This window comes from Rhea americana, unplaced genomic scaffold, assembly GCF_003343005.1.
Source record: "Rhea americana isolate MKP2758 unplaced genomic scaffold, rheAme1 scaffold_269, whole genome shotgun sequence".
In the NCBI taxonomy this organism is placed as follows: domain Eukaryota; kingdom Metazoa; phylum Chordata; class Aves; order Rheiformes; family Rheidae; genus Rhea; species Rhea americana.
This window is the reverse complement of record NW_028186389.1, coordinates 24910-96033: the sequence shown is the minus strand read 5'-3', so window position 1 is coordinate 96033 and position 71124 is coordinate 24910. Positions and strand designations below refer to the sequence as shown.

Genomic DNA, 71124 nt, shown 5'->3' with positions numbered 1-71124 from the left:
ACAGAAAGAAAGTCCTTTTGACTTGGTCATTTATTTTTTGTGTAAGGAAACTATGAAGTATCTGTTTTTTCCTTTGGTATATTTGTCAGTAATGATAATATGTATAAAGTGTTTTCTCTTTAAGATCAGGCTGCTCCCTTTCCCTCTGCTGATGTTGAGGTTTTAAGATAGTTACTGATACTGTAACACAGAATTTTCAGTCTCTGCCAGAAGCTACTTTCTGCTGAAATCTTACATCATTAGATAGTTGATTTGAGGCAGTAGGCACTGACTCTAGCTTCCCAGCAGACCTTTCTATTCAGGTGTCTGTAGACATTGGTGGCTGACTGAGAAACTTGAAATGGCAGGTTAGGAACAGAACAATAATATGGCAAATGGAAACAAAATTCCAAGGTAATTTCCATCTTTTGTTTGACTGCTGTCACTTTCAGGTGGACAGAAAACTATAATAGCTAGAGATTAATGCACTCTGGACAAAATTTGCTTAGTTTACAGTCAAATTTCAGATGAAATTCAACAGAAGAGAGAGAAGAGAATAAATGAAATTCAGAAGCTGAAATTCCTTCATATGGCCACAGAGGGTCCTTCTTACTTCATGCATTGCCAGTGTATGCTACGTGTTTATGGCACAAAAGAAACTCAACTTTTGAGTGTATGGGTACTCATTGTCTACTGCCTGCTGCATGCTTCTTTGTAGTCCTGGAAATGGCAACATACTATTGTCTTGGAGTTACTAAAGTATGTGTGCAAGGGAGACTGTATAGCCCTTTTTTCTGAAGTATAGCTCATTCTATAAAAATGCACCGTAACTCTTTGTTCCCCTTGCTTACGTGCACAAAAGGAAAGTTAATTCTCGCTCTTTTCTGCATGGGTTTTCTGGATTTACAGAGGACATCACAATTGTTGTTCCTAGTGTTTATTTGTCCCTTAAAAAGTAAAATCTACAAGTATTTTTGAACACAAGAGCTTGAAATTTCTGTATGATTGTATTAAGTACTTGTCTTCCCTGGATGGAATTAGTTTAAATATGTGGGTTTTTGTTACATATTAAAGGAGGAATAGGAGGAGACCATACATTTTTAGTGGCTGTTAATTTACAGTGGTACCTACTAACTGAAATTCTGGCTAGATGATCTTTTTTTTTTCATCTGCAGAAAGGATATAAGGAGGTGATCTTTATACATATACACACCTGTCAGTGATCAGGCAGTCTGATGGCTAAGTATTGTTCTATACCTGGTTGTGACACCACTGAAAAATAGCAAATGCTGGATTGGACAAGCTTAAAAAGCTGGGGCAAGGATGGTGTAAGGAACCAGAGAGGGATATCTTTTGCCTTGATGATAGTGACTTAAATCATTCCAAGAGGTGAAGCAGTAAGCAGAGACTAAATATTAGGGGTTTAGCAGTCTGAAATGTTCTGTCAGAGTTCTCCCAGTGATTTCTATCATGGAAATATCGTAGGTGGAGGGGAAAGGAGGATATGAGGGATATCAAAAAGTCCAGTGGATCTGTGCCCGGAACTGATGATTCTATCTTTTAAAATGAGTGTCCTTATAGGAGAGCTGCTGTTAACTCATTTACTTTTGAGAGGAAGGTAAAGTGAGGTATTTTTCATTATCTTGTCAGAAATGATGGAAAAGGGAAATGAGTCTCTGTCTAATTCTGCTTAAGTTTTAATCTAGAAGGAAATTTTGATCAAGTATTTTATTTTCTTTACAATTCTGTTTGTTGACTTGAAAATCATAGCCTAGTGCTTGACTAGTTAAGAAAAAAAGCTGATGTATTGTTAGAATTAAGTGTTGAACTGGTTTTCAGAGTTGAAGTATTGCCAACAAAAAGCTACCAAGAGTAGTAATTGTTTGTTTATTTGTAACTGCATTCAGTATGGAAGGCCCTTTATTATTATTTAAAGCTGCACTTCTCTTTTTTTCCTGTTTCTAACCTATCAATTTAAAATGAATATGTTGACTTTTAGACTTATTTCTTTTTCATTTGATATGCTTACAAAAAACATGTTTTAAGTCCTTAAAAAGCTTGTTATACTCGTCTGCAAACTAGAAACTTTTCCAAGTGCGCAAGATATGTAGTTTGTACTCAAAGCTATATGGTGCAAGAGGCTTTGACCCCACAGACAGAACAACTCCTTTAGTAGTCTGGCTCACTGTCCCATATTTTCCGCTTGGATTGCGCTCTTGGGGTTGTGTGAATATTTAGTGATTTACGTATTGCTGAACAGAGCGCTATTCTGGAGTGAGCCATTATCCCAGGCTTGAGTTCTAAGAGGCATGTCAGTGCTCATTTGAAATGCATGCACATTGACCATATTTCATGGCCCTGTTTCTCTTCTGCTCCAAAACAAGCGAGATAGCAATCCACAAGGCTGTCAGTATAGACACAGCGTGATTGCCCTTTGAGCATGTGCTCTACCTGTCACTAATGTGACCATTCATAAGCAGCAAAAATGGATGGCTCATCATAAATTAATCACCCTAGCTAATTAGGCAGTTTTGTTTTTATGCCACTGTAGATAAATTTGAAGTATATGGTAAGGTTTTTGGAGTTTCCTGTTCTTACTCCCAGCTAGAGGAGTTTCTGATTTGGGAATATGTTTGATTCTGCGTTTTTATGATTATGGTTGTAGTGCTTTGTCAAATGGGAATGTTCCCTTACTTTCACTAGAAATACATTTCATCATAAACAGTCTGACTGAAACCATTCTCTTGAAAATTGCTCTTGCTTAGCCTCCCACCCCTTAACTAGGAATATTGGTTTCTTGTGAACACCAAAGCAGCATCAGAGAGTGCTAATCATAGTATATGACTGTCTGTTTGCCTGGCACAAATGGATGGACATTAAGTACTGAAGTTTAAAAGCTTTAATGTTTTGGAGGAGTGAAGTAAAGAAGAGTGAGAATAGTGAAATTCTTCTTTGAACTTTTAAAAATGTTGCTTGTTCTTAAGTTTCGAATATTTCCGTTATGTTTGTTAGCCTGTGTGTCTTGCCGCCTCACTGACACCAGCCAGAACTAGTGCTGTTAGGAAAGCTCCTTTGTTATTCTCCCAACAGAAGCTGATCTCTTACCTGTTTATGGTGCAGTCCTGTGGGTGGGGTATGAAGTCCTTTTGGAGAAAATCTCAGGGAACTCCTTCTGGTGTCAGCAAACCAAAAAGAAGCAGCAACGGTGAAAACAATGAGATGTTCCAGAAAGAGCACACGGTTGCCGACTTGGTGAGGGTGGAGAAGGGACACCCTCTATATAGTGTCCTGCTAGCTCTGATAGCGCATTATCAGCTCAGTCGCACAAGAGCAGGGGAGAGAATACCCCAGCACTGAAGAGCAGTCTTCATTCCATCTGAACCCTTGGCACGGGGAAGCTGCTGCTGTTACAGATATGTGTATGCTGTGTGAATATTCTTACGTTCACGGTGCTTACTAAAGGCTGCTACTGAACTCCAAGCTCTTAACACAGACTCCTTGGAGTCCTCTGATTATTTTGGGAGGGTGGGGAGAAGTATTGTTCAGGGGAAGTCTGGTATTAATAGACACAACAGGACATTTCAGAATGGGATAATTCCATACTAGTGGGAGTGGGAAGGGGGAGAGAAAGAGGGGCGGCTGCTATGGTAACAGCTCAGCTTGTCCAACACTTCCCTTTGCCAGCAATAGAGGAGGGTCTATGGGGCAGCAGAGAGGGTTTCTCAATGGGGAGGGGTTGATAATAGTTTATCAGTGCAAATGGCTGAAGGCCTCTTATTCAGCTGAATGAGAGGGGTCTCTTTCAGGACACTTGCTTCAGGGTCCCTGTGTCCTGCCCTGTATAATTAGTCTCCATTTGACAGTGCTGAATAAAATTGATGCCTTTATGCTGAGATGAGCACAGCTGCATGTTTCCTTATAATGGGGTGCTGTCTGCTTTTTCTGGGCTCCGTCTGGCAGAACAGTGGTTTCAGCCCTGGAGAGAGACTCTTGCTGACAGGAGGACCCAAAAAGTGGAGAGAATAATAGTGATACTTAGCACTTAGACAGGCGCCTGTCAGCTGAGGGTCATAAATATTTGAGGTCTCATAACAATATCTGTGTTGTATTCTTATCCCCATTTTACAGATCTAAGGGTGATTCATGACAGCAGAATTTTAGAAGGCGCCTTGCAATGTACCCACTACTTTAGCTGTAAATCTACCCTTCCCTTTTTAATTTTTCCTTTTGCCTGGTATCTTTTGAGAATAACCTGTAAAACTCCATTTCACATAGGATATAGTGAAAGGAATTAAGCAGACTTGCTGTTTTGTGACAAAGAAACCTGCAGAAATCATTCCGCTGTCATCTTTATTTTAGCATAAATTCTTCCCAGCCCACAGCATTGCTGCCAAAGGGGTAGATAACTAAGCTGAACAGGTTCCCCTCAGAGGTTCTAAATATTGGGATAGAACTGGTAGATTCCCCCAGCCTTTTCAGAAGTCTCTTTTATGTCTTTGCCCAAGCAACTACCAGAAATTTGGCTAATGTGCCTGTACAGAGCTGCACTTCATGTTTGTTCTAGAACATGAGAGAAACATAGTTATGCTTACCACATGAAATTTCATACTCCTTTGTTTTCTTTAACTTATAACAAAAGGAGTTCATGGACAGAGGATCTGGAATTCAGGAATCTTTTGTTTGTCCTAGCTATCAAAGACTAAGAAATCCAACCATAGTAGAGTCATTCTAGCAGCGTGTTTTGGTTCAATGATTTTTATTATCTCTTCTTGACTCCCTCCATCCAACCCACTATGGCAGGGTTCCATAGTTACTAACAGCGAGAGGATGTTGCCACTTGTTTTTCCTTACCTACCCCTCAAAAAGCTCCTAGCAGAACTGGAAAGATGATGTAGAAGAATGACAGATGATTGTAGATACGGAACACTTCTCAGTGAGGAACAACTGAACAGACGAGGACTTTTCAGACTGGGGAAGGGAAGACTGAAACAAGATGTGACAGAGTTCTGTGAATCTTGAGTGGCATGAAAAAGGTGATTATTGATTAAGGATTTATTGTCGCCTATAATACAAGAACTAGAAGACATAAAGTCAGCAGATACAAATAAAGGGGAATGCCTCTTCATGCGTTGTGTAGTTGAGATGTTTGCTTTTTGGTGTAGTATGATGTGGATGCCACAAGTTTATATAGATTACAATATGATTAGACAATCTATGGAAAATAATCATCAAAGGATAAGAAATACAAATACTCAAGTTCATAAAGCATGCAGTATAGATAAGTGAATGCTAGGGGAGTATTCAAAGGAGGTATAATTCTGTGCCTGCTCTATCCATGTATTCTTTCCTGTGCACCCAGTGTTAAAGACAGGACACTAAATTAAATGATGCTTAGTCTGAACTAATAAGACACTTTAATAAGACACAAGTACTTTGTTTTGAGGGGCAGAATTTACTAACGTTGTTTTTCCTTTGTTCAACTAGGCATCTGTGCAGACCATGCCATAACCGTGAAAAAGCTAAGGGACTGGGAAAGTACATCTGTCAGAAGTGTCACCTGATAATTGATGAGCAACCTCTGATGTTCAGGAATGATTCCTACCATCCCGATCACTTTAACTGCACCCACTGTGGGTATGTTCTCATATTCTAACCCCTGACAACAAAAGAGTTAGACAAACAGTATAGTCAGTAATGCAGTCCTTTCCAGGGCTTGAAGTTAACTGCCTTCACATTATCAAACAAATTCTAGGAGAAAAAGGAAAAGGAATTAGGAAAGCATAGAAAAATTGTTGTTTGATTTTGCTGTTTGATGTTCTTCTATGTTAAGCTCAAATAACACCATTTTTATACTGACAGTGAAAACAGTTCCTTGGTATGAACTTAGCTCAAAGGCTATATCAAGATTACAATAATAGCGTTGTCCAAACATGACTTTTGACAGAGTATTCAAAATAGTTTGACCTTGCATTTCTGGTTAGAAAAAAATGTTTTGAAGAGCTGTATGTCTGTCTGGTACAATCCAGTACGGTACTGATTCCTGTCCGAGTTGCTTCTCATGAAGGTGGTATAGTTGGAGCACAGTACTCCCCTAGGATGGATAACACTGCTGAGGAATAAGGTAAGTTGTTCTGTACTGAGCACTGCTAAAACAGTCCTTGCACCTGAGCTATGGCATTCAAAGACAGCTCAATTATATGACATTGCACAGCTCCGTGTAGGTATAGCTCATATTTTTGCCAGAGTGTCTAGCCATATTAAGACATGGTATTCCACATATGTTCTCTTGTCTGTCAAACTGAGAAAGCTTATAAAAATGAATTGACAATAACTGTATTTCACTAACGTAATTTAATGTCTCACTATTTATAGCATGAATGTGGCCAAAATGTGTCTGTTTTCAAGTTTAGTCTTTCAAAGACTAAACTTTCATCTCAGATATTAAATGTTCATCTCAGACATTAAAGAGCTTCACTTGGAGTTCTTATTTCAGGAATATGTTTATATTTTCAGGAAGGAGCTGACAGCTGAGGCCCGGGAACTGAAGGGAGAACTGTATTGCCTACCTTGCCATGACAAGATGGGAATCCCCATCTGTGGAGCGTGCCGCAGGCCCATTGAGGGACGAGTGGTCAATGCTCTGGGAAAACAGTGGCATGTTGAGGTGAGGCCTCTTCAGATGCCTTCAGAAGGCATTTTGGAAGAGGGCTAGTGCTGTTTGGAAGCTATAGATGTTGGTGATCCCTGTCTGGTATGAATTCATGCAAAAAAGTTGCATTAAAAAGATTCTTGCAGATGTGGCTTACTGGTTAGCATTTACTTACTGGAGTTTGATACATCCTGTCTACCCCCACTTAACAAGGTCATAACAATGTTAGAATTTGTGATGTAGACAGAGACATCATGATTCTTGCTTTTTAAGCCTTTTCAGCTCATTGTTTATATAACTTTTGGCTTGTCACAGCATGCCCTGAAGTTTTTGGTGATCCATGTGTTTAGTGATTTAAGCCTCCTAAGGGCTGAGCTGTGAAGGGGGTGCTATTGCTGATTTGAAATGCATGCATGCCAACCGTATTTTATGTTCTTGGGTCTCGTCTCTGAAACAAGCAAGATAACAGTCTACCAGTCTATCAGTATAGAAGCAACATGCTTATGCTTTCAACAGGTGTTCTACTAATGCTAATTAAGCATTAGAAGAATGCTTAATTAACTAATTATTACCATAGACTAAATACTTCCTCTTTCTTCTCACCATTTTTCTGAGTTTCATTAAAATGTGAAGTCTCTTGCATTGAGCCGTGAATTGCAGCCAGAGATGCAAGTCTTTCCCCAGTGTTGAAGAAGTTGCTTTACCTGCCACTGAATGACTTTTTCTTTTACAGCATTTTGTTTGTGCCAAATGCGAGAAGCCGTTCTTGGGGCACCGGCACTATGAGAAAAAAGGACTGGCTTATTGTGAAACTCACTATAACCAGGTAAGTTCTGCCATCTATATGTAGGTATTTGTTCTGACTGACAAATACTTTGGTAGTCTGGATTTATACATACAAGGCAGTATGAAAAAAGTAGAGCTTAATTTAAAAAAATCTTTTCTTGGTAGAAGTGAAATGTAATACTGGTAAGAGAACAGAAGTGTCTTGGGGAGATTGATTTTTCTTTGTCCCATCAAAGCGAAAAAAACACCATGCATTGCCACTAAAATCCCTGTAATTGTACTTTGAAACAATTGGTGTGGACTTCTTGGATGGCTACTGGCTTCTATTGGCCTAAGATAAATGATGTGCTGTCTAAATCATAAGTAAAGTGTTTCATGAGCCAATCAAAAAGTAATCTTTCTCTATGACTGTAGTGACTGCCTTTTCTTCTGTCAGAAATTAGTCTCTCCCTCTCTCATAAAAGGTAAGTGTTACTGTTTTAAAAGTAGCTGTAGGCTTTGTTTTGATGTTTCTGGTTTAGCCTCAGGAGATACGTCTTCAGTAATCATCATTCTCAACTGATTCTCTCTTCCTCAGCCACATGTGCAGGTCTTAGAGATCACATAACAATGGTAGAGTGTGAGGCATCAACAAAAAAAGTCTTGTAGGATTTGATGGTACAATATACAAATGAACATAGACTATTTGGCAAGCGTATGAGAAGTTATTCAGAAGATTTAAATCAGTATATTTGGTGGCTTTTGCAGTGTCTGGGAATTCACTGATTGTTAGGATTTAATGTTTGCACCAGCTGTGTGATTTGGGGAGCATGAGCATTCAGTAACATAAGTTCCTGTTCTTATTTCTTTTGCTGTGTAGCTCTTTGGAGATGTCTGCTACAACTGCAGCCACGTGATCGAGGGAGATGGTAAGATTTGTTCTTTCCGTATTTTGGGTTGCTGTCCCTGTTCCATTTGTCAGTGCAGCTGTTGCAGTCCCCCAGTTGCAAGGCATCAGTGTTTCTGCTCACATCTGGCCTCATTTGAATTTGGATACAAATCCAAATTCAAATAATCTGGCAGTTTCCTTTTATTTTATACTTTTGCTTTTGCAGTGGTATCAGCTCTTAACAAGGCCTGGTGTGTGAATTGCTTCTCCTGCTCCACCTGCAACATCAAGCTTACACTGAAGTAAGTGAGTGCTTATGGTTGGGCCATTGTGAGACATTTTGCCCCTAAGACAGGATATCAGCTTGTGGCAGCTATGAGCCAGGGCCTCTCTAAGGGGCAGTGTGCTGTAATGTGCTACTGATAAGCTAATCAGTAATGCCTTTTCTCTGTAGGGGCTTTTAGATTCCACTGATTTCAGAACTAAAAGGGAGCTGGGAGCCACCAGCCTCTAATTTATTTGCCTTCATTAATCTATTCTGTGGGAAGGTTGGGTCAGGGAAGAACTCATTAAGCAGTACAGAAGGAAGGCTCTAAACTTTAAAGGGACTACCTGTCCTGAAATACCTGCAGTTTCCATCTCTTTTGTCTGGATACTTTTCTCATTGATAATACTGAAAAATTGCTTAAGTTATTCTGAAGGAAAATGTTACACTGGTTGCCTCAAATAAGTAGAAGAGGGCAAAAAACAAGGCAATCCTGCATTTCCCTTTCTTGGGTTCAAGCCCTTACCCTATAATATGCTGGTTTGGTCCCACTGGTCTTGTATATGAAGGAGCTTTAATTCATCACAAAGAGGTGCTTTGAAGTGACATTTCCATTCTAAGATAACAACATTATTATTCTAGGCTGTTACATATAAATGCATTGCAAAATCTCACTCCTTATTAAAGTAGCAGTACCAGAGGCCCCAGTTCCCTGATGAAAATCTCATCTCTGTACTTGCATGACCAGATGAGGAAGTGAACTGACTTATACATGCAGTAGAAAGCAAACAACTGCATTTATGTATACATACGCAGACTTGATTAACTCAGGCATATAGTTTGCGAATATTATTTTAATAGCCATTTTGTTTCTAAAGGAATAAGTTTGTGGAATTTGACATGAAGCCGGTATGCAAGAAATGCTATGAAAAATTCCCTCTGGAGCTGAAGAAGCGTCTGAAGAAGTTGTCTGAGCTGGCATCCAAGAAATCACATCCCAAAGCTTTGGATTTAAACTCTGCTTAAACAGGTCTGACAATCTGCTGACTGCACTCTTACAGTCATGAATTGCTACTCGCAGCAACTCTTGACCACAGAGGGAACTGTTAAGAAAAAATGAACCAAAGACAAGTAGTACCTTCCCCTGCTTCTGCTAATGTAGCTTGAATCTTGACTATCCCTTTTCTCAAGCAACTGTCTATTAACACTGTCAGGAAGAAAAATCTGATTTCTTCTTCAGCAGTTCACAGGCTGGTTGTTAATTTGTTAATAACAACTTATTCTGCCTTTGAATTGTATGCAATTTTTTCTTCCTCAGTTGAACCATAGTTCTCTCTCCATTCCTCTTACAGTCTAAGGAACTTGGAAACAATGATTAGGTGTAGGGGTGGAGGAAATGTATGGTTAGCTCTTTTTTGGTTAAAGTACAGAAGTTTCTCCTTTAGTCGTGCATGAAGAAGTTTTATTTTTTAAATCTGTAGGCAAATACTCTGAAAACTGCCACACTTTGCTACATACAGAATGTACTGGTCTTTGCCCAGATTCCTATTGAGCATGCACTGACCCTATACAGTCCTACTGGTTAGCAGGTTTACTGGATGAACCCAGAGGCCAACGATTATGGCCTCTGCACTGTCTACTTATCTAGCTCCAGACCAGTGTTGAGGTAGGACAGCTGAAGAACTTTGCTGCTTCCCTATTCAGCAGTAAGAGGATTTCAATCTCCATGGCCATGTCAGCCTCTTCAGAATTGTTGGACTTTCCTTAAGTAGGAGGTGGTTATGGGAAAGGACAAATTTTGTTAGGAACTAACTCTATAATTTTCTCAATCTGTTCTCTACTACACCATGGACACTAGAACTTTGAGTGGACAGCACAATGTGTGTCCTACCCAGTGGCACAGCTGGCACTTCTTGATGTAGTGTAGCTGGAGCTCTGATTGTTCTTTTGCATAGTGAAATCCAGTTGATAATACAGTACTAATTTAAGCAGTTCAATTTCACATTCAGTCCTTTCCACTTTATTTGAAAGGTGAGTATGCCTTCTGAAGTCACTCTCGAGAAAGCCCAATGATGTGAAGGTGTTTCTAATATTTACAGTTTTTAACAAATGCAGTCTCATGCAGAAAAAGCAGGATTTTTTTTCCTAAAACTTTAACCCAAATAAGAGTTCCCATCTTTCTTCTTAAGATCTGAGTGTACTTAAAGGGAAGACCTCAGACATGAACCTGTAAATTTTAAGAATACGTTTTTGCCTAAAAGTTTCCTTCTGCTCTGTAGTTTTGCCTATCACTGGTACAGTTTCACTGCTTCTACTCTCTCTGCTAGTATAACCCCCAGGTGATGAGAAATCTATTAGTTTTAAACATTCTCAGTACTTCTTTAGTTGTGAGCCATCAGCAGAGCTGTTCCTAGGTCCACCCGTTTTGTATAATCATGGTGAGCTTCTGAGACTTCTGGAGGCATTTTGCATGGTTTCTTGTGCTGAACTAATCAGAGCAGCCTGAAAATCTGTTTCCCTGAACAGCAGGAGAATGTGCTAGCCCTTTTTACATGGTGGACAGGATTGGAAGGCACTGGAGTACTTCTAGCCCTTGCATGATTTCTATCTCCTATAAAGTGGATAGTTTACTAAGTCAAATGAACACAGCAGTTGGGCTTTACTCTGCAGCCCCAGGTGAGTTAGCCAGCAAGATGTTAAAGCTTCCTCACTTTTTCTGTATGTGAGCAGCAACTGAATTGGTCAAAATCTGAATAAATCTTAAAATTTTCCTCACTGTGATCACACTCTGCCCAGAGCAGGTCTAAACAAGGTAATAGCTAAAGTACAGATATCTACTAGCATGCTTGCTGTAGCTGCTACCCATGAAACTGCACCAGTGATGTCACAGCAGTGGTGGGAAATTCTGGTTAACTATGTGCAGATGAGAATTCCAAATGCAAGAACATACCTTAGATGCTGGCTATCATAATTCAGATTTCCTTCAGCTACCTTGCTTTTTGCTGTCATAAGTTATCATAAGCATTTAACTGAGATATTTAGCATCCACTATAACATTTGGGAGGGGAGATGGGCTTTAATCAAAGGTAGAACTCTTCCTTCCTCTTGTGACCAATCTGCACTGTAGATTACACCAATATTAGCTTTTCTTGTCACTGCTTTAGGAGAGCATATGGCTAGTTCCTGTTCTTTTGCTAGCCTTTAAATGGTCTTTCAGACAAAGGCACATAGAGCAGCATGGCTTTTAGTGCAGTAGCGTGTGGTCACTGCAAGAACCAGTCTTGTAAGCCTATTCTTTGGCACTTGGTTCGCAGAAGAAAGCACAAAAACTACTGACCAAGACACAGTTCATTATATTGTATAGATTCTTCTCTGCGTAAAGCATGCAGCTCTGTTCCTATAATCTTAGTTACAGGCCAAGCCTAATGCCAAATCTGAGCAGCTGTATATCTTCAGCTTTCTGGAAGGATGGTGGAGGAGCACACAGCAGTATTACCCACTTACAAGTATGGAAAGACTGTGCAGCTACAGACAATAGTATTCCTTCAGAGGCCACTCTCAAGCTCAGCAATGAAAAATGCATGTATGTAGAGCTGAATGCAATTATTTTTATATTGCAGATAGAGACTTAATATGAGTTGGAAATTGAGTAGACCTAGCCTCTGTGTTCAAAGGATAGTTGATACCATTCTCTTTGACAGACTGCTCAGTTCTGTAGGATTTGGATTCTGTCCTTATCTTCAGAGTATTTCCCAAGACTAGTGATGTTAAAAATCCTTTTAATAGCTGGATAGTGATGTTGCCTTAATGTTTCCTTAATTATTAATTAATTTTTGCAGTTATTTTTATTACACTTTGCTGCTCATAGCATGCAGTGCGCAGAGTAACAGTACTGCATATTATTGATGTTCATTTTGTGAGACAGAGGAATCGAGCAAATAGGAGAAAAACTTATAAAAAGTTTGAAAAATATGCATCTTTGAGTCTACATTTTTTTAAAAGTAAGTAGAAGGTACTGCAGACTTACAAATTCTCCTTAGTGTGCTGATAGGCTAACAGTATTGTTGTAAAGTCAAGATCTCTGTCAGAAATGTAAGCTTAAAGGTGTGTGCCTTTTTTTTTTTTTTTTTTTTTTTTTTTTTTTTTTTTTTTTTTTTGCCTTTTTTTTCCATTGCTGTAAACAGACACGGGCCAAATTCATCCTAGATATCACACCACTGAAGAGCATAGATTTACATCAAGGTTGAACTCGGCTCAGAAGTCTTTCCTTACTAAAAGCTGCTGTCTCATTACATAGTTTTATAGTTTACATTTATATTTATACATACTGAATTAAAATCACTAATATTCACTGAGTACACTTGAAAACAGTGATGCTTTTATAAATCACAGTATGTGAAGCTTACTTGTATTCAAATGGTATGTTAATTACTCATTACCTTTCTTTATGGCAAGCTAATCTGCTCTCTAGGGCTTGAGTGCTGGTCTTCATTTTTACAATCTATGCAATGTAGGCAAATATTGTTCAATCTTCTATATAGATTTTCTAAAGTAATGTGTTTTGTGTTGGATTATGCAGACTTCTGTGACTGACCCTTATAATCAGTGGTTGGATAGTAGTGGAATTGATTGCAGAGAAACATGAAACAAATGCAGTTTTACTAGTCTGTAAAGCACTATTAAGTGCTGAGGATGCTACAGACTGAGTAAAGGATTCAGCAGCTACTTCTCTGGGTTTAGGCCCTGATGAGCAGGGCTGGATTCTGCACAGGATGACGCTGTCATTTTATTACACTTTGCTTGTGCTCTCTAACCAAAACGTGACTGTGGATTAAAATACTGTAATACTGTACTTGTTCATATTCTTGTAATAAACTTAACTTTACTACATTTTAAATCTTCACACTAAAAACAAATGTGTAAAAGGCTGTATATTGTATAGTTAAAAAAAAAAAACAAAAAACCACACATTCGCAATGGTGAGCCAGAGTGAGTTGCCTAGGAACTACGAGGATTGCCCAAATCTGATTCAGTGCTCTGCTGAATTCAAGTTTTAGATCTCTGCTGCTTTTATGGTGATGTGTTGGTTGATAATGATGTGCAGAAAGGGGTATCATTCTTTTAGAGGTTATGCCATACAACTTGTACTGTGTATATGAAAAGTGGATGGAATGCTATGATTGTGTATAAACCATACTAAATGTCTGGTAGGTTTAAGTTGCACGGATCTGGAGTGAATACTTACTTTTCTTGTTGAAAAAGACATCACCATGGCTGATTTTCTACAACATTTATTTAAAAACCAGAAACAATACATAATGGCTGCAAAATTTCTTTTGTAGAGGTAAGTCTGGAATGCTTCTCAGCTATATCCAGTTGGATCAGAAATAGGATGACTGAACAACTGAAGCCAGTACTCTCAAAGTTTCCATTGCCAGCAATGGACATTACAGCAGGAATATCTAATTGCTTGCAAAAGGATCAACTATTCTGACAAGCGTGGCACTCTTTTAGATGCACAAAGTGAGTGGGGCTCTTCTCCCTGCCATGCATGTACAACACTCCCATTAGTGTTTGAATTGCGCACACACATATCCAAGGGAACAAAGGAACCATTGTGCATACATTGGCAAGTTAGAGAACCAGCAGAACTGCTTTTCCAGCACTGCCAGATCGAATCTCAAGGAACTTGGTGTAAATGCTTTAAGACATGTCCAGGTTTCACTGTGAGCAAAGGAAAGCTCTTCACTGAGGACCGAGCAGTACTTGCTGTCTGCTGGGGTAAGCATCTAGGTTTACCACCACTACAGTGCATAGGCTTTACAGACTCTGAGCTGCTCCTGTGGGACCCAAGTCATGTGTTTATGAAGGTCTGTGTGGGGAACAAGTGCTGGATCAAATTTTATCACTCAAATTGACTGATAAACAGGAAATAGAGAAGATCAAGATAAATTAAGACTACTAAAATTAGTAACTGACATTCTTTTGTCTCATGAGCGAATGTCTGCATAACTCCAAGCTGAGAACATGTTTATAGAGAAGAATGTCTCTTTTTTCAACAGATGTCTGTTAGTCTAAGTTTTTCAATGCTGATTTGCACTGAATAGCACATCTATAACTTGAAAGAGGAGCAATTGAGTAGAAGTAATGGACACAAAATCCAGATCCATTTTGGGCTTTGTTTATGCTTACTTGAAACTATATACTAGAAAGCAGTCTTCAGTTTTTGAGTGCATAAAGAAATGTGAAAGAAAGAAAACCATCTACTCTAAGGCAATGGTAAACCAGCAAACAGCTCACTAGTCTAGTGGCACACGGGAGTGATTTATGGTGTGACAGTAACTGGCTGTCTTAGTCTGCTGTAACTTGCAGCACATATCCTAGTGATAAAAGGATGAAAAAAGAGTATCTTACCTTTCAAAGGTGTCTAGTTATCCTGCTACTAAAGGGCATTTCTCCATTCTTAGAGCTTTCCATTAGGAGGAAAAAATAACATTACCTTTGTTTGCAAAGACTCAGAGAATTTATGTATTTGGTAGAGCACATGAAACGAGTAACTTTCCTCTCCAAAGGAAAAAAGAAAAGAGCGTCTCTCTTCTTAAGATTGGAAGAGACTTAGAATATCAGAAGTTTTCAGATTAGTTTGGGGCTTTTTCTCCTTGTACATTAGATTAAAATATAGCTAACCTTTCTCTAAATCCAAAGTTTGAATGGAACTTACATACTACATTTAAGAAAGACAAGTTTGAATGATATTTGAAAGGACATGCTCACTTGAGCTTCTCTTGTAGTATTTCAGCAGCACAGTTCATTCAGCGTGTGATCAGAAGACTGATCATCAAGCTCAGTATTTTTAAAATGGCATTTCTTCTGGAAGATGAAATTATAGGTAGTTTGGCACAGATAGAGGTCACAGGTCCAATTTCTGCTTTCAGGCTGGCAGGTTCTTTTGCCTGTTTACAGCATTCATTAACAGGCGTACATAGGATGTTAACAGGTCATCCATTTTGTAACCCTGTCAGAAAAGAAAGAAAAAAATGTAAGTCTTAAAGAGTTCCAGAAGCAAAACTAACCCATCTTTTCCTACCTGTTTTGTTTTCTTCTTAAGTTCTCTCCTTCTCTATCTTTACGTGCTTATCTTTAAATATTAATACAGTGATGCTTGCCTGATTCTGTGGACAGTCTGAAAACTATTCTTAAGAAAGGTGGTACCACTCATTCAAAAGTATAAAGTCTTAAAATGATAGTGTTACTACATAGCTGATCAAAGCATGCACGATGGAAATCCTTGTAGCTTTGTGGCTGAGTGCAGCTTTTTCTTGATGTCTCCGGTAGGTAGAATTTTGATGTGTGGAAAGAATTGGGGAAATTACTATTTTTCCTTTTCTCTATCACTTACTTCTTTGCATCAGATGGCGTTATATAGCACTGAACTAGTTCTAAATGGCAGTTATATTGGCATAACGGTGCTTTTAGTATCTGCACTATTTTTATTTATGTCTGTTTTGACATCATGGTTTTTATCAGTTCTGGATGTAAAGGAAAAATTAGGGGGCTCTTGTGTGTAAGTTAACAAAGCTGCTCTTACCAGAGATGTCTCACATAAGATCCGGCTTCCTCGTACTAGGTTTCCTATTGTCATATGAAAATATGTGCTTCCACTGCTCCAATTGGAGATTTTATTAAAGGGGTAAACTGTTAAAATATCCTGTAAGGAGAAACAAACCAATATAACTTAGCTGTGCAGCATTTCTCAAATGAAAACAGACTGTCATGTAAGAAAAACTGTAGAATTAGAGCCTATTTTGTCTCCTGCTTCATTTATATGCACAGTAGATCAAGGTAGGTCTTGCATCCATACTAGTGGTACACTGTAGTCTCACCAAGCAGATGAAGAGACTTCATTAGCAGTCCTTTCTTTTCATTATGTATTGATTTTTTTTTAGCATGCTACTATTATATTTACAGTAATATAAAACTCAGTATTTGTTCTTCTGTTAAAAACAAATTGTGATATATGTAAATGCTCTTTGCTTGCAACTTGGTGCATCCAGACTGGTTGGGTTGGAGGGTTAGAAAGCTTTTAAACACTAAGATCGTAATTGGATATAATTTGTAGACAGCTTGCATTTCTTGCAATGGATTTTCTGTTTGTGAAGCAGGTTCCCTAGTATACCATCTATCCATCTGCCTTATCATGATCCTACCACTTTGTCCAGGTCCATCCTGATTACTGTATTTTATTTTTTCAGATATGCTCTATAGTGTTTTCTTTCCAGTGCAGAAACTACAAAAAAGTGATTTGAGGCAATAACATATTTCTCATTTTCACACAGAAAACAAATAGAGGTTCTCCATCCTCTCCTAACATTCAGGGAGAAGGTTCTGTTGCTGTCTGTGAATTAGCACAGTCAATTAAAGCCTGCATTAGAACTGCCTATGTAAGGTAGGTGGACATTATTTAGTGGACTAGACAGACTCTGAAAAGCAATTGTTACCTTTGTCTTCTGATGTATCACAGAGACTCCTTGCTTGTTGATTGCAATCAGCACAATCTCCGGGAAATTTGGCTCCGAGGTTTGCTGTAAATGAGCAACAGAGCCAGATAAGCAGAAAAAGTGAAAAATAATCCATGCTAAGTGTACAGTGACCTTTAATAGAGTCTAGCATTGTTTCTCCTCATTACCAAATTAATGAGCTGAAACTTCAAGCTCTTTCATATTATGTAACTATTGCTAAGGGTGACTTTCTTGCCATAGGTTGAAGGCTTGAACAACTGTTACATAAAAGCAGAGTCAGATGTGTTAGCTGCCAGGCTATCTGAAAATAGGTTTAATGGTTGGCTGCAAAACTACTCTTGGAGAGAGGTTAATGAGGAAAAATTAAAGGTACCAAGCAGACATCTACTGCAAAATGAGAGGATTAATACATTTCTGTTCTGAGGAGAAAATCCCCAGAGCATGTAAGACTTGACAGCATTTTGTTGTGGATAAGAATGACCAGACAGTTAAGTATCTATATATAAACTAAAAGGCCCCTATCTACTACATAATAGTACTATGTATTATAACTGCTATGTCTTCAACAATGTGTATAGCAGCATGATTCCTATGCAGTGTTCTCTGCACTGATTTCCATTGAACAGAAATACTGCCAAGGGATTGCTTCTGTATTTGGCAGTTTTTTTCCTTCCAGGAACAACAACATAATCAGTGAGTAATGGGCATAGTTCAGAAAGTGCAAATGACTCATCTCCCCACTTTGAAGGAACTGAGTTTTCCTCAGTAAATGGTGGGAAGCCAGCTTCAGAATGCATCAGCACACAGGTATGGAATTACAGTCAACTGATTTACCCTAGTGCTGGTCCACTAGCAAAGCCATTCATACAGACTTTTAAACCTACCTTCACCTCAAAGAAGGCTGATCCAAATGTTGGCCACCGGTTTATCATTTTCAGGAAGGCAATTTTGGCCTCGTCCACAGTTTTTCCCTCATATTTGCTGTACACTGCAGTAATGTTCTGTTCAGGAAAAACGATATAGAGTGTAGTTAGTTGGCAATGGGCATTGGCCTTGAGAGCATTAGGCCATCATCAGCAAGGTCAGTTTTGTGCCCACAACAACAGAACAGACATCAAGGAAGATGATAGCAGGGTAAGCTATTGTCATTTTCCTGGCACAAGGCTGGAACCTCCTAGTGTTTCTTGCTAATGATTTGGATGAGAGAAGTCCAGGAGCGCAGAGGGATGGATTCCTGGGAAGAGGGGCAATATGGGATGAAACAAAGTTCAGAGAGCCAATGTTTCAACAGACATTTGCCACATTTTCTACTGAAACCTGTAGAGTGAAGCTTGCTCTGTATCTGAAATGGTGGCCAATATGTTCCTCAGTGGATTAAGTGAGAAGTACCTGCTAAACTGTTCTTGCCTTTTGGAAGAGAAAAGAGCCTTTTGCTGTGAGCAGAAGACACCTGGTACAAGGTGACAGATTTGCTGGTCAATCTATGAAATATTTAGGACATGCCTCAGTTTTCAGTTTCTCTGAGATCCTCAAATCCCCAAGCCCAGGACTGACCTTCTAATGTCTTAACTCTGTTTTTTTGGACATGTACAATAGAATAGTATATCCAAGAGAAATGCACATCTCAAATCAGTCTCCCAGGTATGCAGGTATGTATGAAAGACTTGGTAGAGAGGATGCAAAATCTAGATTCTAAGAGGCAAAATGGCAACATCAACTAGCATCATTCTTCAGTGCTTTCAGAAACTAACAAATCAAAAAAGTAGTGCAGTTCCATTATTCTCTTCTAGAGCTTTCTGGAAAAAAATGTTTAATGAAAGCTTTAACTAAAGCTGATGTTCTTACCTTCTTCCACTCATCTGCTGAAAATGCTCGCAGCAGATTGTCTGGCACCAGCTCCTTCAGAATTTTGGGGATGGTTGCCAGCTGTGTGCGGTCATTGTTGAAGCGCACTTTGTAAATCAGTCCTGCCAGCTGGACAGCTTCGTCCTTGGAACACTTGTGGTAGCCTCTGAGGTACTTTGGCAACTCCTGGAAGAGACCAGTTTTGAGTCCAAGACAGACTGGGATGGAGGAAACACTGACTTACGCATGCTAAAGCTGTGAGGTAAGGATGTAAGCCTCACCAAGCACAGTCCGAGGTCATCACAAGAACTTTTGACTCCTGGAGGTTCTCCTTGTATCAGTGCAGAAAGATGAGAACCTCCAGGCAACAGGTGAATCAGGGAGCTATGCTCCTAACATAGGCACAACAGCTAAGGTGCCAAATGCTGAGCTAAGCTCTGTCCTAAAAGGTATATATATGTTAATGGACATCAGCTGAGTGCTGGTTTTTAACTACACATTTTAAATACTGTTATATCCCTCAGGAGGCACTGTAATGCAGACCTTGGAGAGAGAGAGAGAGAGAGAGAGAGAGAATACAACTCCAGCAGGTTCACTTTCTCAGAGTATTTCATGGATCATGTGGCCTGCCTTTATAGTTATGCCATAGGGAGCTTGTTACCTGGTGGTAATGAAAAATTGAGTCAGCTTTCAGGTCCTTCCCAGGAATTACATTCAGCCACAGCTTTCTCATGAAGTACACCTCATAAGCCACAGACATAATAGCCCCTAAGGAAACAACATCCTATTAGCATCATCTGTAGTTCTGTGGTTTGTAATTGATTGGCGAGTTTCTTAAGAAAAAGAATCACTGGCAAAATAGTGTAAAAGATAATTTCGGATGATCCAGGAAGTGATTAGTTCTTGGGCACTGATCATGGAGTGATTTGAAGTAGAGCATCAGGGTCTACAGAGATAGCAAAAGGAGGTGAGGATCTCAGAAACATGGGTATTTGTTGTTTCTTGCTGCTCACTAGAGCTGCTGCTTGATGTGCTGCACACCTGAATTCTGTTAGACAGTTACTGGTAGATTCCCTGATGGCTCTGCGTACAGAAATTAATAGTGATTTAGTACACACATTTATGCTGTAATTTTCAGAGCTCCTAGCAGCTGCATCAGCTGTGGGGAGAAATAGGAAGCTAGAAAGTCCTAGATGCCTAATGATTCAAGCAGTTAAACCTTAGCAGTTCTGAAATAAGTAAAGGTCACAATCATTGAGTTTGAAGTTTGGGTGAAGTTTGAGTTAATGCAGATTTTATGGAGGTGAGTGGGAAAGAATTGCTGTCATCGGAGTTAAATGGTTTTACTCTAACAGCATGTTCCCTTAGCAATACAACTTGGGCTCTTATATCAACAGGTAGTAATCTATATGAAAATTTTCTGATGACCCAAATAATGGGAGCAGCACTGTGTCAAGAACCTACTTACATGTATTTGCTGACAGGTGGTCTGACAATGCATAAGCCTTGGACTCTAAACAGGATTTACCTGCCTGTGACTTGTGTGCCTCCAGTTGTGTGTTTTGAATGCAATACGTCAAAACATTTTTGGTACCGATCTAAAATTTCTAATGAGATTCTCCCACAAACATGTTCTGGTGTTTCTGACAGCCAGTGGCTGGCTGCATGAGGTCACTGGATCTTACTGCTGGTGCAGGCAGTAAACGTATATGATTAATATAAAAATGGTATAATAGGCCTGTAGCCACACACTTGCTGAGATGGAGTAAATCCTACTGGATAAATGTGTTGCTTCCCCAGTTCAGCGCACAATCTCAGGTAGCTTTTTGTCATAATGACACCCTCCTTACCATCTTTCCCTGGTTTGTTCTTCCTGTTCCAATCTGCCACCTGCCTCAGTGAGTCAAAGAAGTAGTCTGCTTCATTCTGACTGATCACCTGGAAAAGATCAACCAATGAATAGGGGAGACGAGGGATCAGCAGATCATATAAAATACTACCTATGCCAACGTACCCAAATAACAGGCTGGATTGTCTTTCCCTGTCTATAGTGAGCAAGCAAAATGACGGCAGTAAAGACAGAGGACAGAAAAAACAGAAGGAGGAAGGCTCATGTAGTTTCCATTTCATGGGATTTTTATTCCATTTTATGTTGCTTTTTTCTCCCTTCCTCTGCCTTGCTGACATTTCTTTCCAGCACTTACTGTAGACAAGCTAAATATGCCTACTCTATTCCTAGTCATCCCCTTATCATAAATAATGGCAGATGTAGGGTTCCTTTCTTGAGGAACGCAGCACATCAGAAAACCCCTGTGCTTGGACTCACTGCTGCTTTTTCCTCAAAGCTCAAACAGGCCCAGGGAGAAGAGATTTCTCAGCAACCAACTTGGTTTGCCCAAGCTTCAGCTCAGGCAAAGCAAGTTCTTGAGAAAGCAGAGAGCAATGACTGGTGCTGGTCAGCCACTAATGCCAGTGGGTATTGTAGATGTGCAGCATGTCACCTGGGCAAAGCCTTAGAGTGGAAATGGTCTGAATGCAGCAATACATAATGTGATTTATTTTACCATCCCAGTAGCTGCAGGAAGGCCTATCTTCTCTGCTTGCAGTACTACATGTCTACTAGTGGAAACTCTGAATCTCCATGCTTTGTTCTGGATGCTCCTTCTCAAAGTGAAGTGTCAGAAGCTAAAGTCTAAGTTGTATCCCCTCAGTAAGACAGAAGCAGCAATGATCTGCTATGTTGGTTGGTTTCATATATTGTTGCTTAGGTGGTCTGGGAAAGTAGATGAGAAGAAGAGAGTTTGGCTACCCTACTATAGCTGAGAAGAGTTACCTTGTCTGCGATCTTGACAAAGAGGCTGAAGCCTTCCCAGGAGCTCAGCTGCAATTTGGAAGCGATGTTCTGACACAGAGTCCGGATTTTGGTATTTGTTCCCACATCAAATGTCTATGAGATAAGAAGGCTCTTATTATGTGGCAAAGAAGAAAAAAGGGGAATACTGTGTATCTTGAAATATACTTCTGCATGAACAAAGCAGGTCAAGGCTGAGAAAACAAAAAAGTTCTCACCTGCTCTGTTTCATTGGGGAAGCAAATCTTGTGTGAGATCTTAGTGGTGTTCTGCAAGATGGCATCAACCTCCACGGGATGAGGTGCCCACTTCCTGGAGCCACTCCTGGAAAATGCCATCACCATCACAAGAGATGTCAGTGTTGGATGTTTGTTTAATCCTCGAGGAGCTGAACAACAGGATAAATTCCATCCAAAATGCTAGTATTGGGACCTGGAGAGGGCTCTAATCCTTTACCCTAATACAAATTCAGTGTATTAATAGAGCAAGAAATGGAGGGTCTTATTAGACCTATTAAAAGTCTCTTCTACTCTGCAAGAAGTCTGCATGGATAAGGCATCTTCTGTACCAGTAGTGTCACCCCCTTCTATGTATTCAGCAACATTTTTCCTTACTGAAGTGTGAAGACAATAGTCACAAGGAGCACTACATTTTATTTTAGTTCATGCATCAACAAAGAGATTTGCATTCAGGTATAAAATGACTATTACAACTGAGGAGACAAGTACCAGAAGGTCTTGGAAAAGCTGCCAGAAGCATTAAGTTTTATGTAAGAGCTGGTATAGAATCACTGAGTCAGGGGATGTAGAAGCTGCATAATGCTAGTTCCATGAAAGTACACCTTGGAGTAGAGCTGCCCTGTAAGAGCAAAACAACTTGATTTGGAGTCTGAGTCATATAAAAACCTCAATATGATTGAAGTTGAGACAAATTTAGCACATTATCTTCTAAGGCTCATATTTTCTTATTTTAAGTGGCATAGGGCCCCTGTGGCTCTTGGGAGGTGTCACAGAATCACAGAATAGTTGGGAGTTAGCTGGGACTTCTGGAGATCATCTGGTCCAACTGTCTGCTCAAGCAGGGTCAGCTAAAGCAGGTTGCCCCAGACAGTGTCCACTCAGGTTTTGAACATCTCCAAGGATGGAGATTCCACAACCTCTTTGGGCAACCTGTTCTAGTGTTCAACCAACCTCACAGTGAAAAGCTGTTTTTATATTGAGAAATTTCTGATTTATTTCTGTCTTCTTCAGATGGAATTTCCTGTGTTTCAGTTTGTGCCTATTGCCTCTTGTCTTGCCACTGTGCACCACTGAGAAGAGTCTGGCCTCGTCTTTTTTACACTCTCCCATCAGGTATTTATAAACATTGGTAAGATCCCCCTGAGCCTGCTCTTCTCCAGGCTAAACAGTTCCAGCTCTTTCAACCTCTCCTTGTATGAGAGATGCTCCAATCCCTCATTTCCTTTGCTGGACTCACTCCGGTAAGTACTTACCTTTCTTGTTCTAGGATGTGTATATTTTACATGCTACAGCTTGTAAACTAGTCTCCTCTCTCACACTGGGCCTATTTAGGGTGGCCAAAATAGCTATTCCTCTGTTCATCATGAGAGAGCTTAGCCTGGCATCTGCTTTTAGTTGTGTGGGTTTCAAAACTAATTTCTTACTGTTAAATAAAATAGTGGTTCCATTTGGAGAAGGAAAACCTGACTGTAAAACTAGTTTAATAGTACGTGCTCTAGTACTGTCCAGGCACTGTATGGAGTGTGGACCTGCCCTATCAGTCATCTGTTCCTCAACTAGCAGCAGAGGGAGGATGTAGGAGGCCAAGGAAGCACAGGAGCTTGCCTAGAGGCACAGAGCCACCTCTCCTTGCAGCCGCAGCTGGGAAATTGTCAAAAGAGGAACTTCTTAGCACCCCTAAGATTCTCTCTGGTTCCCTGCCCAGGAAGCTGGGGATGAAGCAGTAAAGCTGTTCGTGAGGGAAACGATGTGCCTAGTGACCCTGTTTGGCTTCTACTCTGCAGTAGGTCAGTCCTTTGAGCCTGCCTGCTCTCCCCTTTCCAAGGAGAACTGGTTACTAATAGGGAGAAAGGCTAAGAGTGGGTGCAGGTTTAGTCGTAGGAAAAGAAATACTTTTAAAAATCAACATTTTGTCCTCTTTGCTCTTCTTCTCTCCCAAGCTCCAGAAATACTTTAGCAGAGAGTTATCATTAAAAAAAAAAAAAAAAAAGCCCATGCTGCTTTTTCCTCTCTGTTTGCCTGCTCTTAAGAGGGCCTGCATGGCTAAACAAGGCTTAGAGCATGAGCAGCACGTGATAAAAAGAGGCAGGAAAATTTCAGTCTTCTCCAGAGAAAGAACAATGAATAGCATTCCTCATCATGCATTTTTCAGGCACTTCAAAGGTGAATTCAATGTGCAGTGACATATCTCCAGCAGTTCTGAAACCCACCCACTGCGAGGGGGGACAGCCACTGCTTTAGCATTCCCCTTGAGCCTGGCCTACAGGACTCAGAGACCAAATGCATGGCCCAGACTAAGAGAAAGGGGAGGATGAAGGAGCTGGAGAAAGAAACCATTGGGCAGCCTCGTTGCTGAGCAGGTCAGTGGCAGTCAGGGCTGTGCTTAGCTGCATCCAGAGAATCTGAGTAACACACAGAAGCAGCAAAATGGGAAAGGCTGGGCTTAACCTCATCACTAGGTCACTGGGTTCCCTGAGTGATAAGCTGGGAAATTCCAGTGTCTGGAGGAATTTAGGGAAGCCCCCCACAGTTCACTCGATCCCCCTGAAACTCAGGTAGCCCTTCCATTCTCTTTGGTCATGTCATGTTCTTCACACCAATAAGTAAATCAACAGATTCCTCCCAGTTCATGTTACTGGACTTCTCTTTCAATTCTTGTGGCTTTCTATCACCTAAGGATTAGCACTCACACACACAGGCATGCAAAATGGTTTCCTCTTCCAGTGGCACTCCCAGCAGTCTAACTGGCTGGTTAGACTAATAGAAATGACTACCCTTGTGTTACACATATGCACCCGTCACACAGACCTCAGGAAGCACTGTAGGCTAGATGACCCATTGCGTCAACCCACAGCAGGATAGTTGCTCGAGGGCAGAACAAGGGTACTGCCTAGCTCAATGCAAGGTGCCCTGGTCTGAACAGCCAGGTAAGTCTCAGGGCTTTGCTCATTCAGGTTTCTTCAACTGGTAGGAACCAGCTATGTTGCTCCTCTCTTCCCAGCATGGATCTGCTTTTTACTCAAACTAACAGAGACACATCAGTACTGTGCAATCTTCAGTGATATCAGTGATGCCACTCCACAATGAGCAAAACCTAGTATTTTAAGCTGTGAATATGCAGCTCTGTTTGCTATGGAGATTCAACAAAATCAAGACTAATACTCATGTGAATACACATGTGAAGAGGATGAGACCAAGCTGTCTCACCAAAGGAAAGTAAAGTCAGGACCTCATCACTGACAAGTTATGCTTTCACTTCAAGCTTCATGCCTTTTAGTGTGTTTGAAATACTCAGCTCTGGCAGTCAAGTGATTGTGTGTTGCTCAGTTTATCTAGATGTTGCTAACTCTGTGGAAGAAGAGTGAAATGGTGAGACATTTCTTAGTGGCTCAAAATTCGTAAGAGGAACTAAAAAATGATCATTTAAAAGAAAAAAATTAAAGAGAGAAATGAAATAGTCTCAATATTTCATCCCATGTGATTTTTTTTTTTTTTTGGCATCAGATTCATGATTTCTTAATGTGTTGGGCTGGCTATATCGAAGACTGTTTACCTCAACACCCTTTGAATCCTCCGACTGCAATCCAGGGCCAGTGTCTCTTTCTGACGTGTCTCCATGAATTTCTGGGCGTGTTTCAGCAGTGACTTGCTGGGTGGGAACAGGCCAGTGCAGAGCCAAAGTAGCTGCCAGCCCTTGTTCACACTGTACCTGTGAATACAAAGAAAATGGTCATGCTACAGCCACGTGTAATTCTTCCTTTGACCACAGAACAGCTACAGGGAAGAGAAACACACACTTGTCATGCAGCATTGTGCCATTCAGCAGCAAGCAGCAAATCAACAGAGCCTTCACTCAGGAGCTGACAGGCATTTTTGGTGCAATGACCACAGCCGGTGCACAAAGATAATTCTGAATCCTGGCTGATGAATATTCATGACCATTGCAAATCTCATGAATAAATAAAAGCTTCAGTTTATCATCTTGGCAGCAGTGTCCCTGGTGCCGTCCTCTTTGTAAGCCACTGTCAATTTACTGATTCAAGCTCACATTTATTTGGATTGTGTTTTATCAATTCTTTGCATCCACTTCCCCTCTGTGACCAAACGGCTTTGCTCAGAACACAAGCGCTTTGCTTGTGATTTATTTGCCCTTATGTATACTTCTGCTCTGAAAAATGACCAGGTAGATGGCACTGTGTATTGACATAGTTACAGCTCTTAAAAACTCCAGATCAAGCTTGTCCTGCTATCAAGCAGAAGGGCACTTCCTGCAGCCACTGGGCCTGCAAACTCTGCCAGTCAAAGTTTGGTGTCTCACTCTCACCTGTAGGAAAGACTCTGCACCTGAGAGCCGGCCCATCATTCTTCCAGCAAAGCGAGGAGCAGAACACATTCCAGCAGTGTCCCTAGGATCGCTCCAAAATGCAAAGTGCATTGAATGGGTTTTGGTTAAGAAAGGTCTGCCTCTGAACGGGCACCAGGACTCGGCTGAATAAGGAGATGCTGGCTTTTTCCCCAGTTACTTTGCTGACTGTGTGGACCATGAAACACTTTTAATCCTATTTATACTCTATAGATCTGTGATGTTTGTGCCTGTGTGAGAGCAGGACATGGTCCACAGGGCAGCAGCCTGGGAAGGATGAAAGATTGGTTCTTGTGGCTGTCCTAATGAAAATATATGTAAATAGCCATATTTCAAGCACCGTTTTTTTCCACATCAGTGATCTTGCTCAAAACAGTGAATCCACAGGACTAAACCAGTAAGAATACAGCAAGAATGGCGCTGGCACCATGGTTACAGACAATGCATTAAATAGCCTGTAAGATTTACTTCACACAAGAAAATTTAACATTTAATAGTTACACTGGTGGTAAAAGTTCCACAAAGTTTAATAGTCTTTGAGGAACAGCAAGAAAGGAAATGAACAACTAGAAGCTCCTTTTCTAACTTTTGCAACGACACATTACATCTAGGAATTGACAAACCATTTCCTTAACAAACTGAATTATTTTATTAGTATTTCAAGCTATTATTGCAATCCAATTCCCCAGGAAGTAGGTCAATGTAATCATTTTACAGGTGGGGAAGTAAAGCACCAGTCTATTTCAGACGCCCATCAACAAACGGGAGCTTGCGTAACCCATCAGTCCTGCAAGCCAGTCATGCAAGCTAATCAGTAAAACTACTCAGCAGGATTCACTGGTGGTAAAAGATTTAGTGCCAACTACATGCTCGTAGGAGGGCAATACTGTCCTTGGGGACCTTAAAGCACCTTCCTGGAGAGCCAGGAAGAGTGGTCTCTGAAAGTGACCAAGAACTTTTCTGCAGTGCCATGTTTTCTGGAGGAGTAGTGGTCCTGCTCTGTGGCCTAACAGTGATCTGCAGAGCATTGCACTGAGCCACACAGCAATGTCTGGGGAAAAGGGGAAGGGAAAGTGTCACTCCAGCATTCACACATCCTTCCCCTCTGCCCCATCTCACACGTGTAGCAGGAGCTAGAGATCATCACCTGCAATCTAGTGAGCTGCAAAAGCAGGGCATGTACATCCAGGCAAGTACCTGTTTCTGTTCTCAGTCAGCTGCTTCATGATCTGACAGTATATCTCATCCCGCAGAATTTCCTCCTGGATGGCTGCCACAAATATCTGGTCGGTGAGTTCCACAGAAGAGCGTGCCTGTTTCGAGGGGTAATCCCCCATGAATTTCATGATGGGTGGATGTGCTGTCAAGGACAAGCAGGTCAATTTTGGAAGGTAAATAAGAATCATCATTCAGATCCTAGCATAAGGGACTCCATTCAGGTCTGAGTGGGAAATCCTGGAAGGAAGGACTGAACCTATTCCCTGCCCCCTCTCCATTCCTGAGCAGCAGTCACTGCTTGGTTCTGACTTGTACAGTATTAACTGCTTGCTCTGAGCACATGCAGTAAATTCCACTCACTCCTCACGTTCTCAGTTAGGCGGGCTATCACAGGCCATGGGGCACTGGGGCATCTCTTTTCTGTCTAGATAAGGGAAACAAAGCTAAGCTAACTTTTGTCTTGCAGAGCCTATATCTGCTTTAATGTAGATGCACCCCTTTAAAATGGATGTGATATTATTCCAATGGAGGCAAGTTTAGTGGAGGCTGCTCTTCCTTTCCCTGAGATTTCTTAGGCCCAGAGAGAAGAGTGAAAGGATATCAATGAAGGCCTGACAGGCCAGGTCCCGAAGATCAGGATCCGTGCATGCTGTCTTCAGCAAGGGCTGTTTCAAGGGCTCCTTGGAGTGTGCCCACAGCTGACTGCGCCCACGGGATTTCTGAAGAACAGCCTTGCTAATGGATTCCTTCTCAGGAGTCCTGAATGAAGACAAATGCAGGCAAGACAAAGGCACTGGATCAGTACTGCTAAGAACATAGGAAGTCATTATCACAAAGACTTATCTCTGAGCATGGTCTTCCCCAAGATGTTGATCTCATGTATCCTTTGAGTATGCACGCCAGCAAGAACACAGAAACGTAGTTTCTTTTAGATTCCAAAGGGAGAAGGCTTGCAAGAAGGAGACAGGATTTAGAAAGCTAACTTCCCCCCTATCTTCCAAGGCCTGGGATATTGCATGCCTTAGCTAGCTGGTAAGTGCGGAGAGAGGTGAGAACTAAGCATAGGACCTGCTGGAAGGAAAAGAAAAAATTCCAGAGGAGGTTCTCTTATTCCTTCCTTTGCATTTCTGCAGGCAAAAAAGATACAAGCAGACTAGGCACCAGCGTCTCTGCAGGCCTAATGTCATGCTTCATTACAGGAAACAAAGGGAAGAAACTCGGTCAAAAAAAGGAGGTGTAGTTATATCCTAGGCTTTAAGGATTGCTGGAGAACAACTAGAGATTTTCCTAGGGGACATATTGCACAGGGAGCAGTTTCATCCAGCACAAGAAGCTTCACCTGAAGTGTTCGTAAGAGAACTCCTCCAGAGTATAAGGCTTCACTTTGACATCCTCTTCATCAGGCTCTTCCATGTGGGAGTTCTGGGAAGCTGTCCTCCTCTGGTCTGGAGACATCATCAGCAAATTCTGGAAGGACACAGCCACAGAGAGAGGTCACACTAACACAAGACTCTGAAGTGTTACTCAGTGAACACAGACAGATGGTGCATACCAAGCTTGAGTGCTCTGTGCAGCAAGAGACATGACATCCCCTAAGCATTTTCAGACAGCAGGAGGAGAAAGACTTGAGAGCAGGAGACTCAAGAAAGCAATTTACATAGACCCAGTAAGAGCAGCCATCGAAGTGTGTGTGATTATCCAGAGCACACCACTCATTAAAAATGCACCTGATCACCACTGTTGTGATTTTCCCCTACTTTTTCTTTACCTGTTAGCAAAGTATCCAATATACTCAGTCTTTAAAACTAAAGACAGAATTAATTGCTGGCAAAGTGATCAGTGGGAAACCTTGTGTTGGCTGCCTTGAAAAGCACCTTCCTTTAAAGGAAACCACTGTATTCAGAGCTTCCCTTGTGCCTTAGTGTATGATCACCACTCAACCCAGTGAGAATTCAGAAAAATTTAACTGCACACCTTTTTTCATTAATTACTACTGATTCCAAGCACTGAACTTCCTGATAGTGCATGGGCCATTATTTAGAAAGTCATTGTTTTTGTGCGACTGCAATCTTATCCTTAGAGTCTAGGCCAGATTTAGTTTCATTTTCAGACAAGAGAGAATAAAATATGAGGTACAGAACTTGCATGATTTTGGAGGAAGAATTGTCTTCCAGTTATGAATTTAATCACATTTAACACAACACAGTTACACTATTTATCATAGAATCAGTAAGGTTGGAAGGGACCTCTGGAGATCATCTAGTCCAACCTCCCTGCTCAGCAGGGTCACCTACAGCATGTTAGATAGGGTTGCATCCAGGCAGGCCTTGAATATCTCCAGAGGGGGAGACTCCACAACCTCTCTGGGCAACCTGTTCCAGTGCTCTGTCACTCTCACAGTGCAGAAATTCCCCCTCACGTTCAGGCTTCTTCCAGCCTCTTCAAAAGGAGTCCTAAGCTTTTCTTACCAGCAGTTGACTAGATGGTTTTGTGAGGGAAGGAATGATGTAGATCTCTTCTAAAGACACATTTCCTGTTTTGCCTGTCCTTTCATTCTGGGCATTGATCCAGTCAGAGTTTGCATCCAGCCTTTTGTCATCAGTGAGGATTAGCAAGTCTCCCTTCTTGAAGGGCAGGATGGCAGGGTCTTCTGAAAACAGAATAAGGAAATACTGTTCAGGCTTGTCTATCCAAGAAAATGGAAAGGGATTTCAATACAAATGACAAGGGAATGGTGTTTTCAAGGCCTGAATTCAATTAGCAATAGAAAGTGTTTTGTGTAAAGATGCCTTATAACTCAGTAACACTCCAGAGAAATCACTGAAATCTGCTCTACCAGCCTGATTTTATTCTACTGAAGGCAATGGCTAAACTCCATTTGATTCAAATGGATGCAGAATTAGTGGGTAGAACTGGCTGCAACACATGGAAATTAACTCATCACTAGTGATAAGTAGATGGACTTAATATTTATATCACAATTACTTCCTTGCTGCTCTAGGCAACTGTATTCCACAGAAACCTCCGGATTACTATATCTGTGAAATTTAAATGTTTCAAGGCAGCCCACTCCAGCTTCCTACTACAAGCAGCCTGAGTTCTTGGAAACTGCAATATCTAAATACAATATTGAAAGCAGCAGAAGGGAGAAGAAAGGCTAATTTGTATGCAAGGGTCTTGAATCACATTGTCTTTTGCTCTGTATTGCTGTGCTGATCTGTATGCATTCCTCCTGGAGCAAAGTGTCTCTTGCATGGGGTGGGGGTCATTCTGCTCCTCTCTGAGCTCTTTCAAACATGTGCTATGCATTCTCTCAAGATTTCTCCCAGCTCTGCAGCAATATTATCAGACATACCTTGGGTTTTTTTCTCTTGCATTGCCACAGCAAATCGTGATCTTTTCTTCAGTCCTTCCAGGAACATGACTACCAGTTCAGCAATTACAACACTGTTGACAGATGTCAAGACAAACTCCTCGCCGCGAAGTGTGATGAGAGTGCAGCTCTGTCCAAATGACTTCACTGCCCTATATATTATTGAACAGGTTGTTACCAGAGTATCTGAAAATCTTACAAAGCTATCTGCAATCACAGCCAAGGTACCTCCTTGTAGGCAACTCCCTGAGAATGAGCTCCTAATTTGTCTTCTCATAAATAAGGTGAGAAGGACTGAAGTGATTGAGACTCACTCTGGACTTCATTTTCCCATATTTTTGTACAGAAGTACCTCATTCTAGACAAAAGAGCACCCTTCCATTGGAGTAACAAGGCAACTAATTCAATCTGTGATTCTCTTCACAGAAAGGTATTTTTCCTTTATGTAAGGCCCTATGTTCTGAGTGATGTGATAAAAGGATGTGTGCCAGGACCAAACCAATGGTGACCCTCTTTCCCATCGCAATCCTGTTTAGCTCCACCACACCTGAGAAGCATACAAACTCCCAGTATGCATTAACTAATGCTGGCTTAACAATGTTAGTTATTTGGGCCATTCTTATCCTGACTCATGCCTGTGCTTATACCTTTCTGACTGAGCAGGGTCATTCTTCCTTTGACTGGGTAGGTCCAGACATTGCAGTACTTTCTTTACAAGCTGCTCAGAATTTGTCCCTCTTTTTCCCAGATCCAGGCTATACTACCTTTCCAGACTCAAATCCCCTAGAGGAAAGGCAGAAAAAGTTTGCCTCCCACCTACATCAAACCTTATTCTGAATATGGGCAGAGCTGCCTTCATCGGATCTTGTCTCTTTGTGACATTCACCTGTTGGTGTGGATGCCAGTTATCTCTGGGAAAGTCAGCTCAAGAAGCCGCTTTTCAGACTCATCCAAGAAGCAGATACCTTTCCAATTAATGGCAAGTACGAACTGATTCTTGGGCAAGCTGGGACCTGAAAATGCAGGAATAACTCCTTATTAATGCTGTACAAGTCCTCCTCTATTATCTCTCTATTATCTTATATCTGTCTTCTACTCCAAAGCTCCAGACATTACCTGAAAACTTTGTGACTTCAAAGAATCTAGAAAAAAGCAAAGGCCACTGAAAACGAGCAAAATCCACAAGCTGTTCCTTCACAGTCTGACAGGAAAGATGGTCCTGTGTGTATGGGGCCTGCAATATAAAAAGATATCCAAGATTTCCTCAGCGAAATCTTATTTGCATGATCTACAAAACATTGTATCTGCAGATAATAAAGAGCAGACCTGATCCCAGAGGGTCCCAATAGCTCTCTGTTATTCCTGACATCAAATGCACCCGCAGAAAGTCAAACAATGAACAGTCTCCAGGGTCCCAAGCCACATGCAGCTAAGGCTGCCAGCAGGCATGTTGGCTTCAGATTTCCTTCAGATCCCCAGTGACCGGTCTGTTTGTCTAGCACTTTTTGGGTGCCATGAAAATAACCCAGATCCAGATTAAAAATAATATTCCATTCCATGCCCATCCTAACTCAGTTGTCAGATAGGCAGTTGAGAGAGAGCCTTAAAAGACATTCTATTCAGAGATTTATTCTCTCTTCATTCTGCCTCTCTGTTGAGCCATCTGTGAAAGAGTGAGTGAAAAGATTCCCTCTCTCCCACTCCTATCTGTGATTGATAAATTTAGATATTTTTCCTTCTTCCCTCAAAAGACTAGTCATAAATGGAAATGATGAAAGAAGCAGGAGTTGGCACTCAAGAGCGGTTATCCACCACTGCCAGACAAGATTCTTACCTTAGCATGTGCGTAGGTTATCAGGCTCACCCACTTTTCCAGGGACTTGGACTTCAGCTGCTTCACTGGGATACAGTCGTGGAGCACTTTTTGCACAAGCTCGTTGTGGATAGAATCTCCAAACTGGATGTAACAATATTTTGCACCTATCTCCACCAAATCATCCTCCTGAAACAATTAATCTGTTAAAACAGTTCTAGAAAGATGTCACAATGTCCACCTAGCCTTGTTCAACCTTGAAAGCAGTTTAAGAACCGGGTTTTCTCTATTTTTGTCTGGGTAACCCTAGACAGCACTCCAGGATAAGGAGAGATATCAAACAATCACAGTGTCAAGGAGAATAATAGCAAAGATATTTAAAAGGGACACAAATAGCCCCTTTGGACATGCCTCGAGCTGCCACATGAACTGAAAGTCCCCTAAAAAATGTATTCCAACTGCCAGTGTGGTGGCTGACACAATTTACCTGGACAGAAATTGTCCATTAGAAGGGAAAAGTAGTTCAGACCAACAGGAAACTTCATCCATCTTCCTGCATCTCCACGCTGGAAACCTTTATATTGTTTTGTCTCTTTATGAGGATGAATAAGGAAACCCACCTTCTCACAATAGTATTCTCCAAACCGGATACCGCGAATGACTTGGTGGTAAATTAGATCAGTGCTGAAGGGATCCTCCTGGCAGTTGTGCCAGGGAGTAAAGATTTCCTTCCGGAAGTAGAGCCGCCAGGGTGCATTACGTTCATGGGTGCCACGCTCCTTCACTAGTTGCTCACATTGAGAGATGGCGTCCAGGACATGATCTCGTCCCCCACCCAGTGACCAGACCTAGAATAAATGGACAGTGCATTTTACTGGCATGCCTGCTTTGGATCTGAGTGAAGGACAACAAACTCAAAGCTCCTGATATTCTGACAGAAAAAAAAGGTAAGCATATATAGTTATACTTTGGTAATTGTGTATATTTTTATGCACAGGGATGGTATTGGGAAAAAATAAGTTAAGGGATAAGGGAGAAGAGCAAGGCAGCCCTGGTTTGCAGTGTTTTGTCTATCTCCTTGTACTTCTGGTTATCACCTATATCCTATCACCTATATGTCCTCTTAACTACATATGCAAGTGTTGCTGTAATCTACACAATAGTGCTAGCTCTGAATTAATTTCTTTGCACTTAGTGCATTAACTGTGAGCACCAAGATGTCATGTTGCTGTGTATGTCTGTTCTGCACTATTATCATAAAGAAACAAGGGGAAAGAGCTAAAATGCCAGCAGCAGTAGCCCTGATTAGGACCTTAGTGTTCAATGCATGGGCCACATGATAGGGGCTGCATCAGCAGCACTGATTCACATGACAAGAAAGTTGTATGCCATGGTGCAGCTGGGAAATGTGTCTTTTGAGTTAAGAAACCTAGAGTCTGCTAATCCTGCCCCATCTCCAGCAGTTCTGCAGTGCTGCATGTGTGACTAGCAGCAGGCAGGGTTGCAGAACAGCAGGGAGATCACAGTGCTGCCCTGTCCCTCTTGTGAGAGCAAGGACATGAGTCACCTGTGTGACCTGGCAAAGGAAACCTTCCAAGCCTGCAGCAGGAAACGCCAAGTTGCCAGCCAACAGAAAGGCAAAAGAGGATTATCAGGTCCTGAGACTCAGCTGGGACAATTGATTTGGTTCTAGTGTAGGACTGAGCTGGGGGTGCTTCTAGAAGACAGGTCAGAGGGAATCCTCAGCCAGGCTGGATGGACAGAAGCCACAGAGAAGAAGGCAAATTTCATTTTGGTTTTCTACACTTTACCTTGTCAAATACAGCAATGTAGAGTGAAAAACCAAACACATCCTTCAGCTTGGTTTTATCTGCTATGAACTGACAGATCTCTTTGGCAATGGAAGCAGAGTCTGCAGGTACAGTGATGCTTTGGCCATTCATTAGAGTGACATTAAACATAATAGGTTTCTTCTGCTTTGTTGCCTGCAAGTCAGAGTTAAATGAAAGATAAAAATTATGAGCAAAGTTTACTTTTCTGTGGAGGAAGAAGAAGGTATTTAGATTTAAGAGCCCCACACATTGTATGCTCTAGTCAACAATCATTAAGAGAATCTCCAAAGCCCACATGATTTCTCCAGTGCATGGTGAGTGTTAAGTAAAAATTACGTCCCTGGAGCAGCACTGGAATCAAGTTCCCTCCTCCCCACAGCTCAGAGCCTTATGACTTTTGAACACAACCTTACACACAGCTGCAGAGAGGTGGTCTGCAGTAAGTGTTTTGCCTAGGAAGGTAGGTGTTAGGTGATGGGGGTCACTCAAGCTCAGGAAGGAATTAACTGAGGTCTCCACTTATGGGATGGGGTGTGTGTGTAAATATTAGCCTGACATTGAAAGGAAAGAGGAGGACGATGTAGCCCTACCATACAGACGTATCACACTCATTTTAAGAGCATAAGCCCTTCTTAGTCCTTTCCAAGGATGATGTTAAGAGCATTCCTCATGAGTTGGTTCTAGCCTGTGGTTCTTGAGTGGATGCAAGCATCACTCTGCATATCAGGTGTTGCAGCTCTTAATTTACATCCTCTGTTGGATTTGAGTTGACTGAATAGCCAGAGAAGAGGCAAATCTAAGAAGCTATCCAGATTAAGGCAGCTTGTCCTCAGTCTTCTTGTGCAATAGATTTCCATTATTAGACTTAGGAAGATCTGTCCACACAGGTTAGGAAATGCAATCCAGCATGTACCGACACAGATCAATACAATTAAGTAATGAGGGGATTGCCACCTGAAGTTCCAGCCAGCTAGGAGGCTCAGTTCGTGTTCCGTTGGCATAAGTACGTCTCAGACGTTCAGCACAATATGGTGCATAGCCTCTGGGCCCATTATGGATGAAATTCAGCAGGTACTAGACATAGAACATAAGAGAGAGTTAAGAAAAACTAATGCTCATAAAATACTAGAAACATTGTGCAGCTGATACACTAGAATATTGGTTATGCTTAGTAACAGTTTGCCAGGAAGTCTTAAAAATTAGGGTTGGGATCAATGTTTTGGAAAAAGGAGGGTTTAAGACACCAAGTTTTCCTGCAGTCTACAAAGTTTTTAGACTGAAGGGGAAGATTTGTGTCAGTATAAGTCTATTCCTTATTTTTAACTACACTGTAAATAATAGACAGTTGAGAATATTTATTCCTAGAATTAGGTTAGGGGCAAGGATAAGGGTAGGGGTAGTGTTTCCAATGGAAGAACCTGCATTTTGTGACATTCTGTATGAAACAGAGAGCTAGGAAAGGAGCTAGCTGCAGGTCAGGGCTGAAGATTATGGTTACTTTCAGTTTTATTAAGCTCTCTGTAAATACTGATGGTTGACAAAGATTGAAACTGGACTTTGGAAGAGAAGGATTAGAGAAATAGAGCTTTGCAGGGGTTGCACGGCTCAGATATCTTAGATGAGATGTTGTAAGCACGGAGTTGTATTTACATGCTTGATTTGTATTTAGGGCAAGTTTGGGTCACCTGGTTATTTTCATGATTAGGAGTATGATGAGGGATAGGGCATGAATTTAGGAGAAGAGAACTAAAGGAAGTCAAGTCTTTCATGAATTCTACATGGTGCATAGATTCGGATAAAGACTGTTGTCAAAATATGTCTATGGCTTATGTCTAGTTTGTTACAAGTAGTAACCACTTGGCAGTATTTATGATTAACCATTTGATTTAGGGTATCAGTAAAGCAGGACTAAAGCTCTAGATACTTTTATGCATTCTGTATGCCTTTAAGACGTAGGAGAAAGCCTGATGTCAAGCTGGGGACATAGTTTGTTTTTTACTATGGTGAAGTAGATTTACCATCTACCTACATTTAGAAATTAACGTATCTAAAAAAAAATAGTAGGAAAGCTCAAGGGTCCACTGGATTTTATAAGGTTTAGAGATGTAGGGTGATTTTTTGTCTTTGTTTTACTGCATGCACTTAGGAGTATGCTTAATTACTAGGATCGTAACTGGAGATAGGTTTAGAGTGCTGGAAAAGCAGAACTGCAGAGGATAAAATTTGCCAGATTTTTCACAATTGAACATGTAAAATGAGGGCTATGATCAACAACACAATCTGACTCATAGGCCATGTCATGAAAAAGAAGTAAACATCAGTACAATAATCACTTATTTAAATTCTCAGACAAGCATATGAGATGAAATAGTTTCTGCAAAAATCACAGCACCAGCTGCTATGACAGCCAAATAGTTTGTGTGGCTATTTGTATCAAAATAGTAAAATAAATAAGAAACCAGAGCAGCTGAGGCCTTTAAGCTGCTATACGAAAAGTGAGCAATGTACCTTCACAAATGTGTCTGAAGGAGGAAAGCAACCAAGGCAAAGTGACAGAAGGATCCAGCCTCGAGCATAGCTGCTCCTGTTGCTGTTTTCACTGAGTTGTTTGCAAATCTGACAATATATCTCATCTCTGTAATAAAACATGTGAAAGCAACATGATAATGATTCACTGGCTAAACTGTCTTTACCTACATTTCCATTGCAAGCTTGGCATGATTGTAGCACGATGAAGTAGATCTGAGCTAGTTTGAATCACAGTAGCTAGGATACCACCTGTAGTACACCATGGGAAATAAGTGTATCCTGGGCACTGATAGGAAAAGGCTTGTGCCCTTGGCCATCCCTTGTACTCAAGCAGTTCAAGTGCAATCCCCGTGCTGGATTTACCTCATATGACTAGCAGTGGGGCTGTGCCGAGATAGCAATTGCTGGCCAGCCAGCTGTGGTAGCTCATTGCTGCCTTCCATATATGAAACCTCCCCTAAGCTCTTCACAGTACCTGATGTGTGTGTCTCGTGGCTTTTGCTTGTCTGCTCATCTGTGGATTTTGGAATAAAGACAGTGGGATACCCTACTTAATGCTAGGATTTGTAAGCTTTTATGAAACTTGGCATGAAAAGTGGAGTGAGTCCTTGGACAGGAACAGAGGAAGGCGTGCTGCAAAGTGAGCTTCCAAAAATGCAAGTTGCCTGTAACAAGGACATATGGGAAACAGATGCAAAAAATCAGCGTACAAACAAAACTGCTATTTAAAAAAATCATCTTAAGTTTTCTGGGCTCCTTGGACACATATTTGGTTAGTCTCATGTGGGAGGACGCAATGTGGATAGGGTCTGTGCTCCCAGGTGGGGCATATGGTGAAACAAAGCCAGAGAGAGCAGATGCTTAGCTGGTGACCATTATCATACATTCATTGAAGACAATTTTTGCCAGATGAGGCTTTGCTTCTGGAAGCATCTTGACTGAAACAAAGCAACTAAGTAGAGAAAAAAGCAGCCCATGCCTGAGGCAGGGCCTGTGCTGATGGGTTTTGTTACAGAAAAGCATCAGGTATGTTGAAACAGGCAAGCCCAAAATAGAGGAGAGGATTTGCAGGGTCCGGTCAGAACCTACCAGCTTCTGTCTCGTGCTCACACAGTGTTTGGGCTAAATGCCATCCTCACATAGCTTGCGAGCAGGATTTCCTCTTTGAGTGGCTGAGATAGTCAGTAGCAGCCCTTCAACTATCTTCGATTTGAGGAAATCTCTTCACGGCTCAAAAAAAGGTTCTAAAAACCTCTGTAGTATATGTTAACCCCATATTTGTTGCTCTCTCTGCTGTTTTTTCTATGTCCCTCATACTAGGACTGTCTTTCACCTTCAGGGTTACAGGACTGAGCTTTGCCCCATTGCATACTTGTGGGGTATTCAGAAAGCTATAAACTGAGACAAGTGACCTAAACTAAGATGAAGATACCAGGAGGGCAGTGAGGCAGATGTTTTCCATCCCTTCAGACACAGATGAGCCATCCTCTGAAGGGGTGCATGGTCTGCAGTCTCTCAGTCTTATATGTGACTAACTTGGACTTTTGGTTAGGAGTCCCCAGAAATGAATGAGGGACATTTCTAGCATTCCCTCTGGCTTTGGAAAGGGAATGCTGTATATTCTTGAGGTAATTGGTGCTGGCCCTAGAAAGAAGGTACCTGATGGCAGGGCGCAGAATTGCATTGCCAATAATGAAGTGCACTTTTTCAAGGTTAGACATAGGTCTCTCAGAGATTAAGCTGTCCTCCTGGAAAGCCTCTTCTCCACTTTTCAGCTGGTTTGCCACCTGAAATAAACCAAGCAGAACCCCTGAGTGCTCTGGAAACCTTCCCTCATACCAGGCAGCTCTCTCAGAAATGAGAGATGCTCCATCTTTCTGACTAAATTTTCTTGCTCACTGAAGCAACAGTTAAGAAGAGACCATACCTTCAACTCAAAATCTTATGTTACAACACTATTCTTACTGGCTTGGAGAACTTCCATGTATTATCCTGTAAGCATTAAGCAGGTGGTTCTTAGCTCTGCTCAGGGCTTTGAGCAAACTATTCTGTAATACCAACAATTCCCAACAGTAAAATGTTCTTTGTGTTCAGGAGTCATGCTCCACTGAGAAGAGTGAAGGGAATCTGCCAGGGAATGAATGACATCAGTGCATATAGAGAGAGTTTTAAAAGAAGGCAGAAAGTAAACCAGGTATCCCCTACACTGGATGGGCTGCACAGGTCTGGCAGGGCAGTAAGTTCCCAGCTGGGAGGCTGCTGGCATGTAACGTGTCACCAGGTGGAAGATAGGGGTCCAGGTAAAGAGACTTAATGAAAGTAATGTATTTCCAACTCTTACCTTCCCTGTCAGCTTGGAGGACCGCTTCAGCTTCAGGGAAGAGATCCCCTTGGAGATCTTGTTATCCTTTCTGCTGTCTCTCTATGACATATGTTATTGTTATGGGAAATTAGTTCAATGTGCAGCAAGAATGAATCATTAAGAAAAGACAGATGCCAAATTTGGGACATTTTTGCTTTGTCCCCTATTGCTCAAAGGAGCTGCAGTGTCCTCCCATGATGGACAGGGACCCCCTCTCACTTCTGGTACTTCTGGCTAAGTACAACAGCCTGCAAAGTTTCCTTTGCTTTTCTCACTCTCAGTAGAACAACACATGAACCAAGAAAAGAACCTGAAAATACAAACACAGCCTGTTCCTCTCACCATATTTGGGCTGTTGCTCCTGAATTGGACCTGGTTCTTCTTGCCAATTGTGTCATATATCTGTGTCATCATGGAACTGCTCTTGGTGGTGACATTCTTGGCAAACATTGTTGGCTCAGGTAGGTCCCCCATGAACCGCAAGATGATGACCCACACAACCAGAGAAGCCTGCAGTGGCAGAAAGCACAATGAGACACTGCCAAGAGAACCAATGGCCACATACCCTTTCTTCTTCTTTAGATAAAACCATTTTTTTCTTTATCCACTCCAAGTTATTAAAATTCCCTGTCCCCTCCCACCACTTACACAAGGAGTTTCCTTTCATCTCCAACCACATGTGAGCGAAACCTTGGCTGAACTGCACTCTGCATCTACCCACCTGGAGAGACCAGTACTCTGCAGCAAGCTCTTCCAGGAGCCCTTATGGCCAGAAACAAAAGGCCAAGTAATGTCAATGTTTTTGCAGCATGAGACTCCCCATAATGTAAGGCTGCTTAATATCAAGAAAAACATCCCTCTCAATCCTCCCATCCCTCAAGAGGAAAATGTGAAAGAACACAAGAAGGAAGGGAACTGTGGGAGCCAGGGCTTTTGCAGGGAGCAGGTTCACCAAGAAGAAGAAGCAAGATACCAGAACATTGTCCTTGTCGTCATGGTAGAGCAGTGGATGTCGCAGGGGTCTCCGGATGTGTGTATGCGTAGATGATCCCTGGAAATAAGTAGCTGCAAACTTTGGGAAGGTGTACTCTGCCAAGCCATCCATTTCTTCTTCCATCTCCACACTCATGGGAATCATGTCCAGGTCCACCTCTTCCAGCCTGCTTGATTTTGGGGTTTCCAGGTCCTGCACAGAACATGCAGAAGAAGCATATATTCTTTCTCTCCACCTATAATATTTTATATAAACATATTTTTTTGACTTGGCCATAATCCCTCTAGAATTTGGCTCTCCAGCTATCACCAAAGTAGCTACCAACAGGCCATTGCGATGTAGGATCTGTTCCTCCAAGATGCATCCATTTGGCCTCCCTGGTCTGGTCTTCAGCTGGCCAAGAATGCTGTAGGGTCAGAAAACCCAGGCGCTACCTTATTGCTCTCATTCTGCACTAATCCAGACTGCTCTGCTCTGCCTACCTCTCTCTGCTCCATTCCATCCTCCACAGCTGTCAGGACTAGTGTATCTCAAATGTCACTTTCAAGGGCTTGGAGTAATTGCACAAGATATGTGTGTAAGCTGGAAAGCACTGAAAAAGCACTGGCAGCAGAATATGTAGCTGGTGCTAGAAGAAGAGACCGGCACAGATCAGAGAAGGTCTACTCAGGAAATGGAACAAATGTGAAGTGATTTCTGAAGACACACAATCCCTAAATTGCAGATGACCAAAAGCTTTTGGGAGCTGACCTCTGCATGCAGTTCTTCAAGGGACTGCCTGGATTTATCATTTGGGTGGTTATTGTTCAGTGCTTTCACTGTACAAAAGTTCATTGAACATGGATGGAATTCCAGAAGAGTGAATGGACTTACATGAGGGATGAACATGACCCTTTACCACTTTGCAGCTTAGTACCTCGAAACCCAGTGGAGCCTGTCCTTCTTGGCCTCCAATCATGGAAGGTAAAAATCCAAAAATTTTGTCCACCATTTCTTGATCACTGATAACATCGTAACTTGTCGGTTTATTGGCAAGAGCATTATTCTTTCTTTGTTTTGCTTCATTCTCTTCTCTTTCCAGAGCAGCCAGGTGTTCCTTTAAACAAAAAAGTTGGCTAAGCATGACAGGAACATCATTCAGTTAGAACAAGTTGGTACGAGGATGAAAGGCAATTACAAAGGTGTTATGACAGTGAGATGTGGCTCTGCCAGTGCAGTGCCTGCTATGAAACCAAATGTTGCTTGTGTAAGCAGTCACAAAGACCTAGCACATTACCAGTGTGCACTAATAGCTGTCCTTACAGGCTGTTGGCCTCTAAGTAATAATGCCATTTTCACAAACTATTTCATTAAGCAGAGCATTAGAGAAAAACAGAGCACTCCTAATTTAGCATGAAAAAAAAGTATTATTTAAAAATTTTAAATATTTTGTGTCAGGAGACTGTAATAGCATGTGCATGTTTGTCTAAAGTACCCCCCATATTCCAAATGTGCATGTATTTGGCTTGGTCCATTTCTAAATCATTCTTGCAAGTGTGTTTATAACAACATCCGCTTTGTACTATCCTCTGACATAGACCAGTGTGCAGATCTCTGAGCAAGTCTACACATGTGACCTCAGCAAGCCGTCTTGTTGGGCTCACAACACAGAATTTGGTGTTCCTTGGTCCACATACCTACCTTTTCTAATCTCATAGCTTCTTCTCTTGCTTTCACTGGTCCAAGGACTTGGATGAGACGCTTCTCCTCTTCCAAGCGGATATTCTTGGCTTCCAGCCTGCACTTGTTCTGTGGACAAAAGGATTGTGACTGTTTCCATACCTGCTGGGTTGGCTCCCTTCTGCTGTTAATCAGCTGTCCGCATCAGGACTTGATCCCCAGCAGGGGCTGCTTGGTTCTAGCTTTGGCATTTTAGGGAATGGACCATAGGCAGATATTTGCAGATGAGATGTGTCCTGTTTGTACAGCATTTAATGCAGAAAGAAAACCCCAAGAAGGGCTCCCATTGGCTACAGATAGCCAAGGTAATAAATATAGGATTTTTTTGGCAGTGCATGTGGAGATACACTAGGTTTCCCTCATGAATGGATCCCTAAGAGACATTATCAGGCCTTGCTGTAGAAAGTGATCTTCCTTTGCAGTAGTGACTGATATATATGCAAATCTTCTTATCTTTTCTCCTCTCTTCTGTCAAAAGTATTTCTGCTTGGTCAGTGTGGTTCTGATGAAACTAAATCTGTGATGAGTACAGAAAGCAAGCATAAACAACATCAGCCTATGTAGGACTGTGCTTTCTTATCTGACAAGAGCTCATACCAGTCAGCACACTAACCTCAGAATCTACAACCCAAAATAAAGAAAGTGCTATGGCAACACTTGTTGGTAGTTAAATAGATATTAGCACCTCATAGAAACAGTATAATGTTCACAAAGTATCTGAATGGGTATATGTACCTCTCTCTTCATCCTCTGGTAACTTTGACGAGCAAACATGCCCCTTGCATATGCCTGTATAACACATACAGCTTTCTTCTGTTCTGTTATCTTTTTACGCATTAGATAACCACGGCACAAGGCTTGAAACATGATGACTTGAGCCCGGACTGTTTCATACTGTTTAGCAAGCTGCCGGCTCCGGACGAGGGCCTGCAGGCGCCCAAACCCCAGCAGAATCTGTAGCAAGTGGAGAAAAAAAAAGAAGTTATGGCTCAAAGCCCGTAAGACTGGGACTAAGTTGGGATAACTAGATGACAACAAAATTCAGTTATTTGATAGATATCCTGGAAGGGGTGATGGGACACTGACACCTAAGAAAATGCTTTATTTTCTGCAGTGATAGGCTTTTAAACTAGTCTATATAGAATTCTCTTGGGGACCTTTAAGGAAGTTGCTGCAAGAAGCAACAAGAGTAATCTAGGATTATGGCAAGGGAAGAGAGAAAACAGAAATGAAGCCAAGTGACTGGAAAAAATGGCATGGCCTTGAGAGAGATGGGTGTGACATGCCCAAGAGAAGCAATGGAAAGGGATGAGGCAGAACGCAGGACAAGAAACTGGCTCTTAAGGTAGGAATTGTGTCACTTTGTGGAGAACAGAAAATGTTTCTAATTGAAAATGGCATTTTCTCCTCCCAGCTCTCAAGAATGGGATGTTCTCTTTTATTTTAATAATAATAATCCCTCCCATACCAACACACAGTATGCAAAGGCCCTTAATATGGTGTAGCTTTCCTAACACCTCCCCCACCTATAGAAGTTCAGTCATTATTTTCAATAATAAAAGTTGGATGTGATGATAACTTTTTACAGATTTCCAGTTTTCCTGTAACAGTAGCAGCAGACACTATGCTTACAGCATGCCAGCAATAGAGAAATGCTAGCCCTGGACTTCTGGATGGAAGAAGTGTGGGAGCACCCATGTGCCGGGTCACTGGAGCCATTCCTGCCAGAGGTTAGCTGCATTATTGTTTCACCAGAAAGCAAGACTGTCATAGGTTCAGAAAGCTGTGAGATGTCTCAGGGCAGTTCTTGGACCCAGAAAATCTCTGCCTTACACCTTGCCATTTGCCTCTCTCCACTTCAGTTTTGAGCATCTTAGTTCCTAATACTCCACTCAGCCCTGCAAAGCATAGTATATAAACACATATATACTCGCCTCTTACCATTCTGAAATCCTTCCGGCAGCAATAGCCTCGCCAGGCTGTCTGAATGGCTACAGCAGACTTCCTCTGTTTCAGAAACTGCTTCCTAAGCAAACAGACAGGTAAGGTGACAAGCAATAGGTTATTTCTGCTGCTTATTATGCTAAATTGAGAGAGGAATGAGGTAGTAGCTTTCTTCTTTCATGGGATGTCTATGCCCTGGTCTCAGCCCTGTCTGTTATCTAGGGACACTAGCGCCAGGAAAGCTGTCATTAAATTAACCAGCTCAATTACTAGTAGACATTTTGCCAGGGCAAGTGTGGAGTTCAGTGAGGTTTATTTTTCCTGCTTCCCAGTAGCCCAAGAAAAGCGTCGTATTGCAGCAAAAATTTCAGGCTGGTCAGATACTTTTGTATCATATGCTGCAAAAATATCCTCAATCCTAGCAATTTGTCTGCTCATACCTTCTTGTGCTGATGGAAAGGCCAGAAGAGGCTGTTTTGCCTGACCTTTGCTGTAACACAGGCCTTGAGGGATTTTCCCTAGGCTTAGCTTATTCTGCAAATGAAGCAGCATCACGAATTAGTGGAGCTCTTCATACTGTTTTCGTGTATACTTTTCATACTTTTCATGTTTGCTTTGCTATCCATATGCTGGTAAAAAGAACAAGATAAAAGTATTACTAATCCACCTTGATATATCTGAGCTGACTTTGACCCTTAATACTGCAAAAATGCTCATACAAACTGCAGACCACATACATTGCTGTAATAGAAGCGATCTATAAATGCTGAAAATGCCCTCACATCAGGCCTGGATAAGATAACTCCTCTACCTCATCATCTCTTGCTTCCCAGTGACCTCACTTCCAGGGCTAGGAGTTGTCTGAACAAGATTAACTCGCCATGGTAAAAGCTGTCACCAACTGTGGCTGCTGAAAGTGGCACTTAGCTTTGATGATCAAGAATAAAATTGAGCTGAGGTGAGGGAGAAATGATGCTCTTTGTTAGATAGCAGTCAGAGTTTGAAAAAAAAAAGGAAGTTTGGGGCATTCTTTATAATTCTTGCTTCTCTTACTGTTAGGAACATTTCTAAACTAAACTAGGAGTCAATCCTGTATCATAGATCTGGTTAGGCCAGATCTGGTTAGGCAAGATTAGTAAGCACAAAGCATGATATAAAGCATTTAATGAGGGCAAACAATTACTTGACAGTGACTAAATTCAGAGAGACCTGGACAGGCTGGAGAGCTGGGTGAAGAGGAACCTCAGGAGGTTCAACAAGGGCAAGTGCAGAGTCCTGCACCTAGGGAGAAATAACCCTAGGCACCAGTACAAGCTGGGGGCCGACCTTCTAGAGAACAGCTCTGCAGAGAAGGACCTGGGAGTGCTGGTGGATGACCATGAGCCAGTAACGTGCCCTTGTGGCCAAGAAGGCCAACGGTATCCTGGGGTGCATTAGGAAGACTGTTGCCAGCAGGTCGAGGGAGGTGATCCTGCCCCTCCACTCAGCCCTGGTGAGGCCTCATCTCCAGTACTGTGCCCAGTTCTGGGCTCCCCAGTACAGGAGAGACATGGAGCTACTGGAAAGAGTCCAGCATAGGGCTACGAGGATGATCAGAGGGCTGGAGCATCTGTCCTAGGAGGAACGGCTGCGAGAGCTGGGCCTCTTCAGCCTGGGGAAGAGAAGACTGGGGGGATCTTAGCAATGTGTGTAAGTACCTGAAGGGAAGGTGTCAAGAGGATGGGAAAACACTCTTTTCAGTTGTCCCATGTGACAGGACAAGAGGAAATAGGCAAAAACTGAACTACAGGAAGCTCCGCGTGAATGTGAGGAGGAATTTCTTCACTGTGAGAGTGACAGAGCACTGGAACAGGTTGCCCAGAGAGGTTGTAGAGTCTCCTTCTCTGGAGATCTTCAAGGCCCACCTGGATGCAACCCTGTCTAACATGCTGTAGGTGACCCTGCTGAGCGGGGAGGTTGGACTAGATGATCTCCAGAGGTCCCTTCCAACCTTACCGATTCTATGATTCTATGAAATTTCACTGAAGACATTTCAAACTGAATTGACAAAACACAAAAAGTGTGCATCTTTGGCATGGAAAAGGACTACTTAATTTCCTGTCTGGTTCTTTTCTACCTATGTTTTGTATCAAAGAAGCATCCTAAAGAAAAGGTTCCTTGTAGCTCTGAGAAGGACACAGATTCCACAAGGTCTTCCGGCTTTCCAAATACTGAGCTCTACCATTCACTAGAAATACTGAGTGTAAATCCTCCTTCCAACCCTTCCTCCTCATAAAAGCTGCATGTGCATTTTGAAAAGCATCATGATAATAAAGAAACTGAGACAGAACAAATCTTTGTTCAAAATCTGCCTAGATACACTGTGTGTTGTTACATGATGAGAACTGAATTTAGGGTTTATGGAAGGTATGGAGTGATTCATTTTATATTTGAAAATGCTTTACTTAGACCTTAAAACACAACACAAATATTAGTGCTTCAAATCAAAACAAATTATCTTCTTTAATGTCACTGACCTGTCCTTGACTCCTCTCATCACCTTCTGGATAAGAAGAACCTTTTCTGTGAGTACCTTGTGTTGCTGTAGTTCTAGTACTGTATCATGATAATCCTGTTAAAGGAAAATATGGATATGTTAATAAAACAGAACCCCCCACAACTTCTGAAAACTGGACATATGTTCTGAAAGAGGCCAAGACTCCACATGAGACAGTGCAAGCTGGGATTGAAATGCATCTGTCGGACTGCATTAGAAGAGGGTGCGCCAGCTGGATACACTGTCTAGTTGCAGCCATAAACAAGCACACAGTGTGCCTACAGTAAAACTGGCTTTACCGGGGGGCTAAGAGCAAAGAAGTCCCTGCAATAGTATGCTGGCATCCAGTTCTTTACGCTCCAGAGCTTCAGTGTTGCATTGGGCTGTTTCAGCTGCATCACTGGAGCACAGGAAGAGGATCAGCCTCTCCTAAACCAAGCTAATATCCACTAATTTACTTGGGGACCAAATATCCCCTCAGATTGAAGAGAGAGTTTATAAAAGAATCTAGTCCTTCTGGGTCACCAGTCTTGCACAGGCAGGTCAAGCTTTACTTTGAAGCACCCATTTTTCGGGAGAAGAGGCTATAAAGTGTCCTTTTTACTTACTTTAAGGAAAATTTTGGTCCTTCCAACCTGCCAGTCTTCATCCTTGCCCAGCACTGCTTCGGAGATGCTGATGCAGCACTGGCGAGCATCATTCTTCAGCTGATGTGCAAAGGCATCATCATGTTAGGGCTTGGTACTAGGAAAGGATCTATTGCCCTGCATTTCAAAGGGCAAAGAACAGAAATGGCTGGGGCCTGACAGACCTCAGGGCTGACAGTACAGTGAATGAAAGTGGTTCAGCTTCAATGGTCAAGGAAAGGAGGAATATTAGGGCTTGGCCAAGCATTCAAGAGCTCAAGTGTCAGGAGGATGTCACAGAGACTGCAGAAGAAAAGAAAGCATCTCAGAGCAAAGGGGATGCACCCTGTCTGGGTCATCTGTGTGCAGCAAGTCCAGGTTAACCAGACCTAAAAGTACCTCTAATATTTCAGCTAAGGTCCAAGCTAGGATTTAAGTATTTAACTGCAGTTACTCTGATGACAGGTCTCTCAGCTGTGCTAGCAGTAATCTAAGAGTGGATTTCTATAGTGGGATAGTGGATTTCTATTGTAGATAAGACTAACGCCTTATAAGGAAAAGTTAAATTAGCCTTAAAACAAGTTTGTGCTCACATACCTGTTCTTGAACAGACCCTGGCAGGAGAACTCTGTATCTCTCGAAGAACTCTTCAAAGCTGTAGCGAATTGGATAGCCAGCTTTTCTGATCCGAATGGTCTCCATCATCCCTGAGTACCGCAGCTGTTGGATACACAGCTCTCGGTCGAACAACTGGAAGGGAAGGTAGACAAGGAGGAGACTTAGCACAAAAAGAAGCTGTATATGCAGCATTCCTCAGAGCACCTCAATTAACTTCTGGCCTTGGAGTGCCTGCACAAAGGCACAGTATACTTTTCTTAATTGCACTTCTTATTTCAATGGCCTAAATTAATTAATTACAGGCATAAACAAGTCATTTTAAAGGGTCTTCAAATTTGTGTTTATAATAACTTTAATAAACAGTGGAAACAGTCCATTAACTTTGGTCTGCCTTTGACAACCATTTCCAATTCTATAACTGCAATTTCAGATGAACAATAAATCACTCATATCATTTTGCAAGTGCAAATAAACGCTGTAGCAGCTTATGCCCTTTGGGCATAACCATGAAAAAGCACAGCATGAGGCCTGCTATTCTCCTGTAATGGAGAATAAAAATAGGCTCACTAAACCATATGCAGTACTTTGAAACAGATTAGTTCACTCGACTAACACCATTTGAGGATTTTGTGTAGAACTAGGTCATGATCTCCTGAGCTCCAGCCAAGCATCTTTCTAATAAGCTTGCTGCTCTTCTGTAGTATTGACTCAAGCCACACCACCCCTCTTTCAAACACCAACAGCACTCCTCTCTCAAGCTATTTCATCATATGATCATTGCTGGATCTTAACTTTTTTCAGTTGTTCCCTTTAAAGGCAGCTAGAAATTTTCCTGTCCTCTCTTTTTTCTTTACAGGGACAGCTTTTACAACTCCTTCAGGAATACACCTCTGTGCTTTTTCTTACCATCTATCACTTTATGATACTTTTAGAGATACTTTTAGAAATTAACATTGCTGAATTCTACTGCCCTTTTTATTGCAGTAATAACTTACACTCCAGCTCTTCTTGGCTGAGGTGCAAATATCAAACATTACACAGTAGCTGACAGCTTTTTCTCGTTACAAAGTTTACTGAAGACAAGACTTCATATTGTTAAAGCATTACCAGTGGTTTCTTGAAGTCATTTGGTTTGATGCAGCGGATGAAGTATGGCTGACACTGACCAAGGATTTTCATCAGCTTCTCCAAGGATTGCCTGAACTGTCCCCCCAAAGTAGAGAGTCGTTTGGTGGTATCCAAGCCCTGGGAAGAGTAAGCAGGTGTTGACTGCTACATCATTCACTGCCAGAGGACACATTAATATATTTTTATATTTTTGTACCATGTCAGAAAAAGTTCCACTTGCATGGGCCCTAAATCTGCCATCTGTGTCTTATTCATTTAGGGCTATTCTTGCAAATAACCTCATGAGCATCTTGACCTACCTGGGGCACTAAGTTTTAGCAGAAGGAGGGAGCTGTGGTGAAAGAAAATCCACCCACAGGAGCCCACAAAGCCTTGTCTCTTCCAGCAAAAGCTGTGTTTAGTGTAGGGTCCGGGTGCCAAGCTGTTATTCATGGGTGTGTGCCTGCAAGCTCGGTGAGAAACAGCTGCTCCCAAGGCAGTAATAACCTCCAGGCCAGACATTTTGCTTGTAGCTCATGACTAATTGGGACTACAAAGGATCCAGACAGCTCAGTCTTTAATGATTAGGATGACTGGTCTCCTTGCACACTGTTAGTACAATAAGTAGTGAAAAGACAAACATTTACTGAAGGATTAGCTAGGAGCTATGGCCATAGATGTAGTGCTCTGTCTCACAGCTCCTAGGCTGAATTTTGCTCCCAGCTGCAATAGTGTAACCCCAGAGGGATCGCAGTTGCTGCAGTTCACTCTGGATTTCCCCAGCTTCCCTGAAAGCACACTTCTGCCTCTGTCTTTTTCAAACAGATCTTTGCAATATGCCTTCAATTCTACCTCCCAGTATGTTTTCAAGGCACATTAAATTATAGTGACAACAGTGCATGTTCCTAGTAACAGGAATGGCTCCCCTGGTCTTTTTCATATGGGCTACTTACAAGCTTGGAGGTAATAACTGCAGCACTGTACAGATAGATATAAAGGGTTCTTTTAAAAATAAATAAACCATTTAAAGTCTAGTGGCTGCCCTCTCTTATAGTCCTCATGGTACCTCACTTTGCTGGTCTTGAGGTTTAAAGTGCCATTTTTAACACTCAAGTTGCCACCTTCTGCTTTAGCTACAGACCAATGCTGCCCTCCAGTGACAAATACTTGTGCTGTTGGAAAACTATTCCTGGGAATGTCTCATAGCATCTCTAAAATATTTTAGAGTTAGCAAGCATCTGTTTGATGTAGTTATAATGTCAAATACATATTTAAGCTGTATGAGAGTTAAAGCAATTTGCACTCCCAGATCTCAGAGGCCTTTCTACTGTATCAGTGTATCAGTGGCATGGCCACATAGGGCTGGAGCCCATGCCCTTATGGTCTCACAGACCACCTTTAGATATGCCAGTGTTAAGGTTAAACTTGTTGTCTCAGGTGGTGGAAAATTTTCTCCCCTGGTGACTGAGAAGAGCAACTGTGAGCCCTCAGAACAGCAAAGCTCTTTCCAACACTTCATCCACTGCTCTCTTCTACAGACTTCCCAACAAGAGCCTGACCTATTTGAAATTAATAGGGGTGTTTCAGCTGACCTCTATGCATTTTGAAACAGATAGCAACTCCCATTTAGTAATACCTTTCTTGGTATACTACTATAATTTCTAAATGTCCTCATAAGGAAAGGCTTTTTCCAATAACACAATCTTCTTTAGAGAGACAAAAACCACTAAAGCATTACAGCAATGTAGATAGACATGACAGTTAATCTCAAGGTATTCATAGAATTTAAGAGATGCTAAGCTCATTCTCTTTTGCTGCTTATTCCTTTTCTGACTTTCTTCTTCCCCAGGTTATTTACCTGTCCATGGCCAGATGTTCTAGACAGCAGAAAGCCACATTGGGATAAAGACTGAGGAAGAAATAACAAGATCAGAAAACAGAGCCAGGAGAGTAGGCAGGTAAAAGGTATTACAGCAAGCTGACTATTCGCTCTATACTCTGAGAGGGAAACTCAGAGATATAAGCATTAAAAGCAAAGATACCTTCATATAATGCTGACACTGCACACTTAAATGCTCAGAAATCAAGATATGTGAAAGCTGCAACAGGGCAGAAAACCTGAACTCTGCTCATGCTGTTCCCAGACTGCTGCACTTTACAATCTCTTTTTAACTGGATACAGGACAAGGCTCGCTGCACCACTAGACGCAGATGTTTCTGTAGTAATCAGCAATCACGAACTTTTTCACAAAGCCTCTGGGCCAGGAGGAAGAGCTGAAGTTGCAGCAGCATGCCGGGCAGGGGGACTGTGTCTACAGGGGATCAGGAGGCAGTGTGGCTTTTCAGTGACAGTGGAGCTATTTGCTCCTGTGTGCCAGCCTGTTACCCCTCTGCAAGAAAAGACAGGCCAGGACCTTCTTGCCAGCTGCCCATGCCAGATTGCTTTGTGTTACAGCCACAGCAGGCTGGCTACACATGCAGTATGGCAGCAGTTAGCTGCTGTCTTCTACTGGCTATGCAGAGGGGCCTCCAGCTGGTTCCTTGCTCTGTTCAGACAAATCTTCTGGACCACAATTTTCTCCTACTCATTTACACCCCTCCCAGCTGTGGGAGTGCAGTATGGATGCCCAGGCAGACAATTGCATGCTGTGTGCTGGCAGTGTGCAGGAAGTAGCGCAACTCATGCTTTTGTGAGAGGTTGCAGGCATGGCCACAGAGATGTCCAGGGACACAGTGTCTTCTAGCTTTTGTTACCCAGGAGACAGGCTGACATTATGCTTGTCTAAAGCAGGAATGCCAGATGCTGGCTGCTCTTGCAGACTGCCTTGCGGAAATGAGTTGAATGGAAACGGAGAGCAATTTGCAGAGACAGTGCAAAACAAAGAGGCCAAGAGCAGACAGAGCCTTACAGAAGGGATGAGAGATTGGTTGTTTTTGCAACTAGATGTCAATAAGCCAACCTTGTAGGACTGGTCACCTCCAAGACACCGGATGGTCCCACGGCCAAGAGTAGGTGGAGTCGTTTCCACCTGGAAAATCTGCTTCAGGAATTTGTTTTTGGAGGAATGGACCACTTGCATTACATTAACACTCAGTGTATCCCGGTTTTTCTCCAGGAAATCTATAGGATGGAAACAAGAATAGCTTGTTATCTCTGCAGCCTGCTGCCTTTAGGCCAACTCTGTCTATCTAAAATCCACCTCTTTTACAGTGCCTTGCAGATTAGTTTAAAGTAATCCTCCTGACCTCAGCTGAGCAAATCTGGAGGTTATGTCCTCTCATACTGAGAAACCAGAGATTAACGCTACCCAAGTGCCACACATCAAAGGCAAGCCATGCCTTTATCTCCACCCTCCAAATCCAGCAGAGACAGGCTCACCTTTTGATTGATAAAAGACAACCCCAGCAAAGTGGTTGATGCCAAACTTGGTGTCATGGACACTCTTAGGTGGGATGTAGATGTTACTTTTGCCATGCAGGGAATTGATTTTGATGAGCATGGTGGCATCTGTGCCCTATGAATAAACACAGGCAGAATCATAGAATTGGTAAGGTTAGAAGGGATCTCTGGAGATCATCTAGTCCAGTCCTCATGTGAATGGCCCTTACGGGGATCGAACCCACAACCTTGGCATTATTAGCACCATATTCTAACCAACTGAGCTAAAAGGAGAGTAAAGTAGATTCCCTGTGGCAGCACTGGCCCAGACTGTGAACAAATAGAAGTATGGTGCTCATACATAATAAAGGCTTAAATTTGCCCCTTGTTTGTGTAGCAGGTCTAGAGGAAGGTAGTGCTAGAAATGTCTTCCCTTTTACAAAGACCATTCTCTCAAGTACCCAGGCAGAACAGAGCACCAGAGGGTAAAGCCAGGTATTTCATATGCAAGCCATATGGGGGCCACATGCAAGCCCTCATAACATTACTAACATTACCAGGTGTGGTGCGAATTTTCCAAACCTTTGGAACTCACAAGCATAGTAGGGACTACTCTCCTCTTAGGGAAGAAAAGGAGAAGCTCTCCCTCTGTGCATGCCCCTCTCAAATTGCTACCTGAGGGCTTAAAATGAACTGAGGCAAGGCCTTACTTTTCTAGACAAGCCCATGTTGCCATCTGACCCCTGTACCAACCAATCCTGCTTAGCTTCACCATGCTCTGAAGGTTATAAAAACCCTCTGCAGGAATGTTTGAGATCAGATGCTACTTTAATCTCTGAGGTCTGGTTTGAGATACCTGGCCTTTGCAGAATAGCAGTTCTTCACAATGTTGACAATACTCAAGTGAGTTTGTCACCCAGGAGAAGAAAGAGCAAGCTACAGCCCAAACCAAGAGCAGACCAATACTGAAATGCCATTTTAAATGATCAGGATTCTTTCCTTCTCCGGCTGGAACAAAGAGTTTTGACAGCAAGGTACTAGGAAGAGCACACGCTGGCAAAGAATGAAGCACCTATATGGTGCGCTAATTTAAAAGAGAAATCTGTGGTGAGAAGACACTGTCTCTCAGAATGTCTCTGAAAGCCTCCTTTGCACTTATTTGTGTGCAAAGCCAAGTATTACTGGTGGGACCAGGTGCTCACCTTTGGGAACTTGCTCTCTTCATCAATGAGGGAGATGATGTTCATGGGCTTGAGTGCAATGATTTCCAGTGCCTGATGGTTATCAGTGAAATCAATGTTTTTCCAGGCAATGTGCTCTGCAAGATATTCTTCTTGTTCCAGCTTGAAGACATGCTGCACAAAGAACTGCTGAAGGTGTTCATTGGCAATGTTAATGCAGAGCTGCTCAAAGCTGTGGGGGGGACATGATGGAGACACATGGTCATCTCTGTACCCTGGCAAGTACTGCACTGCTCTATAGTATTTTTTTAATCTCTGTATTAAATGCAAATACAGATATACTACTGCTATATTCTACAGTGTTAATGATCTGCATGTTGTCACTCTGCATGTTGTCAATCCTAACGATGTAAGGGACACAACTGACCTTCTGCTATGACCATCATGACCAGAAATGAGCCAGCTAATGACAGAGTGTCGCTGGGTAAGCAGAGAAAGATGCTATATATGTTTAAAAAACTCTAGAGATAATGGGGAACATCTGACTGCAAAAATACTATAAATGACTTTTATGAGTGTGTTACTCATTCTTACCTGCACTGGCACTAACACTTCTTTTGTCTCCAGTTAGTCCTGAATGCTGCCCCTGAGCTTTACTTGGTAATTGCTGGGGCATGCTGTGTGTGCCTGTGCAGTGCCTACCACATTGAGGCTCCATTTGGTTTGCCGCCTTTGGAAATGATATCAAATAATAGAACAAACTATGACAGCTAGCAGACGGGTTTGAACAGTTCCAGAAGTCAGTGGCGGACACTATCTTGCCAATAACAAGCTAGATGCACAGGTTGAAATGGATTGGAAAAAGACTTCCTTGAAGAATTAAAAAGAGAATGAAAAAAGTGGAACATTTTATGTTGCATGTCAAGGAGCGATGACAAAGGTGGAAGGAAACAGTGCAAAAGCAGTAATAATCTTATTTGGCATAGTCATTTATCACATATTTCACTGATATTGCCTAGCTGCAATACTGCTCACATTTTCTGTGCTGCATCGTGCAGGAAGCGTCTCTACTGCCATTACCACGTTAACAGACTACAAAGTATGCGCTATTGGTTTGTGGAACACTGGCTGACGATATGGTACCAGTCCGTTGAGAGAACTGCTGCTCCAGTGGAGAAGGGCAAACAGATATGGTGCTTTGGGACAGAAACCAGCAGTGGGAGAGGTAGCAGTAGGACAATAGTATACCAGCCAGGTACTTTCGAAGCATGTCCTCAGCAGTAGGGAAATGAAGCAGTACAGAGAAAGGGACAAGAGAACACTGAGCAAGATGGGTGCATGAGCTGAAATGGGAAATACATAACAGCTTCCTTTGTACCGTCTACAAAACATTTCCCAGGAAACATTGTAAAAATGCTACAGAATAGGAAAAGTTAGATACAGGGACATGGGAACATACTATATCTGCTCACATAAGGGCTGCCTCCGTAAGTGATACATAGCCGTTACTTCAAAACAAATTCCTCAGATTTTGGAATAGACCTGTGCAATGGCTGCACTATAATGAAGTCTGAGGGAGGAGAAGGAGGCTGAACAAAATGGTATCCGTGTGGGACTGTTATTGGGAAAATTCAGGGACAAAAATTTCACCACTTCTCTGAGAATCACGATGATAATGAAAGAAGACTCATCTATTTGTTCCTTCATTCTTTCCATTTACATCAGCTGCTTTTCAGCTCCTCAGCAGAAATGAATCTGGAGCCTCCTACCTGTTGTTGTCAAAGTTTTCAAACCCAAAAATGTCCAACAGCCCAATGGACTGCCGTGTATTTTTAGAGTTCTGAGAAGTTGGGTTGAAAATGGCTGAGTTGATCTTGTTCACTATCCACAGGAAAATCCTTCCATATATACCCTGGGGAAAAATTAGGAAGTGAGAGTCCATCATTACAGTCTTCAACATACCCTACTGCTTGCTATCGTGCTGCCACAGTGAAGTCAAATTATGCCTCAAGACTGACAGAGACCAGAGCCCTATATGTTAGTCTGCCACATCAGATGCTTGAACCATTAAGAGAGATGGCCCTGAAAGCATGTCCAGTCTTTAAATAGAGGAGATGTAAGCACCAGTACCTTCACAAAGGCATCCCTCCCATCTGCAGCTTGAACTATGCTCAGAGGCCTGGACACACTTTCTCCTCGGATAATGATGGAGTGGCTTGTAAGGCTGTTCCGGAGCTCACTGGAGTCCACCTAGAGGAAGAGTCATGGCAACCTTGTCATTCTAGGTGGGATGAATACAGGAGACCCAGCAAAGAAAGCCTGTCTCAGGAAGAGGGCTGTGCAGATAGTGGAGAAAAACGACCAGACCAACAAGATTCAAGGGAGGCCTGTTTTCCCAGAAAGACCTCCTAGCTCAGAGATACATTTTTACAGCAACATTTGAGTATCAGCAGGAAGAAGAGGGGGACAAGCCCTTTCCATGTGCATCTATACATAAACAAATGCTCTACAGAGACATTCTTGTCAACGTGATCAGGGAGCAAGGGTAAGGGAACTAGAAGAAGATGTGAGTCTGTTACCTCAAGCAACTTGGTTGCAATTGAAAAGTGTGGTGAGTCCATCACATCAGAGCAGTCCAAGTTATCATACACTGCCGCTAGAACGAGGAAACAGCCAATGTCAGGGTGAATCATTTCTGCTATGGTGGGAAGCTATGCTGTTGTTGCAGCCATATTTGTGTAACCCTGTAACTCTGTAAATGTGGTAAATCAGAAGTTTTCTGACAAAACTCCCAGATTTGAGGATTTTACTAATGAAGGTTCTGAGTTCACCCAGGGATCCTGGGATGTACAGAGCCCTCACAAACTCAGAACATGAAGCTTTTTGCCCTAAGCTCAGAAATATGGCAACCCTGGAGGCTAAAAAGAGCAGCGAAACTCACAAGCATGTTACTTAAAAACTTAGCTACTGGGGGTCTGGGGAAGTGGTATCTGACTTCAGAAAAATGTGTTTCTGAAAACATTTTTTTTCCTAGTCACTGGCTTGTGGAAAATTTAGAAAATGAAAGCACAAAAATTCTTTCCTGCATAAAGGAAATCCCACATTTTAGCAACCACCTTTACAGTACCCAGCTGGCATCACTGTACTGGATCCCCTGTATCACAAAGGGAGAAAGAGTCTCTTTCTAAAATGTCAGAGGTTCTGGTGGGTGCATCACTGTGCCTGTGTCCTAACAGAAGTGCATTTGTGCTAGGTGAGTGTTCATCAAACTTAGCCAGGAGAATGACTGCTATCATCTCCACTGCACTCATGACTCAGCTGCTCCTCTGTCCTCCAGCTTGGGTAGCACTAGCATCAGCAAATGTTAACATGGCATTATATTATCTAGTGTTTCAGTTTGTGTGATAATTGCCTCCTTATAACCATGGAAACACAATAGCGAGAAAAAAGAATAAGGTGATGTCTTTCAAAACAGCAGCCAGTGGTGGTTGCATGGTGCTTATCTGCCTGCCCTTCCAATCCTGTCCACCCACCCATTTATGCAGGGCTGGCAAGTACAATTCAGAAGCAGGCAGCACCTCTAGGCTTTTAACATCAAGTCTGAGGAAAGGCCAAGCAGAGATGATGCCAAGTCTACCTTCAAACTCCATGTTCCCCAGGTGCAGAATAGCAGCCAGCAGTTTGCTAATGTCCCAGTGCTCAGAATCCGAGAACATGAGGATCTTCATAGCAGAGCGGATATGGGCATACTCCTTTGCATCATTCCTGCCATCACAGGACGTGCAGTTGCCCTGTGCAACATCACATCCACAGGTAAGAAAAACCCTCCCAGCAGAGGAAGGACCTACACGCTGAAAAACCCTTGTATACAGCATGGATACCCTGTGAGCTACCCACTATAAGACTCAAGATACAAGCTTATTTATACTTTCTTTTTTGCTCTTCCCATTGCTGTTTCTTCCCTCAGCTTGACTCCTCAGAAGAACCCATTAGCAAGGTGCTATACAATGCATTTTTCTGGGGCTGGGCTGAATACTGGGGAAGCCAAAGGAAAAGTGGAGGGAAAGGCTGCTCTGAAGTGTGGAATGATAGGGAACTTTCACGTGCCTACCTACACTTACAAAGTTGTATGTTTTTGCTCAGTTCTCCTCTCTCTGCCTTGAAATGCATAATTCAGAGCCCTAATCTCAAATCAAAGCAAGCAGGATTGGGACAATGGTAAAAAGCATATTAGAAAATGGAATGCTAAGATCAGGTGGAAGACAGATGGAAGCATCCAAAGGCAGAATCAGGAAATACTTTAGCAAAGCCTGCACAGCAGATCATTGGATGCTGCTCCTAATACAAGCTATTTTCAACCCTAATGGAGATGCAGAAAAGTCTTTTCTATCCCTGTTATCACCAGCGACAGGCTGTGATGATTACAGAAGTGAAGCATTCCTAGATGTTTCCATTTACAACATGGAGAACAGCTACTTTTGCTGACAACTGACCTGAACAAAAAATCTCTCCTATGAACACATCCCACTCTTGTCACTACAGCAACATAAACCCAGACTGGGACATTTACATCAGCTGTTGGAGATTAGATTGAATGCCACTTCCCTGCTTATGTATATAAAATTTATCAGTTAAAAGGACTAACATTCTTTTCACTGTTTCTACTATGAACATTTTGCATTTACTTATTTATTTTCCCCTGAAGTATATACACCTGATTAGTATTCTCCTTGGTGTGATAGCCCTTGAATTAATCTAAAATCTGTGTGCCTGTTAAAGTGGGGGATATTTACCACCTGCTTCAAGATGCCCTTGAGCTTTTTTAAGGCTGACTTTGATAGAAAGCTTTGAATGGCCACAAGCTGCCTCCCACTGGCAGACACATAAGTCTAAAACTGAGGCTCATAGCACTTTTGGTGTGACTGCTGCTGGTGCTCTAAGGAAGGGACAATTCATTTTTGGTAACTACCTATCTGTAGCTCCTATTCATTGGACCTCCTTGCTGGGAGAGGCAAATGGTAGATGAACAACAGAAAAGAAAGCAGAGTCTGTTACCATAGTGAGATAAGTGTACTCTGAAGCACTGCCCAGATTCAACATTTTTTTCTGCTCCATATTCATCCCCATGAGCATGCAGTAGAAGATGTGATAGTTCCTCTCCTCTGGAGCCTAGAAAGAAAGAAAGAGGCCAATGGACAGACTTGTGAACATAGGCTTGTAATACAGGAGCAGGTAGAATGGACTGCTGCATGTGCCTTTACCTGCCGGCAAACCCGGGACTTCTCCAGAAGAAACTGTTCTATTCGGGCTCCTTCTATCACACCATTTCGGTTGAAGTGGATATCAATGTATTTCCCAAAGCGGCTTGAATTGTCATTTCGAATTGTCTTAGCATTTCCAAAAGCTGACGGGTAAAGATTATTACAGTTAATGAACATCAAGTATATTTTTGATGCCCTTGCTTTTTTTCTGTTGGTATTTTATATGTTGTGTTCCAAGTAACAGTTCACTGAGAATATCTGTTCTCAAACTGTTTCCTGAAGAGAGGGGCAGGCATACTGTGCATCTGGATAATTGGGCCCTAGAAGACATATCCAGATGACCCACCTATGCCCTATATCTAGGCTGCCAAGAGAACCAGGCAACTCTGAGGACCTTCAGGAAGGACTTGCTTGTAGCCCACTTGATCCCTCTACAGAGAAAGATGGATGTGCCAGGGAGATCCCCTACAAAAACATTCTTGTTGGGCCAGTCACTTTGCCACTAGCTGGTGCAAATGCCAATCATGGAGCTTTACCCAAAGGGCTCTGTATTCCCAAGGACTCTTTTGCTCCTGCAGTTCTGGGTTACATGCTGTGGCAGCACCTCCTGCCACAGCATTGGAGCTGCTGTGGACCTGTGAGGACATGGCAGAAAAGTCTGAAGAACTTCTACCCTGCATTGCTGATGCTTCAGGTATGTTGGCAAATAAAGTGCATCTAGGGCCTGTTCATGAATTTTTATCCTGATACAAAAGTCTGGAAATCAGGCATTTTTGCTAAATAACCCACCTTCCAGAATGGGATTGGCCTCTAGGATTTGCTGCTCTATCCAGGAATGCTGGCCACTGATAGCTGCCAAAAACTGCAGTATTAGCTTTGTACTTTCAGTCTTCCCAGCTCCAGATTCTCCACTGCAGTAAGAAACAAGATATATTACAGGTTTTCTTTCTTCTTTTTGGAAAGAGTGGCAAAATGGCAAACCAGGGTAAAAATATGCCACTTATATTTACCCTATGACTGGCAGATCAAACTGTCTTTCATGAAGAACTAGAGAATTTTAGTCTTTCACCAACTTATCTACTAAAAATAAAGTAATTTTTTAGATTTTTAGATTAGATTTAAGTTGAGAGCTAAATTTCCCCACTGATCACAAATGGACAAATCTATGGAAGATTTTCTGCACCAGTGCAAATTAAATGACTACTTGCACTTTTTCTTTAATGCATTGCCAGATTTTCACTACTTCTGAGCTGCCTCAGCTATGAACAGATATTATTGAAATGAAACAATCTGATTCTTCAAATTGATGATTAACAGAAAATGGATACATGGTAAATCTTTATAGGATAAAGAAAGTTTCTGTCATCTTCAGATGAGCAGAAGATATGCTTCTCCAGGCAATCTCTATTTCCAGAAAATACATGTAATATAAGTACCATGTCCTAAAAGATTGCCCTACATAACTTAGGCTCATATTCTCTTTTCTACATGCAGTGGCTCTGTGCAGAATGTACCTCCACATTCAAAGAGTCAGGGAGAAACTAGACGTTGGAAATCGCTGGCTTATGTTCTGATTTTTGCAGCCTTAGCTGAAAATGAAGTAGAAGGAAGAAAACTCTTCCTCTCTGTTATCTCTAGTCTTATCTGTGCACTCCCGTTTGGAAGTCTCCTTTGTTCACAGAAGTGCCCCAAAAATATGCCAGACTTGCTGGTTTCTGCCACTCGTCCTCTCTGAGTCCACTCACCTGATCACACAGCACTGGTCTCTCTTATTCCTCTTCATGTTGAAATAACAGTTGTCTGCAATGGCGAAGACATGAGGTGGTAGCTCTCCAATTCTCTTGTTACAGTACAGCTGGATCTGATCAACTGTGTAGAGGGGCAGAAGTTGGTATGGATTCACTGCTACCAAGATGGACCCTGTGTAAGTCTAGAAAATAGGTATAAGAGTTACCTCTGGCAACAAACCTGCAAACAAGAACACAGCCAAGGGCACTGGTGATGTAAAACTAAGCAGAACCAGGATGGAAATCTGGGAGATCCATAGCAGCATTTAGGCAAGGCTGAGCTGGGTTCCTCACTAGGAACTGTTATTAAGCCTGTACTTTACCATATTAAGTGAATACACTAACCATAACCTCTTGGTGAAATCACAGCTCCTCTCACCATCTCGGTTTAAAACATGCAAAAGCTCAATTTGTCATTATCACGAGCTGTTTTGTAATGTTATGTTAAGCTGCTTTGGTGTTTCAATGCAGATGTAGTTGAACTTGCCTACTGGGCAAAGTAATGGTTATGTTCTATATACAGTCATTTAGTAATATTTGTAAACAAAAGCATCATCGGAATGAAGGGGGCTCTGGAACATAAATGAAAGTCAATTAAATTATTCAAGAACTTCCATATGAAACAACAGTAGACTGCTAGACACTAATATAACAAGTCTTCACACATATCCTGGTAGTTATAACTGCAACATCTATCAAAATCAGTGCTTGGCATCACAACATTTGTATTGTAAAGGGCAGCTCCTCTCCTATGAAGGTTGAAGTGTATATCACATAAGAGATAAAGAATGCAACAATGTGAATATTATTATCATGCTACAAAGCAGGAACTAAGGAATAAAGAAATTAAATAAGTTGCTCAAAGTCACACAGAAAATCTGTGACAGGTTTCCAAAATCTCGAGCTTTCTTCTTGATTGACTTTATTACATCAAAATCAAGTAAACATTGACTTTGACTGGAGGACAATCCAATTTATGTCACTGTCTACTAGTTAGACACATAACATATCACAGCTGCATGTAACAGCAGCTCGAGCACTAAACTGTAACATGGACTGGTTATCCAGCTAACTGTCAGTCACCAGTGTAAATGATCACTCCAGGAGAAAGTAAGTGGGATCACTCCCTATGCAGATTTCAGTGCTTTCAGAGACTACTATCAGCACTCTTTGCAGCCAGAGTACCAGGATAAACAAAGACAAAAAACTATGTTGAGTCTCATTAGCATCCTCAATCAGATGCCACCATATATGAAAGAAGGCTTGTAGGCTGCTGGTCAGGTCACCCGGCTGGATGTGTAGTAGAGGTCTGCCAGTACTGTGCCCTGTGACCTTGGCACTCACATAGATTTTGTGCTCCTGGTGGCGGATGAGGAGGTTGTGCACCATGCCTGCTTCATGGAGATCCCCAAGGCGGATCATGTCTTCTACTCCTTGGACAGAGGAGGGGTGCATCGGGTGCACCATGTGCATGTTCCTCACTGTGATCCAGTGCTCCTGAAAAAGGCAAGGCAGTAGTTTTGATGAGGTATATTGTGGCTCAGAAGCAAACAAAGCAGAAAGGTGTATTAGAGTTTCACTGTAATCCACACTGAAAACAGCATGCTCTAAGTCACAGTTGAGTGAGCTGTAGGAATTAACAGATGTGCTACTCCTCATGACAGGATGATTGACAGGCCCTGGATGAAGCTATGCAGGTGGGTTCTGGACATTACCAAGTTTAGCAGTATTTGGAGTGCAGTTCTGTGTCAGTACATCACAGCCACAACATGCAAGAGGTAGAAGAAAAACCCCAGACAAACTGACTTCAGCAGGATCATGATTTCACCTAGACCTCCTCTGAACTTGGACACTAGAGCTTGTCCATTTCCTGCTTTTAGCTATGCAGATCCAACCTCTAGCTCATGAAGACCTAAATCTGCTTACTGTTGGGACCTGGGAAGACATACTAGGGAAGTATCACCCCAGGCTTGCCTTATTTTTATATTCTTTATTTAAGTATATTCTACCATCAGGCTTGTGCCTGACACAATATGTCCATTCTTTTGTTATCATACTTTAAAACGTTCTGTTCTTCCTTTACATAAGGTTATAGCATAGCCCACCTTGCCTTCGTCATCCTCCAGCAAGATCCGCCCTGAGTCAGAGTCCTTCACAACTGCCCCAATAGGGACATTAAATTCACTGTTTGACTGAGTTTCCAGCCACACATGATCACCCTGGAGAGAAGAAAAACTGTCAAGCACAGTGACATACTTGATGCCATGTAGCTCACAGGCATACATCTTTTGGTTTTACTTTTTTATTTGATTTCTTCTACAGTGTCTTTAACTGGACAAATTCTTACTGCTTACCAACAGTACAATCTAATGGTTGTAGTATCAGGACCTCTGGATTTTACTTCCAGCTCCACAGCTGACCAGGCAGCTGTGGCTTGCTAACTTTGGACAAGTTAGCAAGCCTAGCTGTTTTACAAGAGAAAATGATACAAACTTAAAAAAATGACAGTGGTTATGCAGCGCCACTACCTCCCAGAGATTGCAAGGGGTATAGTGAATGTTTATTCGCTTAGCCTCATATAAGATACAGTATTCATACAGAAAAGATACTTGAAAACAAAGACATAAACATGGAAAAAATAAAAAAGATGGATAGACAAAATCCCTGGAAATGTAGAGGGCTCTACTGCAGTAATTTTAGGTATATATTCTCTCTGCTATCACTTAAATTACTTGGAAACATGAGTGCATCTCTCTTAGAAAACAAAACCTGCATTCCTTATTTAGCCCAACTCCTCTCGTGACAGACAAGTAAATGCCCAGGCAACATCCTGCCTATAAAACAGACAAGCAGGCAGAACTGCTCTACCATCACCATCAGCAGAGAAAGGTGTGAGCTACAGCTGCTCATTACCAAAGTGAGCACTATTTTCATGCAGTCTTGGTGTGACCTCTGCTACTGTCCTGGTAAAACTCCAAATTCAAGCTCCTCAGAATACCTTCTCTTGCTCCAGGCACTAATTCAAGTTCAAACAAAGAGTTATATTGTAATGGCTAGAATGAAAATTCAGCTAAACTGTAGGTCAGATCTTTGATGGGTATAAACTGGCTCGGTTCCACTGCTTCAATGGAATTGCACCTGCTGAGGAGGCAGCTTTCTAGTGGAGTGTCTTGTCATATACATCCTTTGTCCCCCACCATAGCATTTACTGACAAAGTTTATTTTTTTTCCTGAAAATTTATTTTTCCTCTTAAAATTCTTTATGAGCTTACATTTTAAAACCAAACAACTGAAACATAAAGCATCTGTAAACATAGCACAGGGTTCTGAAGAATGTCACAGGCTGAGAGCGCCCTGCCTTTCATTGAACGAGACTCCATTGGCAATCTGTGTGGTTTCAGTGCCACCCCTTGTAGTACAGGTCATCAGTTCAGCATGAGCATGGCAAGGCTAGCCCAAACTAGGCATGACATCTCTGCATGATAGCTTGTTAGCTTGTTAATACCGGATTACTGCTACTTTTCTTTTCGAGCTGAACCAAGTTATGATCCTTCTCTCTTCTTGGGCCTCAGGCTAATCACTAAATAACAGCAAGGAACATGACTTACCTTTCTGAAAACCATCATTATGTTTCAGAGTACTGTTTGCAACCTGCAATGCCGAAAAGAAGAACGTAACATTAGGCCAGAAAAGGGCTCAGGCTTTTTTTCAGAACAGATAGTGGCATTCAGATGTTTACATGCAAGGAATAACAGTAAAATGCTTTAATAATTTTGTTTACTGATATAATGAAAGCAAAAATATCATAAGAAAGTACATCCAATGTGGAAATAACGAAACCATCTATCCAAAGCACGTAATTTGCAACACAGAGGTGGTGGTCTACAGCAAGTTCCACCATATAACCCCGGAGATGCTCTCCATCCAAAGGAAGTCACTGTGCACATTTTCACATCAAATAGTTGCCTCAATCAAATGCTAGGCATGTTTATCAGCTGAATTTCAAATTTAAGTTTAGCTTAGAAATAACAAGATCACACTCAATGCAATGTAATTCATTACACGTTAGAGTTACCTTTGGCTAGTCTGCTGACCCAGCAGCCGAGTTCCTGTGAGTGCCCAGCCCAGTGACACAGATTTAATTCTTACTCTCCTAAGCTGCCCAGTGCTGTGTGCACTCAGACCCTCACAGCTTGAACCTGCTGCCCTTTAGAAAGTGAGCTCTAGAGTTAACATCCTTGGCTGGAGTGGGAGTGCTTGCAGTGAAAGCATGAACAAAATAGCAAAATAAGAAAAGTTTTAGGATTCAAGTGTAAAAGTGGCAACTTCTCCAGGGAACCACAATAAAATTAGAAGTGCACTGTTAAGAACATAATAGTGGAAAGAGTGGTGACTGGAGATATACACCAGTGCTTTGAATAGGAGGTGATACTGTTCAGATTATGAGCCTGGGAACAGGCAAAGAACCAAAGTCTTTAGAAACCACATCCTGTCTTACGCGCCTCTGCAGCTGGACTTCAGAAGTGCTGCCAGGGATAGGTGCAAGTTGCTGGCTGCCATGCTGCTGAAGCATGAGGGCTGCTACATGCCTTTTGCTGTGTGGGAAATTGCAGGCAGACTCTTTGCAAGGTTCACTGTAATTGTTTCCAGAACATGAAAGGCTTCAGCTGAGTCTGAGCCCTGAGAAGTAGACTACGTTTAAAAAGTATGAGCGATATCTCATCATTTATGTGCCAACTCACATAATTCAGATAAAGACACTGAGGAGGAAATTAAAATATAAATTTTCATCATATTAATTTAGTGCTTGATGATGGTGAACTGGTTTCCATCCTTCCATTATGCAAATAGTATTGAATAATAACCCAAAAACTTCTGACAACTCTACAATAACTTGAGGAAGACATATTCCCTCATCCTGCAGTGTATCACATAGCAAGAAGCTCTCCTTTGTGCTGGTGCACACGAAGAAGGGATTGCCAGATGGCTCTGTTAACTCTGCCCTGGGTGACTGTGTGTGCTGATCCTGCGTGAAACAATGAGTCAAAGAGCAAAGTCCCTCCAGCTAAGGAAATACAGGCACAGCCTTGGGAGTGTAGCATGAAGCATCTTGGGTATACATCTAATAGTCATTTGCTTTCACTTGCTGTTCTTCTGCTTGCTGCTGTTAGGTCCAGCTCACTGTAAGGTGAATTAAGTGCATCTCTCTCCCCATCAAAAAAGACAAGGTTTTCCCATTTTCTCTTCCCACCAGAAGGAATAGCCACTGCACCTAAATCTGTTGAGTAATCTGTGACTCAATAGCTGCTGTGCGCACTAGACATCATTTATTACCCCAGGCCTACAAAACCTCACATTCACAAGCTTTTCACAGTGGTACAACCCACTCTCCTCCCTCCACTCCTCTAAAGTATCTCTCCATCCCATTTTTGCACACCCAGAAAAAAGACTCAGCACAGAGTTCAAAATAAAATGAAATAGCCAGAATAAGCAAAATGCTCTGTAAATAAAATGCTAATATTGCATCAAAAATTAATTCTATTTCTACCCTTTTATAGTATACTATTAATGAAGATTAAAAAAATATTTTATGTTGAACAGATTTTACAACTTCCTGCTTGGCTGAAGCTCAGTGAAGATATATTGAATCATTTGCTTCCCCCTTTACACTGGTGTTTGATGGCACACCTCTTGTAAATCATTTGACAAGAGGATGAATGGATAATTTTAATAAATGTAAGTATTCAGTGTTGAAAGAAAATTTTGCAATGAAAGAATTAGGGCTCATTTTATCATTTGCTTGCCTATAGCCTCCCACTTTATTTTTACCCATGTGATTTGGGAAAGTATACATAGCTTCCATAAATTGAGGACTTAGATAAAACTGATGTGTGCATAAGCCACCTTTTCTTCTGACTAAATGGAAATAAGAATTATACTCCTTTACATGAGATACTGCCACTATATAGATAACACCACAGTGCTAAAAATAAGGAGGTTTACGGTAGCAAATAAGGAAACTAGGAAGTGTTTGACTTGATTCAGAGAAAAAAACAGCCACATGATCTTTGAGCCCTCTCTTATGTGGCTACAAAGGACTATACAGTAGCATGGATTGAACATGTTTTTTTAAACAAGCTCAGGAAGATTAACCACTTTATAGTCATAAAATATGCTAAAAATAACCAGTTTTCAAAATTATAAAATATCTTGTGATCCCAAATGGAAAAATGAATAGAAACTTCAAGAGATGACAGACTGCTGCTATAGAAGTCCAATGCTACCACATTTAAAAGCAGAAATTTTAAATGTCATTTTCATGTAACTGACCCAATAACTGGAGGAGAAGTGGAATGTAGACCTTAAAAACAAAATGTGGCACATGGAGAAACTGCAAGGGCTGCACCCCCAGCACAATGCTTACTGACTATATTATGAATAACTGTACCTGCAAAACTAAGGCAGCCCCCAGTGCTCATTTATAACTAAAGCAATTCTGGATTTTGTAGCATAACATCTATGAAAATCTAGCAATACAGCATGAATGTATTCTTTCTGGCTGCTTGCTTTTTTCTTTTCTAATTTACAGTACCTCAAGAAGAACCTTCCATCTCTCATAATCAGTTACTCTTACGGCCATGTCCTCATGTCCTTTTTCAGGACTCACAAGCTCTACCTGCATATTAACTTCAAGGATGAGATGACCTGTAACTATAAGTGATGCAAAGAGGTACCGGAGCATGGTACTTAGCAAACATAGGCCAAAGATGGGTCCTAGTCAGCCACAATAACTCACAATCTATTGATCTTTCTAATACAAAACAGAAACCAGAATACTGCAACACAGCAGAAATGCCTACCCAGAACAAAGTAGCGGCAGTACAACTGAACATGAAACAAGCTATATTGATGCAAGATATAGCTAGTAGAGATCCAGTCTATGACAGTGACCAAGAACAGACATTTAGTGAGAAGATCCCTTATAATCCCAGAATACACAGATTTGACATCAAAAATGCCTGTTCCCAATTAAGTCATAAATGGCTAACCTATTCCTGTTTCAATAGCTGCCTTGGGACAACGCCTGTCTCCCTTTTCTTGCTTTCCTTTCCCCCCAAATGCAGCATTCTAAAACAGTTTGCAGCCCACAGGATGGGAAATTACCTGTCCAGAAGAAATTCTCACTGTCTGGCTTGTGTAGCTGAGTTCCCTCTTTTTCACAAGAACATGAGTGAGAAGGAAAAGGAAGGTGAAGGTGAAATTGGCACGAGTGCCATTAAGGGATCCTTCACCAAGAGCCAGTTCTCTGCTGTGCAAAGGAGGAAGTAACTGAAGCACGGTTATTTATTACAGGACTTTGCTCCCGGTTCAGTGTATACGTCTTTCCAAGCCAGGCTCTCCAGTAAGTAGGAAGGCTAATTCTTGCCTGGATGAACCTTAAACTTCAGTCTCTCCACTGTGCCTGAATCCTCGCGGATTTCTGACAAGCACTCCCAGAAGGAAAGCCCTCAGCACGTCATCTTACACTGCTCCAACACCACTAACTTCCCTGTGATTCTATTGGAGTGATCCTGTTAGATAAGAGGAAAATCAGACCCTCATTGCTCCCCTTGGCTTTGCACAGTTCTCTCTGCAAGGCTGGAAAATGCACATCAGTGTGGCCTGTGGGAACTGTGCACCTAGAGCTCAAGGCAAAATAAACCCATCGCATTCAACTGAAGTTAGTGCTCACACAACCATTTAAAGGCACTGGAACTCCTAGTCCATTTGTTTAAAACTTCCTGGTTTTGTTAGTGCTAATTTATTTCCTAACAAACACTGTCCACGAGTTCTGCCATCTAGGTGCATGTTAACTCCCTTAACTACCCCACTTTGCTCTTGCTAATTAGGATGGAGTGGCTAAAGACCTCACCGTTTTTGGTTGCACTAGGTTTGTTATCAGCAATCCTGTATCCTTCTTGTAAATCTCACTGTATTCCAGCACAAGGTGTGATGCCTGGGAAAGAAACAAAGCTGCAGGATACCAGTTATGAGGCAGATACAAGGTTTCTCCAGCCAGAGCAAGAACTGAGGAGTTAGGGACATTTCAACCTCTAACTGCCAGCAAAAACAACAGGGACAAGCTTTTTTACCAATACCTTAGCCTGACTGTAAAACCTTCCTTTATGTGTTTAGCATCAGACATTGTACATTGCAAGAAGCCTACCTCACTAGATACTATTCTGTATGCCCCTTATTAAACATGTAAATAAAAATGTACAATAATTGTGAACATGTGCTTATATATCTAATATCTTCTTTTTTTCTTATTTCCTAGTTTCCTTTTAGCTGTACTGTAAAATGGAAATGATAACAAAAACCTTGGTGTCTGAGACACAGATTCCTGGGGCTCCTGCTGTAGTTCCACGTCCCACTCAGAGGTAGGCATTTAAGCGTAGCAATAAATACTTGGAGTAACATGCACTGTTTATTCACTTTGTATATTTATGTTTTAATATTAGCTTCCTTACCTGAGATCTTTGTTTAAGTTTTGTAGCAACCTTAAGTTTTGTTTAAGTTTGGTGCAGAAAGAGAGCATAGGCCATTCAGGACTCAGAGACTTTCAGACAGACACAAAAAATACAAGGCAGAAAACGTCCTTGAAGTTCCTAACTGCAAATCATTCTCAAGGACTTTGCTTCAAGCTAGTTCTTTAACAGATTTTTATTTTTAATATAACAAATTTTTTTTGTAGACAGACTGCAGCGGAAAAAGTACTTTAAATATTTCTTCAGCAAATGAAACGCACCTGCTGAAATTCCAAATAGGGTTTGTTTTGGGCAGGAAATCTCATTCTAAAACAATGTACATTTTTAACACTTGTGACTGAGGCACTGTGGGGGGATTATTTCAGAGGGGTATAGTATTTTTGTACTAACACATATATAAGCAATAGGCAATGGAAACATGGAACCAAAGGTAATCTGGGAGGTCGATTTTCCACATCTCGACCTGCTCAAGAGCCAGAAAGGAAAGGCCAAGGGCGTAAAGACTCAACATACCAAGCAGAAGCAGCCTAAATGCTTTGTAGAGCGTGGTTCCTATTAAAAGATGAGCAGGCTCCTGGCTGAGGGCTGTTTCAGCAGAAGTGCCTGAGTGTAGGGGGAGCTGAGCTTTGGGAAGTGCTGAGCTGTGCGTAGACAAACAGGGAAAGACACCAGGAGGGAACAACTCTACTGCTGAAGATGGAGTTTGTTATAGGACTCTGCCGGGCACAGACACATTTGCAGTTGCAATTAGGGGCAATAAGGCACTGGAGTAATTTGTATTAAGGTCTATGCTGATGGATAAGGCCCTGAAAAACGTGGCAAATTAGAACTGTATAATTGCAGGCGAATTTAATCCTGCCACAGTGGAGAGTGATAGGTCTGTCAGGATAGACATATGTTACCAAAACTTCCTCTTCCTGACAGCCTCCTAATTAAGAGATTGATGTCAGGATCAAAGGGTTTAATTAGCACATGGCACTACCTCTCACATTTCCTCTCTAGATAATTCAAAGCGGCCTTGTCATTTCCGCATCACTGAGTCCTGGCTGCCATGCATACATTTATGTTAAACCAGTCCTTTTTCTGAGGTTTCTGAAGGGAGGTGGATTAGATGTAACAAGTGGCACTTTAAACAGTTCATTCAGAAGCCCTCCTGCCTACAATAACTTCCTATTGAGCTCCTCCCTTCCCCTAAGCAGATTTGTCACGCTAAGTCACTGATGTCTGTCATCGTGGAAAGGCTACTACAAGGAACAAAGCAAACTGAATAAGTACATACCAGTAGAGGATTTTCAGCTGCATCCTCTGGTGGTCTGGAGCTTTGCGTCCCTCAGGGAAAGGCTCATTTCACTCCAGCCCGTTCACGATGTTGCACAGAGAGGCAGACTGGCAGGGCTCGGGGATCTGTGTCATCCCACACCTCCACACACGCACAACAGGTGCTGCTTACTGTGCCTGCAGGCAGCCAGGTCATTCTCCCTGCTGTGCAATCCCATTACGGCCGGAGGCCAGAGTGTCACTCCATCCTTCCTCCTGGGACACAGCCAAGCGGGTATTAGCAGAGTGTATGGCAGGCCAATAAGCGCCCAGTTCTGACTCTCAAGGATCACACACGCATGTGCACGCAAGCAGGCCCACTAGTGCACACATGCATGTGTTACCCACAGGATAGCCCTCAGGTGATGCTCCGTTACTCAGTACTGCCGAGAGGAGGTTGCTTAGGAAGGGCATGGGGTGTGCCTTCTCCTGTGTGCTGCTAGCAGGCCGTCACAGCCCCAGGCTCCATGTCAGGACGTTTCCTTTCAGAAGGATGGGGAATTGATAACTTCTATCTCTCCTTCTACTTTCAGAGAATGTCTATATTCTCTATTTCCCCCTGATCTCTGCAGCCTCAGTGAAGCAGGAATTGAAGGTGAAGGCTTCAGATCATTGTAGAACATAGTACATATTCAA

At 41.9% G+C, this 71124-nt stretch overlaps 3 protein-coding genes across 8 annotated transcripts in view; 1 reads left to right on the top strand and 2 right to left on the bottom strand.

Moving 5' to 3' along the window:
- The window catches only part of GPR17 (G protein-coupled receptor 17), a 7562-nt gene extending 4066 nt beyond the window's left edge, over window positions 1–3496 (bottom strand). The window contains exon 1 of the mRNA XM_085307934.1: window positions 3085–3496. The gene's annotated coding sequence lies outside the window, so the exon portion shown is untranslated. The remainder of the gene's footprint in view (window positions 1–3084) is intronic.
- The window catches only part of LIMS2 (LIM zinc finger domain containing 2), a 34970-nt gene extending 21526 nt beyond the window's left edge, over window positions 1–13444 (top strand). The window contains exons 5-11 of one of the 2 annotated variants that reach the window (XM_085307937.1): window positions 5464–5613; window positions 6493–6643; window positions 7362–7454; window positions 8274–8322; window positions 8509–8584; window positions 9426–9577; window positions 12732–13444. In XM_085307937.1, coding sequence (XP_085164063.1) covers window positions 5464–5613; window positions 6493–6643; window positions 7362–7454; window positions 8274–8322; window positions 8509–8584; window positions 9426–9573 — 667 coding nt within the window. In that variant the 3' untranslated portion in view covers window positions 9574–9577; window positions 12732–13444. Of the gene's footprint in view, window positions 1–5463; window positions 5614–6492; window positions 6644–7361; window positions 7455–8273; window positions 8323–8508; window positions 8585–9425 lie in introns of both variants that reach the window. The other variant, XM_085307935.1, reaches the window with a different exon arrangement.
- Window positions 13445–15448: 2004 nt separating this feature from the next.
- Window positions 15449–64269, bottom strand: MYO7B (myosin VIIB). Of its 5 annotated transcripts, none has more exons than XM_085307928.1 (48): window positions 64252–64269; window positions 62749–62862; window positions 61988–62140; window positions 60602–60786; window positions 59646–59767; window positions 58857–58999; window positions 58651–58764; window positions 57233–57386; window positions 56175–56251; window positions 55726–55845; window positions 55365–55507; window positions 53617–53827; window positions 52415–52550; window positions 51996–52156; window positions 50894–50944; window positions 49036–49173; window positions 47908–48060; window positions 47293–47391; window positions 46665–46759; window positions 44146–44230; window positions 42940–43158; window positions 41402–41581; window positions 40465–40677; window positions 39821–40001; window positions 39471–39547; window positions 38789–38916; window positions 37109–37235; window positions 35555–35674; window positions 34580–34753; window positions 33389–33616; window positions 32790–32957; window positions 32072–32189; window positions 31842–31968; window positions 30938–31107; window positions 30051–30232; window positions 28922–29049; window positions 28184–28341; window positions 27562–27715; window positions 25555–25710; window positions 21981–22086; window positions 21745–21858; window positions 20762–20849; window positions 19573–19679; window positions 18912–19097; window positions 17951–18067; window positions 17046–17129; window positions 16136–16255; window positions 15449–15562 (listed from the first exon to the last, which is right to left on the bottom strand). In XM_085307928.1, exons 1-48 carry the CDS (start codon window positions 64267–64269, stop codon window positions 15479–15481), a joined length of 6486 nt encoding a protein of 2161 aa, XP_085164054.1. In that variant the 3' UTR covers window positions 15449–15478. The 5 variants fall into 5 exon arrangements, with proteins under 5 accessions (XP_085164054.1, XP_085164053.1, XP_085164055.1 ...); XM_085307927.1 differs by lacking the exon at window positions 50894–50944 and adding an exon at window positions 42166–42249 and having other exon boundaries at window positions 39471–39551; window positions 39834–40001; XM_085307929.1 differs by lacking the exon at window positions 50894–50944 and adding an exon at window positions 42166–42273 and having other exon boundaries at window positions 39471–39551; window positions 39834–40001; window positions 43009–43158.
- Between the last annotated feature and the right edge of the window lie 6855 nt (window positions 64270–71124).

Coding starts and splice junctions, on each gene's coding strand:
- MYO7B (XM_085307926.1), bottom strand. CDS start 62,928: ATGTATGCCTGTGAGCTACATGGCATCAAGTATGTCACTGTGCTTGAC. Junction 56,252..57,232: donor GGGGAACATGGAGTTTGAAG/GTAGACTTGGCA, acceptor TCCTCGTTCTAG/CGGCAGTGTATGATAACTTG. Junction 21,859..21,980: donor TCCCCAATGAAACAGAGCAG/GTGAGAACTTTT, acceptor CTTATCTCATAG/ACATTTGATGTGGGAACAAA.